We start from the raw sequence: 68,196 nt of genomic DNA, 5'->3' as shown, positions 1-68,196 counted from the left end.
TCCTGCCCACCCCCTCACTTGGTCTTATTCTCTGCCTCCTGACAAATGCTGTCAGAAGATGCTGAGGCTCTGCTCTTAGAAAGCTATGCCGTGGGGCAGAAATTGTGCCAACGACTGCCTTCTTTCTCAGCACCGCTTGTTTCGTCCCCTGGGGACTGGGGGTCTGGAGAAAACAGTAGTGGGACAGGGAGGGAAACTGAGGACCAGAGTCCAGGAACTTGAGATTGAGCCCTGCTCAGTAGCCCCATATGACCTCAGGCAAGTGTCTTGGTCTCAGTCTTTTCATCTGTGGAATACAGTCATAATCCTTGCCCTGTCCACCCTCCTGTGCTGTCAGATCAGAAGAATCAGGGGAAACTGAAGTTTGCTGGCACCAGGAAGGGATCACCAACCTGGGGGAGAAGTGATGGGTGCGTGTGGCCCCTCACTGAGTTGCTCTGGGTCCCAGCGTCACTGCTGATGGGGACATGGGACAGGCTCTCATGGCACACACCCCTCCCCCCCGCCCCAGCCACAGCAACTCCCAGCCTGAGACCCCATGTGAACCAGGCCCAGAGGCAGGGGGTGGACTGCGTGGAGGTCTTCCCTGGCCCAGCCATGAGGTCAAAGGGAGCCAGAGGACACGCAGACGAATGGAGAGACTGAGAGTTGGGGTGGGGAGAGACAGAGAAGTAGAGACGGGCAGAGACAGACAAGAGAAGAACAGAGAGCCTAACCAGCTGGAGAGAGAGAGATACTGGGCCAGTGATGGAGAGATGGCAACTGGAAACTCAGAAGCAGAGGCCTCTGGAGAGAGGCAGAGATGGACAGAAAGAAAAACAGAAATGAGGTAGAGTGATGAAGAAGCAAATACAGAGAGGCTGAGATGGACGGACAGACAGAAGGATGAAGGACAGTGCAAACGGCACCCTGCACTCACTGAACTTTTTGCTGGCCTTCTTGGTCCCCTCCGTCATCTTGGCAAGTCGTGCAAAGCCCCCGGCTGGAAGGCAAGTGGCCACTTGAAGCTCTGGACATCAACGTTGAGATGCCTCCCTCACCTCCCCTTCCCCTTTCTCGCGCCCTCTCACTCGCTTCCTCTGTGTATTTTTAAACCAGTGAAACTCCCACAGCCCCACCCTCCCCATCCTCTCTGCAGGGGGCGGAGGCAGGGGCCTCCCCCAGTCCCGGCCCCTGTGGGCCTCCTCCTTGGCCTCGGCCTCGGGGAGGCAGGGGACAGACCGCAAGCGCGTGAGATCTGGAAGGTCTGGGAAATAAACCACAGACTCTGGGAACAGAGCCCACTGGGCTGGGGGCCTCTGGGGACCTGCCAACAGCTATCAGGGGGTCTGGCCAGCAGGCTGGGAGGGTGCAGGGAGTCAGACCTGAGGGCAGGGGGGTTTATTCTAAGCCTCAGTGCTGGGGGATGCACTGGCAGCGGTGGATAGGAGAGTGTCATGGTTTGGCCTGTGGGCTCTGGGACCACCCAGACCCAAGTTCAAGTCTTGGCTGGCCGCTTTGTCACTGTGTGATCCTGGACTAGGGGACTCACCTCCCGGAGCCTCAGTTTCCTCTCTGTGAGTAGGGGGTATTTGCAATGCCCACCTCACAGAGTCCAGTGCTTGGTGCAAAGCCTGGCACAGAATCAGTGCCCACTACACTCCTTTTCAAGCTAGCAGGGACATGCGATAATTTAGTCCACCACCCCATTGTACAAAGATAGGAAAACCGAGGCACAGACAGGCAGAAGGATTGCCCCAGGTCATACAGCGGGTTGGTGGCACAGACTGGGTTACAACTTGCCCTTTCAGGCCCCTTAGCCCACAGCCTGGTGTTTTTCCACCCTGCAACCCCCATGTGTGTGTGTGTGTGTGTGTGTGTGTGTGTGTGTGTGCGCGCGCGCGCGCTTACATGGACAGGGCAGAGATGAGGAAACGAAACCTCTCCTACACAGGTTGTCCCTGACACCTGTGGAGGCTTTCAGCAGCTGCTGGGGGCAGTGCAGCTGAAAGACCAGGAGCTTCAAATCCTGGCTCTGAGTGCTGCTGACAAGTTACTTCTGCCTCTGAAGCCTCAGTCACCTAATCTCTAGAATAGGCACAAGTGCAAGGTATGCAGTCAACTCCCAGAGGCTCCAGCATGATTGAACATTATTATCCTGGCCCCAGGGCTGGCAACTGGGGCTGTGATAGGGGAAGTTCAAGGTCAGATGGGGCCCATCCTGCATCCTCCATAAAAATAATGACTACTAACGACTAACATTTTCTCTTGTCCTCATTCTACTGCCATGGAAACTGAGCCCCGACCCCCGCCCAAAGTCAAGTTACCTGGAATTGGGATCTGCCTGTCCAGCTGTGGAGCCTGAGGTCCTAACTTCCACACTCATAGCTCCCACCATCTTTTGGCAGCTGGATGATAGACCTTGGCAGGGGAAGGGTCTGCTGAACCTTCTCGATGGGATGAGGGGGAACCTGAGGCCCTGGAGGGAAAAGGGACACAGCCTGTGAGACAGAGGCAGCAAACAGGCCTGGATGGGACAGGTGTTCAAAGTTCAAATGAAAGGATGGGATTTCTGGACCATGGCCTTAGGAGGATAAGGAGGGTACAACTCCAGCTCCCTCTACTGAGCACTGAGCATGAGCCAGGCATGGAGCTGGAAGCCCCTACAGGTCGTCACAGCCCTGTGAGATGATCCTGGTACTGTCCCATTTCACAGATGAGGGAACTGAGGCTAAAGAGGAGCAGAGACTAGACAGACAGACACCCAGGTGTTCTAACTCCCAGGCCAGTGTCCCTTCCCATCTCTGGGTTGTTGTCAGAAAAGGGAGAGGGGCCTGTGGCCTGGTGGTAGCTGGGGGTCTTCCCTGTGGGAGGTGGAACGTGGGTTCCCCAGCTTCTCTTCCAAGAGGCAGTCACAGTGATTTGGGCTAACTGCTGAGGCTGTGGCATCAGCCAGTGCTGGCTTCCTGGCCAGGCCCACTCCCGACTTGCTCTGTGATCCTCCATAAGAGACTTTACCTCTCTGAGTCTCAGTTTCCTCATCTGTGAAATGGGGTCACAGTAGCCCCCACTTCCTGGAGTTGTTGGGAAGACGAAAGGAGCAAATGATGACCCGGGCCAGTACACTATGGCCTCAGCAAACCCTGGTGGTTGTTGCTGAGGGATGGGGGTGGTTCAGGCCAGGGGCAGACTGGCACAGGCCAGGAGAACCCCAGGGCAGGCACGTGGTGTGAAACCTGGGAGTCCCAGCCACGATGAGTCCCTGTTGCCGTGGTGGAGGGGCCTTGTCAGCGCCAGGCTAGCCCTGCCGTTGGCCCAGGTGCCAGGGCAGTTGCTGCATCCCTGAGAGGATGAATGGGGCTCAGTGTGGCAGCTCCGCTGAGCTCAGAGCCCTCTTTGTGCTGCCTCAAGTGGCCGTTGGGAGTGTGGCTGGGGACCTGCTGGCGGGTGGCTGTCCCCCAGGCCCTCCTCAGCCAGTGCTGGAGGCCAGCCCAGCCCCACTCTGCAGCACTGAACACACAAGTGCTTTCCCACCTCCAGGCCTTTGCTTGGGCCAGACCCGCACTCGGAATGCCACTTGTCCCTCCACTGGCTCTATCTTTTGCCTCCACTGAGTCCCTGAGGTCTGATTGAGCCATAGTGCCCCAGGAACGCTGCTCTGATTTCTGTCCCCTCCCTCCTTGCCCTCCGTCCTCCAAGTCTATGTCACAGTCGTCTGCAATCTGACCAGGTACTATCAGGGATTGGAGGCTTTCAATGTCATAGTCAAAGGTGTTGGACCCAGGCAAACCTGAGTTCAGACCCCACCTCGGGCAAAGTCACATCAACTCTCTGAGCTTCATTTTTCTCATCAGTAAAATTGGACAAATACAACATCCCTCACAGTATCCTGTGGCAATGAAATAACACGTTTATACTGAGAGTTATCATCTGTATTACATTCACTTTTGTCTTTATATGCATGTTCCAAACAGACCTCATGCTCCGTTGAGAGAACTGGCCTCATGAATCCATACTGGCCTCAGGCCTGCTATACTGTAGCACTCAGTAGATACCTTTCCCTAGCTTGACTCAGTTGTCTTATATTGGGGGACAAAGAGACCTGGCTTTGAATCCCAGCTCCATAGCTCCCTCGCTGCGTGGCCTTTGGCAGGCCACTTCACCACTCTGAACCTGTTTCTTCTTCTGTAACTTTGGCCCCATAATAACAACTTCCTAAGAGGGGTGCTATAAAGTTCTAGGGGTCTGACACATAACAACACGGGGCCGGGCACAGTCAGTACCCAGCCGATGTGGGCAGAATGTCCATGGGATTGCAGGGCTGTGGGCATCACACAGCCACTCTCTGTCCTGTATCCCCCTATCCAGTGACCCCTGTCTCCCCAGACAGACCGGCAGCCAAGAGCACCCCACCCCACAAGCCTTTCTTCTCTCAATATGCCCCGTACCCTGTTCCTACTCGGGGGAGGAAAACAGAGGGTCCAGGCCAGGGTCAAACAGCTGGCCAGTGGCTCCCTTTCCTACTCTGTGCCTCAGTTTCCCTAACTGCTAAATGGCAGCAGGACCAGAGGCTCTCTCAGAGCCTGGTCAGTCAATCGGCAAACATTCCTGAGTATTGGCCACATGCCCTGTTTTGCCAGCTTAGCTGATCATGGAAACAGGAAACATTTCCCTCAAACCAGCAAATCAGAAGTCAAAGTCAGTGAGAAATTGTCTCTGGCTAGGACCTAATTTCTTCTCACTTTCACCTGGGCAGCCTGCTGAAGGGCTTCTGACTGCTCCTGCCTGCATTCCTCCCCAAGGAAGGGCTGAGGGCCTGAGGCCCTGAGGGGAAGTGACTGGCGATGTCAGGGTTCAGGCCAGGGATGGTGGGGTGGAGGAGGTGACACCACCGGAACTTTTGCTGAGGCCTCTGCCCACAGGATGTGACTTAGCGAGGGCTCATGAGAAACAAGTAGGGGCCCCAGCCTGAGAGTCTGATGGTGGAAGCCACACAAGCCCACGGCAGACCTACCCCCTCCAATGCTACTATCCCCTCCCACACCTCCCACCGGCATCCAAGGCACCCAGCCAGTGGTGCTGTGACAAGACTGTGCCCTAACTCCACCCTCAGCCCAGATGGGTAGGGTCCTGACACGGGTAATTGCTTGGGGTTGGCACCAGACTGACCCGGTTCAAATATCAGTATGGCAACTGGCCGGCTATTTGACCCTGGCCAGTGACGGCACTTCTGAATTTCAGTCCTTCTGAGTACAATAGAGGTAATAATAGTGTAATATTGCTGAGTGAGAATTGAGATAATTCCCATAAAGTGGGAAGCATACAGCTTGGACCATTGATTTTCCCTTGATAAATTGTACTTACTACAATTGTTATTTTCTCCCTCCTTGCCCTCCCCACCCCCAATTTAGCCAATGGCCACTCTGCTTCTAATAGTGTGCCCGTGAAGCTGACCCCAGATCACTCCCCGACATGCCTCAAACCCCTGCTGGTCTACACTGCCTTCAGGAGAGTGCTCTCTGCTCCTCATCTGACCCTCAAGACCTTACCTGGAAGGGTCCCCCATGGCAGAACAGGGTCTCTTGGGACACGAGGATCACCAGACCCATTCCTGACTGCTCCTACAAGGAAGCTTCAAGGCCAAGCCATGTGAGCTAAGAGGTGGAGAGCAACCGGGGAAAGGTACTGGGGTGCAATCAGAGAGCACAGCCCCGAAGGCAGGGAGGCCCAGGGGGTAGGAAACAGTGTGGCCACAACCTACAAGGGAAGATGGAAAGAGCCCCAAATGTCACAATTTTGTTTTTCCTGAAGACAGTGGAGGGAAATACATACAGACTCCGCTTCAGAATGATCTGGCGGGTGCTCCGAGGGGGACAGATGGAGAGGGCAGACTGGGGAGGACAGGACTCAGGATCCATTGGCAGAGGACTGGAGAGGAGGGGCAGATTGAAGAGGTGCAGAGGAGTTGGAAAGACAGCCTTGTTGGGGGCTGGCTTTTGAGTAGGGCTGGAGGAAGAAAGAGGCGGCTCCTGGAGCCAGAAAGGTATCAGAAAGATGCTGGGGAAGGGCCAGGGTAGGGAAAGGGGGCACAGGACCAGAGAAGGAGATGGGTGAATGGTGGGCTTGGTGCCTGGCACATAAGGACAACAGGCCTCAAACAGCACGACTGCTGTCCTCCTGGACAGACTGTAAATAGCCTGAGTCAAGAGCATCCTCTTCAGACTCAGACAAGGTTCGAGTCCCAGCTTTGTCACTGTGTGACCTTGAGCAAATGACCTCACCTCTCTGAGCCTCAATGTGCTCTTCTGTAAAATTGGTTAGTGATCCTGACTATGGGGCTGTTGATTCAGGATTCAGCAGGAACTCCCAGCACTTCCTGAGCACACAAGGGTGCAGAGTAAATGCTAGCTACTTTTGTGACTACTGACCCGGGGCGCGACCAGCTCGAGCTCAGCTCAGGGGTGACGGGGGTCCTGTGGGTTTCATCCTTGCCTCCCGGAGAACAGGGGGTCCAGGGATGGAAGGCCTGGGCTTTGCTCGCTCGCCACCTCCAATGTCGCCGCGCCCCCTGGCGGCTGTCAGTTGCCATATCAACGGCGGGTAGCAGGGGCCCGGGGAGGCGGCGGTGGCGGCCGTTCTCTCCTCCCCAGGCCGGAGGCCGCTCCCTCGGCACCTCCGCCTTCGCCTGTGAGGGGCTGCACCCCGAGCTGGGGAGGAAGGGGCTCCCCACGGCAGCTAGCATGTGTAGGTAAACTGAGGCACGCGGCGAGTCGCCTCGCAGCCAGGTGTAGAGCGCGGGGCCCCACCTCCGAAGGCGGAGGAGGGGCCGCGGGCGGTGACGCGCCGAGGGCGGCGGGCGGACAGGGAGCGGGCGGCGGCAGCGGGCGGCGGCGGGCGGCGGCGGCGGCGGCGGCGGCGGCGGCGGCGGCAGGTGCGGCCGCGAAGGGTGGGAGGGAGGAGCGAGGGGGCGGGAGGAGGGGGAGGGGAGGGCGAGGCTGGGGCACCTCCCCCTTTATAACGCGCCCCCTCCCGGGCTCTCGGGCCGCCTCCTCATCGGCTCTTCCCGTCCGGCCCCCTCGCCCGGCCGCCCCGGGCCCGGGCCCGGCCAGGGAGCCCCCAGGCCGCGGCTCGGGGGCCGCCCCCCCGCCCCGCGCCCAGCGCAGCCTGGCGGAGGCGGTGCCGTCGGAGGAGGAGGAGCAGGGCACTGCGGCTGGCCCCGGATCGGGCGCCAGAGCGGCAGCGGCTTCGGCAGCGGCGGCGGCCCGAGCCGATGCAGCGGGACGGACCACCCCGAGCCCCAGCCCCGGCGCCCCGGCTCCCCGCGCCCCCGATCGGGGCCGCCGCCAGCAGTGGCGGCGGCGGAGGCGGGGGCAGCGGCGGTGGCGGAGGCGCCTCTGCAGCTCCGGCTCCTCCTGGCCTCTCGGGAACTACAAGTCCCAGGGGGCCTGGCGGCGGGCGGCGGGCGGAAGAGGTGGGGTCGGCGCCGCGAGGCCGGAAGTGGACGTGGAGGCGGAAGTGGCGCGGCCGCGGAGGGGCCTGGAGCACGGCGGCGGGACCCGGAGCGGGAGCAGCGACGGCGGCGGCGGCTGGAGGTGGCGGCGGCGCACTGGAGGCGGCCATGGCAAAGCAGTACGACTCGGTGGAATGCCCCTTTTGTGATGAGGTGTCCAAATATGAGAAGCTCGCTAAAATCGGCCAAGGCACCTTCGGGTAAGGCTTGGCCCCCAGAGACCGGGAGCCCTAAGCCTGCACCCCTCCGGGCAGACGTTGGGACGCCCAGGCCCGGGCCCAGTTGGTGGGGAAGCCATTTAGTCACAGACTTGTCCCGTGGTCTCGCTAGGCCGCGCCGCAGCCCGCCCGGGCCTGACAGAGCTGGCTGGCGGGGAGGAGCTTGAGGCCCTTGATGGGGGGCAGGGAGGGGTTGCAGAGAGGAGCATGTGAGTGGAACGGTATCTCTCCGTGAGACTCCCGGGTGAGGAGAAGGGGCAGAGGGAAGGAGGTAGAGGCTCGGAGAGGGACCGAAGACACCGCGTGGTGGGGTAGCCGAGTGCCCTGGGTACCCGGCCCAGCCCCGCCCGGATTCCCTTTCCTGTCCTCCTCTGGTGGGGGAGGGGCGGGCCCTGCGGAAGTGGCCTGAAGAGTCCTCTTGGGTCCCCCTCTCGGCCTGCAGGGAGGTGTTTAAGGCAAAGCATCGCAAGACCGGCCAAAAAGTGGCTCTGAAGAAGGTACTGATGGAGAATGAGAAGGAGGGGGTGAGTACGGGTGGGGTGGGCAGGTCGGCCAGCTCCCTTGGGCGTGAGGTTGGGTTTCCACCCTGCTGCTTCTGGGACTCTCACGTATAGGTTCAGTTTACGTGTTTGGAAATTTCCATATTCCAGGGAATTTGACTTCCAAGTTAAATCTTTTAATTCAAATGTTTTAAAGCCGCTTCGTAGTTCATTCATAGGTGAATATGGTTGGTGGCAGGAGGGGGAGCCCATGCTTGCACGGAGTGCACCTTGGTTCCTGAAGTTAGGAAGGCTTTGAGCACTTTTTCTTTAGGGTTTAATTTTGTTGAATGTAAAATAATAATAAGTTATATGCAATGACTTTAAAAGGGTGATTGGTATTCACTTGAAAAACAACAGTGCCTTCCACCCCCCACCCCATCTTAGCTCTGGTCCAGCTTTCAAGAGACTTGCTTCTTTATTTTTGTATTTGTTAACCATCTCACAGTTAAACACAGGCATAGAGCTAAAACTTATAAGGTTGAAGAAACTTACAAGGTTGGAGCATTTAGTAACTAGTAATAGAGCATTTGTGTGAAGTATCACTATTTCAATTCGTTGTCTGAAACCAGCTCCTTGAGGGATACATACTATTACACCCATTTTACAAATGTGGCATTTGAGACAGCTAATTTCAGAGCCTACGCTCTTACTCTGTCTCCCAACCTTTGACCCTTCCTGTGGACTCCCTGGCCAGTTCCTTGGTTTGTGGTGCGCTCACCCACTTCTGACCTTCTCCTGTCTTTTTCCCACCCAGTTCCCCATTACAGCCTTGCGGGAAATCAAGATTCTCCAGCTTCTAAAACACGAGAATGTGGTCAACTTGATTGAGATCTGTCGAACCAAAGGTAAGTTGTTCGGATCTCATCCCCATTTTCAGATGGAGGAAATGAGGCTTATTGCTTAAGGTTTTGTTTGCAAAAGTTGGAACTAGACATACTTACATTGCCTCTTCTTAACCCAGACGTACCAAGTGTGACTGCTTTCTGTGGCCCTTTCATCAGAGCAGGTGCCTCCTCGGGGCCTGCCGCAGTACCCAGCCCAGAGAAGGTGCTCAGAAAATATTTTACCTGTGAAGGAATTCGCACCTGGATATCCAGGGGTCCATAGGTTGGAGAGGGTAGGAGCTGCTTGTGGGAAAGTGAGTTGCATATGAGATTTTTGATTTTTTTCTTGTCCCTCTCTGTCCCCCTCATTCTTCCGGTCTCAGCTTCCCCCTATAACCGCTGCAAAGGCAGTATATACCTGGTGTTTGACTTCTGCGAGCATGACCTTGCCGGGCTGCTGAGCAACGTCTTAGTCAAGTTCACACTGTCTGAGATCAAGAGGGTCATGCAGATGTTGCTCAATGGTCTCTACTACATCCACAGGAACAAGGTGGGGGCCAGAGTAGGGGAGGAGAGACCAAGGCTTGGGCTGGCCTTTGCTCTCACTGTGGGGTGGTGTGGCTAAAGGACCCTCGGGAACCCTCGTCTTTGTGCTTCCTGCAGATCTTGCACAGGGATATGAAGGCGGCTAATGTGCTCATCACCCGCGATGGAGTTCTGAAGCTGGCAGACTTTGGGCTGGCCCGGGCCTTCAGCCTGGCCAAGAACAGCCAGCCCAACCGCTACACCAACCGTGTGGTGACGCTCTGGTACCGGCCCCCGGAGCTGTTGCTCGGTGAGGACTCTCCCGAGCTGGCAGAGGGAAGCAGGGGCTGGGCACTTACCCAGCCTCAGCCCCCCGCTGCCAGGGCTTCTTGAGCCCCCGGCCCGGGGGCATTGCCTCTCAGGAGGCTGTCGGGCTCAAGGGGCCCTCCTGGTGTGCTCTTCTTCTCAGGGGAGCGGGACTACGGCCCCCCCATTGACCTGTGGGGCGCTGGGTGCATCATGGCAGAGATGTGGACCCGCAGCCCTATCATGCAGGGCAACACAGAGCAGCACCAGCTTGCCCTCATCAGCCAGCTCTGTGGCTCCATCACTCCTGAGGTACGGAGTCGGGCTGCAGACAAGTCTCCCTGGCAGGGGAGGGGTGGGTGCTGGATAGAGGAAAAGCTCCATTCTGGAGAGGTTGCTGGTGGTTGGTTGGGGTCTGCTGTTTAGAGCCACACAGACTGTTCAAGTCTCGGCTGCATCCCTTTAGTTCTGTGGCTTTGGGGAGAGCGTCTGAGCCCCTCACTTGAGAACTGAGCTGCTCTGCTGTGAGACAACTGTGGTTCTATCAGGCTTGGTGCACATACGCCAGACAACTCGTGTCAAAGAGCCCGGTACTTGGCGTTTGCCAACTATGTTGTTCCTGCTGCTTTCACCTTGGAGGGGTCAAGTTTGCCCTCCAGGGGCGGTCTGGGAGCTTCTGAACGGAGAGCGTTTAGTCCCTTCAAGTGCTTGACCGGTGGACCAGCCTCGCACCCCCTGAACTGACTACATCCTCTTTTCCATGCCTCCCACCCCAGGTGTGGCCAAATGTGGACAAGTACGAGCTGTTTGAGAAACTGGACCTGGTCAAGGGCCAGAAGCGGAAGGTGAAGGACAGGCTGAAGGCCTATGTGCGTGACCCCTATGCACTGGACCTCATCGACAAGTTGCTGGTGCTGGATCCCGCCCAGCGCATCGACAGTGATGACGCCCTGAACCACGACTTCTTCTGGTCCGACCCCATGCCCTCGGACCTCAAGGGCATGCTCTCCACCCACCTGACGTCCATGTTTGAGTACCTAGCTCCACCGCGCCGGAAGGGCAGCCAGATCACCCAGCAGGCCACCAACCAGAGCCGCAATCCCGCCGCCACCAACCAGACGGAGTTTGAACGCGTCTTCTGAGGGCCGGCCGCTGCTGCTTCTCATTAGGGCCGTTGTTTTATTTTTCCTTCTGCTCTGTGACTTGTGTTGTGGAGATTTGGGGGCATTTGAGTTTTTTCTCTAGTGCATATTTTATTTAATCCCCACCCTGGGCATCAGGAACCAGCCGAGCAGACTGGAGCAGAGCTTTGGCTGAGAGTCCGGGAAGGCACCTGGGCTGCCTCACTTCGTTCCCTGGCTTTTGGGGTGATGCCCAGAGGGTCTCCATTTACCTTAGGACAGGAGTGAGATGGGAGGAAAGGCGCACCCCACCGGTGACTTTCTAAGAGATCCCAGCATGCTGGGAGGAGGGGACAGGTCCCTCACCCATCCCCAGCCCTTCTCACGGGATGAGAAGCTGGCGTGGGGGACAGAACCAGCCTTGGGAATGGGCTGCTCTTGGCCTAACCCTCAGAAGCTCTGGGGCTGGCAGAAACTCTTGGTTTCTTCAATAGGACAATTTTATCGTGTTTGTTCAGTTGTTCAGAGACATTCCTGGATGCAGATTGGTCAGTAACAATTAAAGTTGACTCTTTTTCAGTAAATGACTGTGTGCTCTGTGCTATGTTCAGACCCCCAGCTCTTAACCCTGTAGCTGACCTTTGAGATTTGATCTGTCAAGTCTTGGTTCTTTTCTTTGACCCAGTTCATGTCCCGTGACGTACCTTCAGAGGACTTTGTCTTCTCTGTTTTTCTCTTGAGTACCTTCCAGAACATTTGCCATCATGCTCCCCGCCGGGCAGGTACCATGATGCTCCCTTGCTCCTCCTCTCCACTCAGTGTCCGAGGAAGCGGGGAGACATGAGAAATGGGGCTTAGTCTGCTGATGAGGGAACTGGAGGTGGCCTGCTGTGAGCTACATCTGCAGCGGTGACCGGGGTGGGGGGGGCGTGGGGGTGGAGGCACAGTCCGCTGCGGCTGACACACGTTCAGACTTGACTCACGAGCACGGGAGGCTGCGGAGGCTCCTACTCAGTGGAATGACAATAGTCAAATCTGTAACTTGCAAAACTTCTCAGGCTGCTGAACAGAGGGTGCAAGAGAGGAAATGACCAGAGAAGCTGAAGGATCCCCAGGGGCTTGGGGAGGTGGCAGTAGCCTGGATTAGGGTGGCAGGTGGGCAGGAGGACAGAATAGTTAGTGGAAGATTGGATCGTGAGGGTTCAGAGCTGGGACCCTTGGAGGAGCAGCACATTCTGGGGGATACATTTCCTGCGAGTCTGAAGTTGGGGACAGCCACGCATGAGGCAAATTCTACATTCTGTCGGGTGGGAGTCCTCTTAGAGGGACCTGGGAAGGAACGTTGGCAAAACCTTTTACCACAACTCTCCTTTGCTTGTAGGTATTGACTTAGACCACAGCTTCACAAAAGGCCAGTGAAAGTAAGAAAAAAAATCTTTGACTAGTATTTGTTTCTTGGGGCTGCCAAACATGGTGGCTTAAAATAACAAACTTTTTTTCTCAGATCTGGAGGTGAATTTCTGAAATCTGTAGGTGTCATCGGCAGGGTTGTTTCCTTCTGGAGGCTCTGAAGGAGAATCTATTCTAGCCCCGAGCCTAGGAAGCCTTCAGAGTACTCCACAGAGGGGGACACAATCATGATTTTTAAAAACTCACGGTGGGAAACAGTATGGAGATTCCTCAAAACTAAAAATAGAACTACCATATGATCCAGCAATCCCACTCCTGGGCATATATCCAGACAAAACTATAATTCAAAAAGATATATGCACCCCTATGTTCATAGCAGCACTATTCACAATAGCCAAGACACGGAAACAATCTAAATGTCCATCAACAGATGAATGGATAAAGATGTACGTATCTACAGTGGAATACTACTCAGCCATAAAAAAACGAAATGCCATCTGCAGCAACATGGGTGCAACTAGAGGTTATCATACTACGTGAAGTAAGTCAGGAAGAGAAAGACAAGTGCATATGTTATCACTTACATGTAGAACCTAAAAGAAGACACAAATGAACCTATCTATGAAACAAAAAGAATCAGGGACGTAGAGAATAGACTGGTGGTTGCCAAGGGGGCAGGGGTGGGAGAGGGTTGCATTGGGAGTTTGGGATTAGCAGATGCAAACTAGTATATACAGAATGGGTAGACAACAAGGTCCTACTGTATAGCACAGGGAACTATATTCAATACCCTGTGATCAACCATAATGGAAAAGAATATGAAAAAGAATATATACATATATATATATACACACACACATATATATATATAACTGAGCCACTTTGCTGTACAACAGTAATTAATACAGCATTGTGATTCAACTATACTTCAATAAAAAATAAATTTAAAAAAATACCAATAAAAAATGAAAAAACTCACAGTGACTATGTTGAGAAAAACTAAGGAGGTAAAGATGGAAGCAGGGAGGTTGGTTAGGGCTATTGTAATAATCTGGGCAGAAGATGATGGTGGCCTGGACCAAGCTGGTCATGAAGCTGGTGGTGAGGAGTGCTTGGATGTATAGGTTACTGTGAGGGCAAATCATTCAGATTGGATGTGAGTTTGAATGAACGAGGAGTTGAGAGTCCTAGGCTTTGGCTGGAAGGAGGACGGAGCTACCATCCTTGAGACAGAGAAGGCTGCAGCTGGTCAGGCTGGATTGTGGTTTTTGGGCAGTTTTTGTTTTTCTTTTGGCCACGCCACATGCATGTGGGATCTTAGTTCCCCGACCAGGGACCAGGGATCGAACCTGTGCCCCCTGCAGTGGAAGGCAGAGTCAACCACTGGACCACCAGGGAAGTCCCTGGAGCACGGTTTTTCAATGGTAAATGGGAGGTTGACAGATGGACATCCAGGTTGAGTTGGCAGGTATATACCTGAACTATATATATAATTCAGAGCCCCCCAGAGTCTAAACACACCTTTGGGAGTTGCCAGCCTGGTGGTTTTTGAAGTCCCAACGCAGGATGAGATCACGTGGGAAGAGCGGAGTAGGGAGACGTGGTCCACTGGGACACTCCAGTGTTCAATGTCGTCAGGGAGTTGAGGACAACAACAGATGAAGTAAGAGACCACTGAGGGAATTCCCTGGCGGTCCAGTGTTTGGGACTCCTCACTTTCACTACCGGGGCCCCGGGTTCAATACCTGGTCAGGGAACTAAGATCCCACAAGCTGCACGGCATGGCCAAAAAAAAAAAAAAAGAGAGAGAGAGACCATAGGAAGAGTGAGTTCCAGAAGCTAAGGGACAGAGGGTGTTTTTGAGACATGGTAGTGATCACCTAGACAAGTGCTTTCGATGGGCCAGGAAGATGGGGGTGAAGACTGACCGTCAGGTTTAGCCACACTGACCTCAGTGATGACTTTGGCAAGAGCCATTGGGTGGATTGCTTTGGATGAAGCCCTGCCGAGAGGAGTAGGCTCACTGGAGAACAGGAGGAAGGGGACCAAAGACAAGAAGTAGCAGTAATCTACGGTAAAGGAGGATTAGGGAAGGAGCTGGTCTTGTATATTCTAAGACGGGAGCCAGCACGTCATGGAATGACCCACTAGAGAGGGCACGTGTTGATTCTTGTCCTGTACACAGAAGAGCCACGTGGCCCAGTGTACAGTGGCCACACCAGGACTAGAACCTGAAAGGCCATGCTCCAACCCTGTTCTCTGCTACCTCCACCCAGTATGTCCATGATGTTCAGGGCAGCCTTGCTTGTGGAAAAGGTGGAAAAGCATAAACCTCCACCAGCTTCAATAAGTTAGAGCGTGCAGAGTCACTGCACATCCGACCCCTGACTCACAGGTCTGGGTGGGGCACCTCTAACAAGCTGATGGGCGATGCTGCCTTGCTGGCCAGGATCTGGGCGGCACAGGTAGAGCACGGCCCTGTGATGGGATGCTGGCCGCCACGTGAAAGGACGAAGGATATACACTATGACAGAAAGACGTTCCAAAGACAACAGGTGGATTGGGACTTCCCTGGTGGTCCAGTGGCTAAGACTCCACGCTCCCGACTCAGGGGATCCGGGTTCCATCCCTAGTCGGGGAACTAGATCCCACGCGCAACAACTAAAGATCCTGCGTACCACAACTAAGACTTGGCACAGCCAAATAAATAGAATAAGTATTAAAACAATAACAACAACACAAAGACAACAGATGGAAAGAGCAGGTTACAAAATATCTCCTGCTTCTGCAGGAGTGTGATGGAAGCAATCACACTGAAACGTTACCCATGGTTATTTGGGGTGGTTCTGTCCTTTATGCTTCTCTGTGTTTTCTTATATTTCCTGAATTAATATTTTTACTCATGCAATTAAACTGTATTTTAAAACGACCAAAACAGGCCCTAAACCCTGGAGCTTCTGGCTCTGAGCTCTCCCCACCCCCCCATCTCCCCATAGAACACCCCAGAGAGGAGGCTGGGACTAGCCGGGTAGGTGTGGGTATGACCCCTTCAGCCTTGCACCCTGGGGTGATGTGGTGTCATCCCCATCTGTGGAGGGAGGTGCGGAGCCAGGAATAAATGCTCCCAGAGGGCAGGGCCTTGTGGAGGCATCACCCGGAGGCAGCCTGGCACCTGGGAGTCTCCCAAGTGCAGGAGTGAGTCAGCTAGCGGTCAAGCAGGTGGCTGGAAAGGCTGTGGAAATGGGAACGGCCTTTGCCAGCTCGTCTGGACAGGCCCTCGATGTCACCCTGCAGGCCGAGGACTGGGTCTGTGTCCTGGCATCTTTTTGATCAAATGATTTGGTGACACAGCCCTCACCCTGGCAGGCTTGGACGCCTTAGGTCAAGGGCACCCCGTGTCCTATCCCCCCTCCCCAGGGATCCCAGCTCGGCAGGGCCAGGGAAATGGCCGTAACGGTAAGGAGAGGTAAGGAGAGGGGTGGGCTGTGATAAGAGAGGCCAGATAAAGCCAGCCCCACTGGGCAGGAAGCCCAGCCCCAAGGTCCGGAAGTCTCCCAAGTGCCCCCTCCCTACACACCCCGTTCTGCCTGCTCACCTTTAACCTCCGCCGGTTGTTATTTAACTCACAGGGAGGTCCTGACTAGTCCTGCGCTCAGAAAACAGCCAGGGAGGCCGAGAGATCCCTGGGCTGATCCCGGGATGAGAGCAGAGACCTATCAGGGAAGACCTGCCTCCCAGCACACTCCCCACCCCCCCTCACCCAACATCAGGGTGGGAGAAGGCTACGAGGTCTTAGGAATCCCCCCGACTTCCCCATCCCCTCTCTGGCCCAGCCCAGGGCAGGCTTGGCAGGGGTACCCACACCTATGAGTCACTTCGTGCCCCAGCCGGTCATGGAGCGGGAAGCCCAGGGATGAGAGGTGCCAGGTCCCTGGCTACCTCCTGGCCAGTGGCTGAGAAGCTCTGGTGGGAAGCACCCATGGAGCGGCCGGGCCCATGCGGGGGTCCTCTCTCGGCTAGAGCTGCCTCCTTCCAGGTAGGAGAACACGGTGACCTTGGACAGGGGGCCTGCCTCTCTAAACTCTTCCTTTGTACAAAGGGTGTAAATAGCCCCCAGGGATCCAAGGCCATTAGTGATGATATTAACCCCACACTTTGCGGGGCCCCAAGGGAAAAATCTTGTCATCATAAGCCTTGTTCTGAAGGCCTGGGGTGGTCAAGGGCCGCCCCCCCGCCACAGGCCTCATAGCCCCCCTTCCGCCCAGCTGGAGGTGGGAAGCTCTGGAGGGAGGTCTCTAGGGGAGACCCGGCGGCCGGCGTGGGAGGTGGCAGAGGCCGTCTCAAGGGTCCTCCTGCGTGCCAGGCCCCGTACACCCACTGGTTTTCTTCTGATTTAACTCTCCGGACTGATCTGTGAGGAAGGGCTGTTAGCTCCATTTTGATGATAATAATTAATAATGATAATAATAATAATGGCAACATTGATCGAAGTGCTTACTACCTGCTGGGCCCTGTGCGCATTGTCGTCTGCGTTTCATGGATCTGAGACCATTATTATCTGCATTTCATAGATGTGGAAGGTGCAGTTAAGAGCATTTAAGGACTCGGCCTGTTAAAGATTCCTAACCTCGCTCATGTGTGGAGACCTTGCTCTGTGCTCTGGGCCCAGCCCTCCCTCATTCACCTCCTCCGGCCCTCTGAGGCAGGAAGGACTGTGTCCACCCGCTTTATAGATGAGGAAACAGGGTTTCAGGGGGCGAGGAGTGGCCGAGGCCGAGGCCCGCCAGCTGGGAAGCTGCAGAGCCAGTCCCTGGTGGAGACCAGCCAGAGCTGGAGATGGGAAACCTGGGCTGGGCTACAAGAGTCTAGGTTCTGTCAGACACTAGACAAGTTGCTTAGCCTCACCAAGCCTCGGTTTCCTCCTCTGTAGAATGGGCACCACGAGGCAGTGCCTCCCTCCCTCTTCGGGATGGCCGTCCGAGGCCCTGCAGCAGCTCAGCCAGTGTTCCCAGGGGCTGCACGCCTGGCAGGCCACTTCTCCCCAGACCTCGTGTCAGACAGAGCCTTCTGCCCAGCAGCAGAGGAAGGGCAGCCCCAGAAGCCAGGGTTTGGGAGCTATGGCCTCTGCAAGTTCACCCAGGCCCCCTTACTCTAGAGGCCAGAACCCTAGAGAGGTGAGGTGACCTGTCACACGGTGTGACCCCCTCACCAGGGGGGAGAAAACTGAGGGTGGCCCCAGGGGCTGGGGAGGGTTGGCATTTCACAGGACTCCTCATCACCAGCAGGGCCACCCTTTGAACTGAGAGCTGGCTTGAAGCCAGAGCCCAGTTGACCAGATGACCAGGCACGTCCAAGGGCACAGGGCAGGTGGGGGCGGGGTCCAGGGGTGCCCTGGGTGCAGCGTGGGGTGTTACAGACTCCTGTGAATGACTAAGCCACTTCCCCTGTTAGACCTTTGTTGCCTCCCCTGAGAAATGGGTCCTGCCCGGAACAGAACCTTCCTCACAGGGTGAGTGTGATGATCAAACGAAATATATGCGTGTAAATGTCTCCGCACAGCGCTGCTGTCTAGAAAGAACTCACATTAACTGTTATTTAAGAAAATCCATATTATATAAAAAAATAAAAAGCCAGGGATTCCCAGCTTGATCAGAGGGGCTAAGTGTGGAATCAAAAGGAGCTGGAGGGCTTCCCTGGTGGCTCAGTGGTTGCGAGTCCGCCTGCCGATGCAGGGGACACGGGTTCGTGCCCCGGTCCGGGAAGATCCCACATGCCGCTGAGCGGCTGGGCCCGTGAGCCGCGGCCGCTGAGCCTGCGCGTCCGGAGCCTGCGCTCCGCAACGGGAGAGGCCACGGCACTGAGAGGCCCGCGTACCGCAAAAAAAAAAAAAGGAGCTAGAACTGAGCTGAATCCTTGAACCAACTTGCTAGTTGGTGACCTTCACAGGTGATTCCTCTCCTCTTGTCCTCAGTTTCCTCACCTGTAAAATGGCAAGGAAGAGGCTCAGTAAATCTTATACCCCAGGGAGCAGGTGCTGAGGACAATTGTGGTTGCAGAGTGTGATAAAAAATTGAGAAAAAATATTCCACGCTTTTTTTTCCCTCTGAAAATTGGTAAGACACCTGCTCTCAGTTTGAGCAGAGAAGGGCTTGGCCAGCTTGGAGAGCATTCAGACCCCTCGGAGAGGTGGCAGAGCTGAAACCAACCTTTCTGTGATGTGGCCCACCTCAAGACCCCAGGCCACATGTCCGGTGCCCTCCAAAGGGCCTTCTTGGCCATGAATGGGGACCCCAGGAGCACCCCAGGAGCATCCAGGAGCCACATCTGCTTCCAGATCAATTCAGGCCCCTTGCTGGCCTCAGTGTCCCCAACTGCTGACCGAGACGGTTGGTCAAGGAGAGCTCTGAAGTGCCAGCCACCCAGTGTGGAAGAAATCATTCATTCTTCTTCCCACTTACGCATGTTCCCGGGGGAAGAATTATAAGACACATACAAGTAAAAGGAAGGTAAAAGTCACCTCTTGGGAATTCCCTGGCTTCCCAGTGGTTAGGACCCGGAGCTCTCAGCACTGTGGCCCAGGTTCAATCCCTAGTTGGGGGACTAAGATCCTGTAAGCCATGCAGTGCGACCAAAAAAAAAAAGTCACCTCTAAATAAATTTTTTTTTTTGCGGTACGCGGGCCTCTCACTGCTGTGGCCTCTCCCGCCGCGGACCACAGGCTCTGGACACGCAGGCCCAGCAGCCACGGCCCACGGGCCCAGCCGCTCTGCGGCACGTGGGATCCTCCCGGACCAGGGCACGAACCCGTGTCCCCCGCATCGGCAGGTGGACTCTCAACCACTGCGCCGCCAGGGAAGCCCTAAATAAAATTTTTAAAAAAGAAAAAAATATATATGTATATATTAAAAAAGCACCTCTAGACTCACCGCTCAGAGCTCATTACAGTTACCATCTGGGGAAGTAACACCCAGGCTGTTTTCTAAGTTATAATTATTTTAACAAAAATGGGATCCTACTGTCCATACTGTCTCATCAGCAGGTTTGTTCCCTTAAGAGTCTTCTTAGATCGAGATTTATAACACTCTTAGAAAATGTTTATTTTGAAATACTAATACAATCACGGGGTTCAAAATTCAAAAGGTACAAAAGGGTAAATGGTGAAAAGAATGTGGCAAGAAGGTGCCGTTTGAGCAGAGACCTGGAATGATCATGAATCGGTCACGTGAACTTTGAGGGGAAGAACATTCCAGGCAGAAGGAACCCCAGTGCGAAGGCCCTGAGGCTCTGTCACGCATTCACTCTGTGTGACCTTTGGCTGGCTGCGTAACCCATCTGTGCCTCAGTTTCCCATCTTCACAAGGAGGATAATCACAGTACTCCTAAAGCTGTTGGGAGGATTAAATGCATACTTTTAATGCTAGGTGCTCACAGGTGCGGACTTTCACAAAGGTGGGCATGAGCTTGGCATGGTTGCGAATCAGAGGAGGACAGCAGGGCTGGGGGCGGCAATGGTTAGAGATGGTAAGATCAAAAGTGTGGACCTCATCCTAAGTGCAGTGGGAATCCACTGGAAGATTTAAAGCAGGAGAGACGAGATCTGGGTTTCTTTAAAAATGATGGAGAATGGTTATGGTTGTAAGGGTCGAGAGGAACAGCAGGAAGGAGGCTAGAGGGTAGACCTGCAGTGGCAGCCTGAGATGCCACTGGAGGGATGGGAGTGGCTCCTGGAGAGGCTGGGGTGGGGGGGCCTCAGGGGTGATGGGGAGGGAAACCCAGGGTGAAGTCCAGCTTTAGACCTGAGCCCCTTGGTGGATGGTGGAGCTGTCCTCTGTGCTGGGAAGGTCTGGGGAGCAGCAGGTTTTAAGGCAGAAATGCCTGCAGACGTCAGGAGGTCACCAGATGCTCATGTCGGTATCTCAGCGAAGAGGGACATTTGAAAGTCAGACATCATCATAGAGCCAGGACAGCAGGGACCACCTTGGAGAAAGGCGTGAGCCCCTGGCCGCCAAGGTGAGGAGATTGGAAGGGAGAAGGCGGGGCCAGTAAGGCACAGCCAGCAAGGAAGAAGGAGAATGGGGAGGGAGGTGTCGGGGAAGCCCAGAGAACAAAGGGTTTCAGGAAGGAGGGCGTTGTCAGGTCATCAACCGTGTCACCTGCCACTGGAGAGCGATAAACAGAGCATGTGGGGCTCTGAGCACAGTTCCAATTGTTTGTTTCCTCAGGGTCACTTTTAGAAGTAGTAGAATTGCAGGGTCAAAGGGAGGCCCGTTTCTAAGGTTCTCTGCCCTCCTAATAAACTAAATCCATTAAACACCTTTGTAGCCAGAGTCGGGGCAAGGATAAGGAGAGGCTGTGCTGCTGAGGATATGGAATTCTGTTTAAGGCAAGTTTCTTTTCACCCAGTGACAGAAAAGTGTTTTCTTGTAAGTCACTGGATATGAATTGATATTCAGAGGTGGGGAAGTCCTTATGTATATCGGAGGGACAGAACCCTGGTGTGGCCATCAGAAATGTACCTCCCTTCTGAATGCTAGGCTTCTGCGTAAACCTGCTTATGATCTTGAACCTCCCTTGGTCTCCATAGAACCCTGGATGGGGGCGGCGAAGGGGCAGCAGGACTCCTCTAGTCCAGGCTCTCCGGAGTGCGGTGGCCTTTGGAGGCTCTTGTCCTCATCAAGACCCCCCTGGAAATTATGACCTGGGACAGAACTCATTTCAACCCTTGTTCTACTAAGGAGGAGACTGAGAGTCAGGATCAGAGAGAGGACGCGAATTGCCCAAGGTCACACAGCGCATTGACAGCAGAGATTGACCAGACAAGTGGTAGAGAGTAGGGGCACGTGTTAGAGGCAGAAAACCTGGGTTTGTATCTTGGCTCTGCTGCATACTGGCTGTGTCACCCTGAGTGAGTTGCTTACCCTCTGTGAGCCTCCATTTCGTTACCTGTAAAGTGGGGATAATCTCTAATTCATACAATTCTTGTGAGGATTTAAAAGAGATTGCAGGCCTTCCCTGGTGGCACAGTGGTTAAGAATCCGCCTGCCAATTCAGGGGACATGGGTTTGAGCCCTGGTCCGGGAAGATCCCACATGCCGCGGAGCAAATAGGCCCGTGTGCCACAACTACCGAAGCCCGCACGCCTAGAGCCCGTGCTCTGCGACAAGAGAAGCCACCGCAATGAGAAGCCCGCGCACCACAACGAAGAGTAGCCCCTGCTCGTGGCAATTAGAGAAAGCCCATGCACAGCAAGGAAGACCCAACTCAGCCAAAAATAAATAAATAAAATAAACAAATTTATTAAAAGAAGAGAGAGATTGCAATGCCAAGTACAGGGATAAGTGCTTAATAATAGCTAAGGGCTTCCCTGGTGGCACAGTGGTTGAGAGTCCGTCTGCCGATGCAGGGGACACGGCTTCGTGCCCCAGTCCGGGAAGATCCCACATGCCGCGGAGCGGCTGGGCCCGTGAGCCATGGCCGCTGAGCCTGTGCGTCCGGGGCCTGTTCTCCGCAACAGGAGAGGCCACAACAGTGAGAGGCCCGCGTACCGCAAAAAAGAACCCACCCAATAAAGCAAAGAGGAAGAGCTTAGGGGAAGGGTGTTTCAGACAGAGGCAAATGGAGGTGGAAGAGGCCAAGGCCAATTTCTGAAGTCCTTTCCAGCTGTCATGATGAGGCAGGAGAGGGGACAGTAACTCAGGCAGATCTGAATTTAGAAAGCCCAGCATGGTGCCTTTGCTGACCTCTTGTGTGGCTCCAAGCTGTCTCTATCCCTCTCTGGGCCTCAGCCTCCTGCCCCTACAGCCTCTAATCAGGGGTTGCAAATATTCGTTCTTCATAAGTTTCATTCTTTACTATTCTCTTGCCCCCTGGACAGGGCACGTCAAGAGCAGAGCCTTGTCATCTGTCCCCAGAACACAGTGTCCCCAGCACCCAGCCCAGGTCTGGCATAGAGACAATTTCTCATCAAATGAATGAGGGAATGGATGGATTCATGTCCTTTCCCCTTGGGAGGGTGTGGGTTGAAGCAGGAGCCCTGGCCCCTCACTTACCCTCCACACATGCCTGCAGACCTGCCTCACGTGGGTGGACACTGACCTGCTTGCCAGTTTCTCTGTGCCCTTGTTTTCTTTTCTTTGCTCTCCAGACAATGGCTTTGTTTCTATTGTTCTTTATGGAGAACGAGAACACCTCAGTGGCTAACAAAAGGCTAACAGTGGCTCTCCAGGTGCCCTATTAAGATGCCTTTGATTTTCTCCTTTATACATTTCTCTATTTTCTTCTACAAACATCTGTGGCTTTTCAGATAAAAAGCAATGATGCAAAAGAGAGGAGTGGACCGCTAAAGAAATACAAATGACTTTTAAACATAAGAAAATGCTCACCCTCCTTCACAATAAAATAAACGCAAATGATAACTACCCTGGGAATCCACTTTTCCACCCATGCAATTGGCAAGATCAAAGTTGGCTAACAGTGTGTGTTGGTGAGGAAGCAGCTGGCTCATGCCCTGCAGGGGCATGGGGGTGGAAACCAGTCCTGTCCCTCTGGAGGACAGCGTGGCAATCTGTATGAAAGTGTCAAATGCAAATCACCTTTGACCTAGCCATTGCACTTCCCGGAATTTATCCATCAGATGTGCTCACACATGGAAGAAATGATGTTACCCACCGTAACATTACTTGTGATGGCAAAATATTGAAAACCTAAATGTCCATCAGTAGGAGACTGGCCAAATACACGACAGTACTTCTTCAACAAGGAGTACTATGCAGCTTTGAAAAAACAAATTAGCCAATGGGGCAGCTCTTATGTGCCAACACAGTCCAGAATAAGGTCCAGGATATAAAGATATGTGGGAAAAGTACAAGGCAGACTCATGTATATAGTCTTCTGCTATCTTTGAGTATAAAAGGGAAATCAAAATATATTCGTATTTGCTTATAAGTGCATAAAATGTCTCTGGAAAGATCACAAGAAACATAACTTTGCTTTGGGGCGGGGAATAAGGATGCTGAGACCTGGAGTGGGAAGGAAGCTTTTCTCTGTGTCCTTTTTGTACCTTTGACTATTTGAATGATATAATGTATCATCCATCCAAAAAAAAAATATTTAGAATTTCAAAACAAAATAAAAAGTAAGGAAACGTTTGAATAAGGAAAAGAAAATATATCTATTCTGTCCCCTCCCCTTTTAAATTTCCTGGCGTCACTGGCTATGAAAATTGTCGTTGGAGGGAATTCCCTGGTGGTCCAGTGGTTAGGACTCAGCACTTTCACTGCCAAGATCCTGCAGGCCACGCGGCACGGCCAAAAAAAATTTTGTCCTTGGAGACCATGGAGGAAGCAGAGGTCTAGGGGACAGGTGCCATGCCCAAGGCCACTGGGTGACTTTGCCAAGGCTCCAGTCACCAGTTATAATTTCCTGCACAACTGGGATGATACCAGATAGGATCCCTGGAATTTTCTGTGCTGTTTCTTGCCTTCTGTGTCTCTACATCTATTTCTGTTTCCAACTTGAGCTGAGGTGTGTAGTTCAACGATTTTTTTTTTTTTTGCGGTACGCGGGCCTCTCACTGTTGTGGCCTCTTCCGTTGCGGAGCACAGGCTCCGGACGCGCAGGCTCAGCGGCCATGGCTCACAGGTCCAGCCACTCCGCGGCATGTGGGATCTTCCCGGACTGGGGCACGAAGCCGTGTCCCCTGCATCGGCAGGTGGACTCTCAACCACTGCGCCACCAGGGAAGCCCCTCCACGATTTTTTAGGACTGTTGAGTTCACCCCACCCTAGAGAAGGGCTGTATCAGGCCAGAGGGGAGAACTGACAGGACTGCTTTGCTCAGAACAAAGGGAAAGAAATCAGTTAAGATTCAGGAAAGTAGGCAATGGGATTTTCCAATAAGAAATTGAATTACATTTAGAAGACAATAAAATGGTTCTAAGGAGGGATGAAAAGGTCAGATTTGCACTCATCCAAATGAGGAGGGAGTCTCCCCCCTGGGATCTCATTTTCCCAGGGATCTTATTCTTGGAAGAATGGCCGAGAGCCCCAATACCCGCTGTTACAAATGAATCAACTGGGGCCACCACTAATAGATCAAGAAAAAAATACTTCCCATATAGAGGACAGAACTGAGGACTCACATCTGTGATACCCAAAGTGCTTTATAATTGACAATAAGGTGCTGAACAGATGTTGGAAATATATATAGGCCAAGGATGAGTGAGAGGCAGTTTACTAAAATAAATGCCTGGAAAGATGTTCAACTTCACTGCAGCCAGGGAAATGCAGAGTACAAATGACAGGGTACTCTACACCCAGTCGTCTGGGGGACATTCTGGAAGAGGGGGGCTCTCCTCACACTACACAGCTGGTGGGCTGCAACGTTTACAAGTGTTGGCGGGAAGGAATGCAAACACCCCTGGACCCAACTGTCCCCCTCCGCGCAATCTCACCTGCAGAAATATAAGCCCCTGGTGTGGATGTTATCCACTGTGGCAGAACACTGCAGGCAAGAGGGGGATGCATTAGGGTACAGCCACTGTTGCAGAGTTAGCAGTGCCCCCTCACCCCCAGTGGGGGAGGGCAGCAGGAAGGAGGTACAGAGGCTGGGAATAAGGACTCCAGGGCCAGAGTTCAAAGCTTGAGTTTGTGACTTGAGCATGTGTCTTTACTCCTTTGTGTCTCAGCTTCCTCACTTGTGAAACAGGATATAATACTAGCACATGTTTCATAGAGTTTTGTTGATTAAATGAGCAACTATGTAGAATGTGTTTAAAACAGTGCCTGGCCCAGAAAGGTGCTACTTAACTATTTGTTAAGTAAATGTCTTAGAGGGATCCCTATGAGCTTATTGTTGAGCAAGAAAGTTAAGATACAAAAAATCTTGTCTGCATCAACAAGGCCCTATAAGGAGTTCCCTGGTGATATTCTGGTTAGGATTCCTTGCTTTCACTGCCGTGGCCTAGGTTCAATCCCTGGTCTAGGAACTGAGATCCTGGAAGCCAGGTGGGGCGCGCCACCTCCCCCCGCCACCAAAAAACCCCCAAAACTAAACCAAAAACAAAAAAGATCAAGGCCTTATAGATGTCTAGGTGTGACCGGGATTTCATGAGCACAGACAACCGTGGGACACACACTTGGCTGTCAATAGAATTACCAAAGGAGAACCGGGGTTGGAGATCGGGGGCGAGGGTTAAGCAAAAGAGAAATCATTTAAAGCCTCTTTATGATTAGTTTTTATTCAGTTTTTAAATTATAATGTATAAAGAAAGTTTCAATGATTAAAAAAAAAGAACACCGAGAGAGAAAAGGACTTGTCTGTCTCCCGTGTGGCCGGGGTGGGGCACCCTGCAGTGATATGAAAAGTGGAAGTCCAGCCAATGACAGAGTCTTCTCAACATATTTGTTTATTTCAAAATCAAACAATCTCTGATAAATATTTATCCCCAATGCCTGCAGGAAAGAGGGAGGGGCTACTGGTACTGAAACCCCATCAGTTGTTAAGGGACTGCCTTTTATCTGAGGAAACTTCTCTGGAGGGTTTTTGCAGCAATTCCCCCACCTCCACCCAAATACACACACCTTTCCAGATCTCAGCTGTAGAAAGGGAATCTACATACTACTTTTTTCCATGCTAGTTGGGGCCAAGAAGGTCATAGACAGAAAAAGCTCTGAAAACTCCAGGACAAATGGGAGTCTTCCACCCCCAGGTATGACAGATTATTCCCCCCTCCGTGGGTGGCTCTCCCACACATTCCATTTGATCAGATGACGAATCTGATCTTGTCATCCCTCCTTAGAACCATTTTATTGTCATCTAAATGGAATCCAATTTCTTATAAGGCTACAAGGTCCTGCTGGATCTGGCATCCTGTCACCCCAGGGCTCTCTGACTGCGTTCCATCTCCAGGCCTCGTGAGGCCAGGATGTCGCCTCTTCCAGGAAGCCTTCCCAGGCTGCCCAGGAACGGTTAGGAGCCCCAGTAGCGTAGGTGCCTGGTTTTTGCCCTATTGCCCCACAATCGAGCTCTCAGATTCGACAGACCAGAGGCCGCATCCCCGCCGCCCTGGGTCTCTGCGTTGGGTCGGGACGTTTGGGGGCCAGGATTCAGCGACTTCCCTAAGGTGTCCGCCAGTTCTATCATTCTATCCCGGCTCGAAGCTGGTTCTGGCCTGGAGCAGGGCTGCTGACTGGGACTGGCTAATTTGCGGGGCGCGGCCGGGTGCTTGAGAGGATGATGACGAAAGGAGCGCGTATTTCTCTAAGGCAGTGGACTCGCTCGGTACCGTGCCCCTCATAAACATGAATGAAGCTCTCCGCCCCGCCCCGGGGCCTGCCCCTCACAAGGATGGCGTCCCGCAGATTCTTATTGGTGCCGGTGGGCTCGTTGGGCAACGCTGAGTGGCGGAGGGCGGAGGAGAGTCGGGGGCGGGCCCAGGAGGGGGGCGGGGCGTATTCGGTCCGGGCCTAGCGTGCCGCCGGTTGCATCTCTACTATGTCGCGGGCACGCTGCCACCTGCGCGCGGCTCTCTTCCTGGCAGCGGTTTCTTCGCGTGGTGCAACAACCGGGGTCGCAGCGAGGCGAGTATTGAGCGCGTGGCCTGCGCCGCAGGAGCCCGGCATGGAGTATCAGGTATTGGAGGGAGGTCCTGCAATGACACGTGAGCCGGGCCTGAGGCGCTTGGCATCTGGCCTCCGCCAGCTGAGAGAGGGGCCAAGAGCCTGGGACTGGGGGACTCGGGGGGGCGGGGACATCCTGGATTTCGGAGGTGGGGACAGGCACCAGGAAGTTGGACCCGGGGTACCGGATTTGGGAATTCTGAGGCTGAAGTGTACCGCGTTCGAGAGTGGGAAGGGACGCCGTGTGATAGGACCAAGAGATCCAGTGGCTCAGCTGAGGTTCTGGAGTTCCAGTGTCTCCGGACTCAGAACCAGCAGTTGGGTTGGGGGAGGGGAAAGGGATTCAGGAGTTCAGACTTGGGAGATCCAGAGTATAGGTCTGGGTTGGCGTCTCTAGGATTCAGGAGATGAAGATCCAGGTGCCTGGAAGTGGGGAGCAGGCAGGACTCGGAGCAGTGGGGGTGGTGCAAGAATCTGGAAAACAGAAAGCTTCCTCCTGGCTCTGTGCCAGGGGCCAGTTGCCAGAGACCAGAACCTGATGCTGGCCAGGCAGGTGGCACCGGTGTGATGAGAGTGGGCCCTCCAACCAGCCACTGAGGCCCTGAGGGGAAATAAACATCACCCCCACTTCCACCCCCCCCAAGTGGAAGTATAGTATAGTCCTGAGGTTATACCTACTTGCCTTCTTGTCTGAGTGACCCTGATACAACCTTCCTCCCCCTGAGACTCCTATTCCCGATCTGGTTGCTTCAAGCAACTCTTCTCTGGGTCAGAATGTGGAACCCCAATCCTCATGCCCAATCCTGGGCATGGAAGCCTCCAGGAATTCCTAGTTCTAATTCCTTCAGTTCTAAGACCCCACCCTTCTGTAGTTCTGGCCCTGCCCTAAGAAGGGCCCAACATAGTGGTGGACCATGGAGAGAATGAGGGCAAAAGCCTGAGAGTGAAGCCTGGGGAGGCCGAACAGGAAGCAAGGATAGTCCCGTTAGTCATTTTGCCTGCTTTGCCTGACACTCCCTGGGTGGGTCTGAACTGCCCCAGGCTCCCATTTCTGCTAGAACTGGAAAGATGCCACTTCTTTCTCACCGGTGCCTAACCTCTAGGCTGGGGAAACAGGGCTGGCACGGCAGGCCTGGCCCCTGGCCTGGCCCCTGGTATGCTGGCTTCCTCTGTCCCTGTGGATCCCTAATGAGCCTTAACCTGCCACCTGGGGACTCATTGCCAGGATGCCGTGCGCACACTCAACACCCTTCAGACCAATGCCAACTGCTTGGAGCAGGTGAAGCGCCAGCGGGGTGACCCCCAGACACAGCTGGAAGCCATGAGGCTGTACTTGGCACGGAGTGGGCTGCAGGTAAGGTGGGGAGGGCCTCTGACCACCCCCCGTTCCCATCTGTCTGTGAGTCCTGTGGCTGAGGCGGGGACCTTGTCCGTCTGTCCTAGGTGGAGGACTTGGACCAACTGAACATCATTCACATCACTGGGACCAAGGGGAAGGCGAGCCACAGGACCCAGGGGTAGGACGTGCACTTGGTGGGGTGGGGGTGGGGGACCTGCCCAGACAAGACCTTTCCTTTCTAGGGCTCCACCTGTGCCTTCACTGAACGTATCCTCCGAAGCTATGGCCTGAAGACGGGATTCTTTAGGTACTGAGGTACAGAGGGGTGTGGTGTCTCCTAGCTCTCTGGGGGGTCTGGAACCAGCCAGCACCTCAGGGCCAGGGTCACCCCCAGCAGCTCAGCTGCATGTCTCTCTGCCTAGTGTTCATTCATTCAACAAACATTCAATTAGCATTTACCAGTTAGCCCAAGTTTATGGCAATCTTTAATTTTCATAATGGAAAGAAATTGGGGAGGGGGGCAGCAACTTGAATGGATAAACGAAATACACAGCTGGAATTGTCAGATATCTTTTTATTTATTTGGCCACGCTTAGCGGCATGCAGGATTAATTAATTCCCCAGCCAGGGATCGAACCATGCCCCCTGCTTTGGAAGTGCAGAGTCTTAACCACTGGACCACCAAGGAAGTCCCTCAGATATCTTTTTATTAACTTAAATTCCTTATACAGTTTTTAAATCACATAGAAATATTTATCAACTAGGGCATCTTTGCCATAAGGAGCAGAAAACCAGGCTAGTAAGGGCTTAAACAATAAGCGTAGTTTATGCCAGCTCTGTTGAGACCTCCCTGGTGAGCAGCGGAAGGGAGCCCTTCTGCTGTGCCAGCCTCAGCTGCTGCTTTGCCCTCCAGGCAGCACCCCCTCTTGGTTGCATTCAGGCATCTAAACTCACACCAGAGGATGGAGGGCAGGGTGATTAGACATGGGTCTCCCTTCCCTGGAGCTGTACCTGCCTTCTTAAGCCTGTCAGCGGTAGAGCAGTGGGATTCACACGATGGTAGATTGCTCAGGATTTGGTCCTTAAGCTTGGGGCTTTCAAGAGTTTTGCCTCCTTTTATTTCACCCGTTCCGTCAAGTGACCTCTGTAAGCATCTGAAACCTGCTGACTGAGGTCATCTCAGACCAATGTGTTTTCCCTCAGCAGTTCTTCATTCAAATTAAAGAAATGGAGTGGATTCATAATACCAGAGGGCCTTTGAGGATTTAAATATAAGCCAACAATCTCTCTTCCAAAATAATGTTTGGGGTAAAAACCCAGCCTTTGACTTGGGCCCATGTGGCCTCATGGGCCAGTCTGGGAATGCAGCTTGAACACAGCAGATGGGGCCTTGCCCTCAAGGGCAGGAAGACAGACATTATGGGGGCAGATGTTGGCCGAGTTACTGATCGATGTGGGATGGGGGAAGCATGGGGGGCTGTGGGAGCCCAGAGAGCATGCCTGAGCAATCTGGTGGGGTGGGGTCCTTTCTCTTTTTTGGAGGAGCCGTCTTAGTTGAGACCTGTGGAGTAGACATGTGTATAGGCCTGGAGTTAGAAAATTTTGGTGGGGGGGAGCTGGAGGAACTAATAATAGTCCAGAGTGGCTGGGGCACAGGGAACTACCAAGGGATGTGTGAGAGGTGAGGCCAGTGGCATGAGACCCGCCGGGGCCTGGTGGGCTGAGATGTGGAGCTGGGACTCTCTAAAGGGCAGGGGGAAGTGACAGAAGGGTTTTCAGTAGGGCAGTGACATAGTTAGATTTGTTTCTCTGAAAGGCAGGTCTGACTGTGGGGAGGGGGACAGCCTGGGGGTCTTGGGAAGGGAGTCCTGATGACCCTAGGTCTCTCGGTAGCTCTCCCCACCTGGTGCAGGTGCGTGAGCGGATCCGAATCAATGGGCAGCCCATAAGCCCCGAGCTCTTCACCAAGCACTTCTGGCGCCTCTACCACCGGCTGGAGGAGACCAAGGTGCCCATGCCAGAGGGCTGGTGGGTGGGCAGGGTAAGGGGCCCGGAGTGGGTGGGTAGACCCAGAGGGCACTGCACATCCCGGGACACCATCTTCCCCAGGGCAGAGGCTGCAGGGGCCCCGAGCTCTGATGTGATCCTGTCCACAGGATGACAGCAGCTGTGTCTCCATGCCTGGCTACTTCCGCTTCCTCACACTCATGGCCTTCCATGTCTTCCTCCAAGAGAAGGTGTGTGTGCCCACCACTCCCCAGAACCCTGTGTTCGAGGCCTTGGGAAGGGGAATCTCAGCAGACTAGGGGCTCCTGTGTGGTATTCGGGAGCCCCTGTACCCCCTGCCATGCCCTCTGATCCTCTTCAGGTGGACCTGGCAGTGATGGAAGTGGGCATCGGCGGGGCTTACGACTGCACCAACATTGTCAAGTGAGGGGGAGCGGCTTGAGGAGAGGGATGGTGGCCGGGAGCCCGGTGGCCGGGGTCCAGGGCATCACGGCTCCTTCATTTCCCCCAGGAAGCCTGTGGTGTGTGGGGTCTCCTCTCTTGGCATCGACCACACTGGCCTTCTGGGGGACACGATGGAGAAGATCGCATGGCAGAAAGGGGGCATTTTTAAGGTGACCAGGCAGCCCTGGGGAGGGAGGTACATGGATGGCCTGGGCCCCAAGATTCAGGGAAGTGGGGGCGGGTGTGGCACGGTTATTTGTATCCTCCTGACTCAGGACGAGGTCTTGGGCGTCAGTGGGGTCTGGGTTCTCGTCCCAGCTCTGCATGGGACTGGAACAAGTTGAGCCCCATCTCTGGCCTTAGTTTCCCCATCGAGGGGTCCCCGAAGGTTTGATGGGGGGGAAGGCTGAGTGGGCCATCCAGAACCAGGGATGTGGGGGCCAGTGATGGGAGACGGAGGACCCTGGGCTCACTCTCCATGTCCTCCACAGTGTGGCGTCCCCGCCTTCACTGTGCTCCAGCCTGACGGGCCCCTGGCAGTGCTGAGGGACCGCGCTCAGCAGATCTCAGTGAGTCTGATTGGGACAGCTGGGTGGGGGGTTGGCTGACTGGGGAGGTACTTTACCCTTTGGGGCCTCAGTTTGCTCATCTGTGCTCGTCCAGCTGGAGGACATCTCGGTTCTAGTAACAGGACTTGGTGGGTTGTGGTTGATGGGGAAAGATGGAAGGGCTGATGGCATCAGGGAGGGCCTGCTGGCCGAGGAGGCAGCAGCAGCTCCCCTGACCAGCTGCTGCCCATCTCCTCTGTAGTGTCCCCTCTACCTGTGCCCACCACTAGAAGCCCTGGAGGAAGGGGGGCCGCTGCTGACCCTGGGCCTGGAGGGGGAGCACCAGCAGGCCAACGCCGCCTTGGCCTTGCAGCTGGCTCGCTGCTGGCTGCAGCAGAAGGGCTACCGGGGTAAGTGGGCAGGTGAGTGGGTGGGCAGGGGACACGTGGAACCTGCCTCTGAGGGCCCTTAGGTGAGGCCTGAGCACACTGAGTCCCACACAGCCCTCCCTCTCCCTTCCCAGATACTGGAGAGCTGAAGGCGTCCAGGCCAAGCCTCCTGGGGCAGCTGCCCCTGGCACCTGTGTTCCAGCCCACGTCCCACATGCAGCATGGTGAGTTGGACCTTCCTGCCCAGCCAGGCTGCTTCAGATGTTTCTTTTGGTCTCCTGTTTGAGGGGTGGGGACAATTCAAGATGGTGCCTTAAGAGAAAGGACTGAAGTCAGTGAGCTTCCCACACCTTGAGTTCATGAACTCTCTCTGAGCCCATTTCCCCACCTGCCAAATGAGACGATGATAGGGCGCACTGTGAGGTGACATCACTAAGGGGCTGAGTCCAGAGCCTGGCAGATACGGGATAAAGTGCCCAGCCACTGGTAGCTGCCGAACTACCATCCTTGTCACCATCGTCACAAGACCATGAGGTTCTTGAGGATGGCAATATTGCCAAGCTTCTTGCTTGCCCCCGAGGCCTTCAGCACACAGTAGGTCCTCGTGGCTGTTAAGCCCCTTCAGCAGTTGGTTCCAGAGTGCCCACTGTGTGCCAGGCCCCGTGTCAGGGCCATGACACAGTCCTGGAGCTAGGTGGATTACATCCCAGCCCCAAGTGTCACTTGCTCTGTGACCTAATCTCTTTGAGCTAAGGGTTCTCTGCCTGAAACTTGGGACTGATATACGAGAGCAGCCCCCTCTCAGGGCCGCCTGGATGATTCCACCAGATGAGGCAGCCAAAGAGCTGATCCCAGTGGCTAGTGCCCAGTAAGAGGCTCCTGGGCTGTCAGAGCGGCCAGCAGCGGGGGCGGGTAGTGTGTGCGAGTTGAGTACTGGAGTGGGAGGATGTAGAAGGGCAGCCTCGCGGCTGCCGCTGGAGGACTACCTTGCTCCCCTCCCCCAGGGCTTCGGGACACGGAGTGGCCGGGCCGGACGCAGTTGCTGCGGCGGGGCCCCCTCACTTGGTACCTGGACGGCGCGCACACCACCAGCAGCATGCAGGCCTGCGTGCGCTGGTTCCGCCAGGCTCTGCAAAGCCGCGAGAGGCCGGGCGGGTGAGCTGCGGACAGAGGCGGGGCTGGGGCGGGACCTCGGGTAAGGATGGGGAGGGACCGGGGACGGGGGCGGGACTTGGCCAGTGGAGAGGGGAGGAACTTTGAGGAAGGATGGAGCGGGGCCCCGGGCAGGACTGGGCCAGTGGGGAGGGGCGGGGCCTCGGGGAAGGATGGGGCGGGTCGCAGGGACGGGGTCGGACTGGGACAGTAGGGAGGCGGGAAGTTTTTGGAGGAAGGATGGGGCGGGGCCCGCGGAGAAGGGGTGGGAGGCGCCGCTCTGACCCTCCTCTCCCCCCGCTCCTCACCACTCACACAGCGGGTCTGAGGTGCGTGTCTTGCTCTTCAACTCCACTGGGGACCGGGATTCCGCGGCCCTGCTGAAGCTGCTGCAGGTGAGGGGCTGCCTGGGGGATGGACAGCAGGCAACCCAGCCCTGGTTCCGCCTTTGACCCCCAGCAGCGGTGCCTTCATCCCTGAGCCTCTGTTTCCTCAACTGTAGAATGGGAGTGATTTTTCCTCTCCCCCCTGAATTGTACTGAGGATTAAATGTGAAAGCACTGGGCACAGGGAAGTCAAGTCACAGGTCATTGTACTCATTCTCCTCCATGGTCACACTCCAGCCCAGGATTAGTGAGGACCAGGTGAGTCGTGTAAGGCGCAGGCTCTGGATTCACCTGTCAGGCCCTTTGAGCCGCTAGCATGTGACCCTGGATAAGAGATGGCATTTCTGAGCCTCAATTTGCCTCTCCATAGAACAGGGCTGCTACTAGGATACCTGCTTCTGAAGTTTCGTTTAAGGAGTCACTGGGCTATAGAGCATATAGGGAGGGGCCCTCCTCTGCCCAGGGAAACTGAGCCTGCCCTAGACTGTCAGGGCCGAAATGGTTCCTAGTGATCGTTTCCCATGTCACAGACCAGGATGCTGAGGCTGTTCTTCATATCCTTTGTGCTCAGTAGCTGGGTCACCCTAAGCAAATGCAGCCCCCGGCTCCAGCCTCTGTCTCCCCATCTGTGTGGGGCCATGCGGCCCAGGCCACAGGCCAGGCAGGGTATATTGAGGTAGATGGGGGACACGGAAGTGTTGTGGCTCGGTGTATGCAACATCACTCCAGTTCAGCTGGTGGGGGGGCATCTCCAGAGATGGGGACGTGTATGTGGACTCCAGGGGTGCTGTGTAGAAGTTGGGATAGGGGGCATCCTCTCAGGGCTCTGACACTGAGCTTCTCCCCTTGGCCTTCTAGCCCTGCCAGTTTGATTATACCGTTTTCTGCCCTAACCTGACAGAGGTGTCATCCACGGACAACGCAGGTGAGAGGTGACAGGCCTGGTCCCTCCGGTGGGCGGGGGGCGGAGGGCCCTGAGGTGGATTGCTCTGTTGGTGACGGTGAGCGCTTTTGAACTGAAGGTCTTGGGTAGGAACTAGGTTTGTTTTATCGTATAAATAAATAACCTTTGGTACATTGTGAATTTTGCATGTGACGGCAATACTGAAAAGAGAATTGTTGGTGAAACTCTTTTTCAAAATGCAGGTTACAACCCAGTGATGGTTCTTGAAGTCAGTTTAGTGGGTCTCAACCAGCTTTTTAAATTTTAAATAAAATAGAGAAGAGAGTGTCAGTGTGTCTCGCACAAAGTTAAGGGTAGGTATTATTTGATGAAGATTCTGTTCCAAACATATATGTACACATATGTGAGTACTGGGTTGCCACTGTAAAATGTATTTTTTTTTACTGTGGATCATGTTAAAAGTTTTTTTTGAAATAATCTAAAAAATACAGATCCCGAGGCCCCACATCAGACTGTGTGGGGACAGTGCGGGAGTCTGCATTTGTAGAAGTACTTATGCCAACCTGGTGATGGCCCCTGTCTGTTTTACAGATGAAGGCAGTAAGGCTAGGGCAGAAAGATGTGCTTGGTAGGCAGAAGCCCCAGCTTAGAAGCTAAACTGCCTGGCCCTGTTTCTCACCGGCTCTGTGACGATGGGCAATCACTGAACTTCCTGAGCCCCGGTTTCCTCATAGCACCCACCGTAAGGACAGATGATGCTTGTATAAAGCCTGGCATTGCGCAGGTGCTCACAGCGTGCTTCCCCCTCCCCGACCCTCGGCTGCCTCGCTGACGCGCCCGTCCCTGTGCCCCGCAGACCAACAGAACTTCACAGTGACCCTGGACCAGGTGCTGCTCCGCTGCCTTGCACACCAGCAACACTGGAGCCGCCTGCACGAGGACCAGGCCAGCCCGGAGCCTGGTGGGCCTGCACCCCTGCTGCTGGCACCCCGCCCAGCCCACACCCACAGCGCCAGCTCCCTCGTCTTCAGCTGCATTTCCCACGCCTTGCAGTGGATCAGTCAAGGCCGGGACCCTGTCTTTCAGCCACCCAGTCCCCCACGGGTCCTCTTTGCCCACCCTGTGGCAGGCAGCGGGGCCGTCGTCCTCCAGGAGGCTGCTGCCATCCACGTGCTGGTCACAGGCAGCCTGCACCTGGTGGGCGGCGTGCTGAAGCTGCTGGAGCCCTCCCTGTCCCAGTAGCCAAGGCAGTGGGGCTGGAGGTGGGCTTCCCCCACACCTGCCCTGCATTTCGCCATGAACTAAATTACGTGCTTTTTGTGCCTTCCTGGTTCTGTCTAGACTGGCCCCAGGGACTTGGGCTCTGGGCAGTGAAATAGAGGGCCGGGGGCAGGAAGCTGAGATCTGTCTCTGAGCCTCAGGTGCCCCTGGCCCTCCTTCCTAGTTCTCTGGCTGTTGTAGTAGACCTGACCCTCCGGCCCACCTCCCCTCCCACCCTGTCTGCTTCCTGCCTCAGGCGCAGCTGATCGGGTAAACTGCCTGACCTAGCCTGGGGTCCTGCCAGATACTGGCTGCTGGTTGATAGATTTCCTCCTCCCAGTGGCCTTCTGGGAGGGGAGAGGGTCCTTGCCTGGGGCCCCGTCGGGGCAGAGGGTGGCTGGAGTGATTTAAAGCCTTTAACTTTTTTTTTTTTTAAAAAAAAGCATTGCCTGAAAATTTGATTGACTCTTGACCTCTAGCTCCCCCAGCAGACAATAGGGGGCTGGGGGCTACAGCTGGTACAGGAACTGGGTTGTGTAGGAGCCTGGGCTTTGTGGCTTGGGACAAGTCCCCCCCTCCCTCTGAGCCTCAGGTGGCCTGTCTGTGAAATGAGAAGAATGGATTGATGTCCGTTGACCACGTGCCATGCACCACTTTGCAGACCTCCTCGCAGAGAGACCTTGTGATCGCAAATTCTCATACCCGTTTTACAGATAAGGGAACTGTGCCTGGCTTAAAGAAGCCATGGGACCTGCCTACAGTCACACAGCCAATAAGTGGCAGGTCCAGGATTTGAACCCAGAACTGTCTCCCCCCGCAACCCCAGTTTAGGTGCCACTATCCTTCTCTCAGCCCAGCCCAGCACTGGTTTCATGGTCTGATTTATTGGTGGTGAGTATATAGGGGTGGGCCCAGGACAGGCAGCCTGGCTGCCCGGTGAGGGGGGTCTCTGTGTGACAGTTGCAGGGAGGAGCTAGGCTCCCCCACTCACTCCCAGGCTGGGCGCCGCTAGGCTTCTGTTTCCCCCGCCAAAGTTGGGCCAGTCCAGATGTAGAGGCCGATGGGAGCAGGTCCGGGTGGCTCTGGGCTGGCTGTTTCCATGCAGGAGGCGCCGTCAGCCTGGGTGGGCTGGGCTGAGTCCGTTTTGGAGTTCTCAGCTCCTGCCCAGCCCACGTCACCGAGTACTGGGTCCAGGTTAAAATTACAGGGACTTGGGTTGCTACAGCAATGTGGACATATAGCGCAGCGGACTCTCTCTCCGTGGTGCTGGGCAGCCGTACCCCAGGCCCACTGGGTTTGAAGGTTCGTGGTGGGGTGGGGGGACGCCAAGGTGTTCCAAGCTGGTGCCCCCACTGGCAGCAGGCCTTGGAGAGGGAGGCAGGAGGGGTGGGTACAGAGGGCCTTGTCCATCCTTGCTCGAGTGGAGGGGTTGGGGTCCCAGGATAAGTTCGTGGCCACTGGTTCCCAGCTGGTGGCTGCTCAGTCTCTCCTGTTGGGCGAGGGCTGGCTGGGCGGCCCCCAGGACTCCGGGCTGGGCACTACGCCATGCTGCTGGTGGAGCAGGGGGTGCTCTGGGTGCTCCCGATGCTGTGGTTGGTGCTACTGCTCTCCGAGGAGGCCGGGGCAGCCACCGCCACCACGGGCTCCCGCTTGCCGGGGTGACCTGGGGGCAGGGGCGGAGGTCAGGGCCCCGGCCAGGGCTCCCCACTCCCGCAGAGGCTTCGCCGGGCTCCCCCAGGTGGTGGTGGAGGGGTCCTGAGCACTCATCGTGGGGGCCTGGGATACTCACGCGTGTGCAAGTAGATGTACCAGAGCGCGGCGGTGAGCAGGGCCCCGATGAGGAAGGCGCCAAAGGTGATGCCCAGCACGGCGGGCAGGACGAGGCCTTTGTCTGCGCAACCAAGGGCAGGACAGCTGTGGTCAGCACTGCCGCCCCCTCCCTGCCCCCCTACCCTGTTGTACTGGCCAGGAGCACAGGCTTCGCTGCCAGTCTCAGCTCAGCTACTGACCCTGACTTCTCTGAACCCCAGTTTCCTCACCTAGCAAATGGGTTCATCACACCCATGCCTGACACTAAGCCGTGGTTGCTATGACAATCCGCCCAGAGGGCCCAGCCAGGCCTTTGGGCCAAGCCTCTGCCTCCCAAGGCTGGTAGAGACGCATTTTTAGGGAGGAGGCATGGTATAATCTGAGCAAAGTGTGAGTGGGGCCGGAGAGTCCGAGTCCCGCTGTGTGCCCTTAAGTCAGTGCCTGCCCCTCTCTGAGCCCTATACCATGGTAGGGATAAGCCGGAGCACCTCTGAGGGCTCTTCAGCTCTGCTCTTGGGTTTTCCCAACCTTCACTCTTTCCACACTCCCGATTCCTGTGTGACTGTGGGCCAGGCAGCCTCCCCTTAGGCCTCTGAGTTCCCATCCCTGCAATGGGGTCATTAGCCTGCCCTGTTGGTTGCAGGCTGGGTGTAGGGGCTCCATCCAGGCCCAGGTGGGATGGCCAAGAGGCAGATGCCTCTCCCACCTCTGCCTTCAGTGTCAGGGACTCTTCTGCCCAGGCTGGAGGGAGCTGGGCTGAGGGCTGAGGCGTACCCTCCACAGTAGGGGCCTTAAGGAAGGTGAGGTCAGTGCTGCCCCAAGTCTCATCCTAGGAGGCCCCATCCCCCGCCCCCCGGCAAGGTCAGCCAGCAACCTTGGGGATCAAGAAGAACCAAAGGCCTGGAACCCGGGCCCACGGGGTGGTCACGAACAAAGGCTCTGCATCTGGAAGATGCAGCTGTGGACCCTACTCTCTGGGGTCCTCCCTGCTGTGTGCCTAGACCCATCCCTCTGGGCCGTCCATCGTGCCCCACTCTGACCTCAGCCCCTGGAACCCTGGAGAGACTTAGAACTCACCATGCAGGCCCGGGCTGACGATGTTCAGGCGTGTGGAGACAGTCCTCTGGACGTCCTTGGGGAGGAAGAGGACACAGTGTGTGACACAGCCTTCGACAGCAGCTTCCAGGCTTACTCCCTGCCTCTGTGGCCCTGGCCTGTCACAGCCCACCCTGGGGCCTTGACTCTGAGCCCTGTCTCCACCACCTTCTGGCTGCTGCTGGAATGGTTCTTGTGAGTTGCTGAGAGGGCCCCAGCTCCCGTGAGGATGATGGGGGCACTGTGTCCATCACCCTTGTGAATGCCTGGGTGAGAGGAGCCAGGTCAGCCCGGAGGCCCAGGCTCACTGTGGCTGGGGGAGAGGCCCACTCAGGAGCAGCCTCAGGGGCTTCTCCAGCTTCATACAACCAGAGAGGCTTTTAATCCTGGAGACGCTTCTGAGTGCAAGGGCCTGGGGATGACTGTGTGAGTGTGCCCGGGGCTGAGTGTCTGAGAACAGTATCCACCGGAGGGTGAAACGTGACCAGTAAGTGCAGAAGATCAGAACTTTGTGTCCTTTGTACTAACCCTCTTCCCCGAGGTCTCCTGTTTGTTGAGATTACACTGGTGATCATACTACATGGATAGATGGGTGGGCGGATGGATTCCTGAGTGGAGAGATTGATGTATGACTGGGTGGGAGCGTAGAGAGATTGATGTATGGCTGGCTGGCTGGGGGACTGGGCTGATGGAAGGACTGTGGATGAATGACTGGGTGGGATGGTGAGAAGTAGCAACTGATAAATGGATGACTGGATGGGATAGTGGGAAGATGGATAGGTGACCGGGTGGGATGGATGGATGGATGGATGGCTAGCTAATGGTTGCGGCTGCATACCCTACCAATGTCCAAGACACAGCCATCAGAAGGCTGTAGGGTGGCAGAAAGAGTGCCCTTGGTACCCAGAGGCCACGCGCCTGCCTGTGGCTGTATCTTTCGCCCACTGGTCCCACATCCTCATGGTCTATCACATCCCTTCCTGAAAACTCCAGACCCGGAAGCCACCCTTGAAGCTGGGCTTAGCCCCGCCCCTACTCACCAGGGACCAAGTGCTGAGACGCAGGGCTACAGTGCAGCTGAGGATGCCAGTCGTGGGCATGGGCACCATGTAGCCACGGAGGAGGAAGCTGAAGCGCATGTCGCCACCAGGGCTCGGGGACAGCAGGCTCACACAGCTGCTCTTGGCCGCCTGGCTCTGGATGAGTTCCACGATCTCCATGTCAGGCCCCAAGTTCAGTTGGCAGCTGTCCAGCTGGATCGTGAGCTCAGGGATCGATGGGGACACGCTCACCTGCATGGGTAGGAAGGGGGACGAGGCACGGTCAGTTACTCTTAACGCTCTGCCCTGCCTGTTCTCATGAACTAAGCTAGACTCATTCTAGAGTTCCCGCTCCAGAACCTTGACGGTGGAAGGACAGTTGTGGGCCTGCCTGGAGCAAATGAGGAAGACGAGGGGACATTCCAACCAGTGTCTGAGCTCTGCCTGTGCTCTCTCCCCTCCACCAAGCACCATGGGGGCTCCCTCCTCCCTCTGGGAAGTCAAGTTCCACTGGGTGGAAAGAAAGGCTCTGAGAAATCCCAGGCGTTGGCAACGCCTAAGAGGTCAAGTCCAGTACCTGCACAAAGCCCTGCTGCCCCAGCTCGATGGTGCTGGAGGCCTGGAGGAAGTGCGGGCTGAGGTAGAGGCCCAGCTGGAAGGAGAGGCTGTCCATGTTGACGCACTGCACCTTTTTCTGTGGGAGATGGGAGGGGGGCTCGGTCAGTCGGGGAGGCACCCAGCCAGGGAGGTAAGGGGTGGGAGCAGGAGTCATGGTCCAGAGTTGTTGCCTGACCTTCATCACCACCTTAAACCACCCCCCACCCCAAACTGAGATTTATCAAGAACTTGCTCTGCACGAGACCCGTGTGAAGTGCTTTTCATGCGTCCTCTCAGTGATGGCTCATCCCGTATGGGGATCCTTTCCTATGCCACTATTAACAGGACCTTTGGGCCCAGAAAGCTTATGTGATTTGCCCAAGGCCGCACAGCCGATATGTTCATGAACCCTCTGACTTGAGAGGCTGAGAACATAACCCTAAACAGTACTGCTCCCGTTGCACGGAAGGGGAGACTGAGGCACGCTGGAGACACATTGGCTTGCCAGGATCAGGGCCTGAGTTTCCTGAGGCCTGCTCCCTCCCAGGCCAGGAATGGACCCCGGGACCAGATGGGTTAGCACGGTGATCATCCCTCACCTGCTGTGGTGACGAGCTTGACAGGAGGTTGACGATCACCTGCAGGAACAGAGCCAAGGAGCTGGTCAGAGCCGGAAAGGAGCCCAGAGGGTATCCCGCCCAACGCGCCCATTTTTGTGGATGGGGAGACTGAGCCAACCAATGGCTAAACTTGTCTTCCTACTGAGCATCACACCCGCTCTCCCAAACGCCCCTCAGCCTGGAAGATCCAGGGGGCACCAATTAAGCCGGCCCTGATACCTTTCCCACCACAGCTCTTACCTCGTTACTGATCACATTTTCTGTCACTATCATGCCACAGCTGGAGTAGCCGCTGCGCAAGACAAGCTGGTCATCTCTGTCCTCAGCCTGGCAGCTGGAGTCCCAGAAGGTCAGGCTCGTGATGGTGCACCTCAGAGTCTGGGCCAGGGTTGGGGGGTGGGGGGAACGGTCAGGAGGCACGGGGCTCCCGGGGGCCTGTCAATCACACCCCAGCACCAAGGACTGACCACCCCCCAGGGGTCCCAAATCACAGCCATGCCTCTGCTCCCTTCCCCATTTTTGTTAGTTTTCATCATCCCACACCATTTAAGACTACTTTTCCTGAACTCGACAAACACTTTTGTACGTAGCAATAAGATCTGTGACATCATGAGTGTTTCCTTCTCTACAGACATATATACTCAGAGAAATTGTGTAGCTTTGTTGGTTTCTTTTTTCCTTTTTTTTTGGCTGTGATGCCCGGCATGTGGGATCTTAGTTCCCCCTGCAGTGGGAGCTCAGAATCTTAATCACTGGACCGCCAGGGAAGTCCCTTTTTTTCCCCTCATTTTTAACAAATGGCATCATACCGTCCTTCATGCTTTAGTTTGGTTTTCTCACTGAACAATAAATCACAGACATCTTTCCGCATTTATACTATAGATCTACAACATTCTTTTTAACTGGAGTGTAATGTTTCAAAGATCGATGGATTACAGTGTACGCATCCAGACCTCTTGGGACAGGACAGCAGTAATGCCAGCCATCGCTGGTCCCTCCACCTCCCAGACATCTGTCTGGCCACGCAGAGGCAAGGGAGGAGGGGGAGATGGGCCGCAGACAGGTGGAGCTTCACCTAGGCCCCAATACCCCACACCCCAAAAGACTTCCACATGGATGTAGAGTTAAACGTCATTCTAAAAATCCCTGAGAACATGCATGACTTGTCAAGGCTCTGGCAGAGAGAGTTCCTGCCTCGGAAAAACTAGAAAAAAAATCACAAAGGAAAAGATGACCAGCTAGGATGGCCCAACGTTTTCAAATGTCCAAAAAATTAAAAAACCCTCTGGCCAAAATTTAAAGAACTCTAACAAACCGGGAGAGATTGTTTCAATAAGAATGATGGCCAAAGGGCCACAAATGTCTTTCTTCATGTAAAAAGCTAATAAAAATCATCAAGAAAAATACCAAGTTACAACGCACACAGAGACTTTGGTTATTATCAGTCACACAAAGCCAAGCCCAAACTCACTACTAATCAAAGAAGTAGAATTCAAACAAGAACAGAGGGCTTCCCTGGTGGCGCAGTGGTTGAGAGTCCGCCTGCCGATGCAGGGGACACAGGTTCGTGCCCTGGTCCGGGAGGATACCACATGCCACGGAGTGGTTGCGCCCATGAGCCATGGCTGCTGAGCCTGCGCGTCCAGAGTCTGTGCTCCGCAACAGGGGAGGCCACAACAGTGAGAGGCCCGCGTACCGCAAAAAAAAAAAAAGAATAGAACACAGTGTTCCCACTCTCACATCAGCAAAAAGTTTTTTAGACAAAAAATAATAATTTTGGGAGAGAGAGAGTCAAAGTGTTCTCATTAATCAGCAATGAAAATTGGAATCATCTATTGGAAAGCCGGTTGGCAACATGTATCAAAACTTCCAGAATGTTCACTCATTTTGACCCAGAAATCTCACTAATGTGGAAACCTATCCTAAGAAAATAATCCTATTTAAAGAAAAATTTCATATGCACAATGACACTTTCTGCATATTTATAATATTACAGAATTGGAAACAACCCAAATGTCTAACGAGGAAGGAGGAGTTAATTATGGCGTGTCAATATCATGGGATTGGATGTGCTTTTAAAGTGATGTTATTGGGGCTTCCCTGGTGGCCCAGAGGTTAATAGACCATGCTCCCAAATCCAGGGGCCCGGGTTCAGTCCCCGGTCAGGGAACTAGATCCCGCATGCAAGCCTCAACTAAAGATCCCACATGCCACAACTAAGAGCCCGCCTGCCGCAACTGAGACCCGGCGCAGCCAAATAAATAAATCAATGTTAAAAAAATAATCAAAAAGTGATATGATTAAGTACATATGTCAAAGTTTTAAAAATACATTAAATGAATATAGCAGGAAACAGACAATTGCATCCAATATGATTACACTGTATAAGAAATACACAGAGAAAACATTCCAGAAAGAAATCCACCAAATTGTTGGTAGCCATTGTCTTTGGATGGGGTGATTGAGATTTTCTTCTAATTTTTTCCACATTTAAAAAAGCCTGTGTTATTTTTATAATAAACATCTTTGTTCTTCAGTTAGGCAGAGATCATACTGTATAGATATTCTTTTTTTTTTTTTTTTTTTGTGGTATGCGGGCCTCTCACTGTTCTGGCCTCTCCCGTTGTGGAGCACAGGCTCTGGACGCGCAGGCTCAGCGGCCATGGCTCACGGGCCGAGCCGCTCCGCGGCATGTGGGATCTTCCCGGACTGGGTTACGAACCCGTGTCCCCTGCATCGGTAGGCGGACTTTCAACCACTGCGCCACCAGGGAAGCCCCAATACTGTATAGATATTCTAAGTGGCCACTCAGCTCAGCCTCCATTTAGGATTAATAATGACGCCTACCTAGTATCTATTTATTGAGCACTTACTGTTCCACACCTGGCTGGGTCGTCAGACCTCATGTAATTCTCACCACACGGTAGGGACCATTATCAACCCCATTTTACAAGTGGAAAAACTGACGCTTGCCGAGGGATATGATCTGTCCCCCTGCCTGGATTAGGACCCCAAGATTCTTGGGCTAGAGGAAGGACCAGTTGCCCATGTCAGCTGGGCCGGAGGCCAGGAGTTCCCTTACCGAGATGAGGTCTTTGTTGAGTACCAGCGTCATGACGTCATCGGAGCACTTGGGCTGGATCAGGGACAGGAGCAGCTCCTGGTTGCAGCCCTCCTTGGGAGGGGTGGTCTGGACCGGTGTGGGTGAGGGCTGCAGCCCACTGCCTGCAGGGCAGCAGAGGCAGCCGGCAGACAGTCACTGCGGGCTCGCTGTGCTCTTAAGCACTAAGCACTTCTATAGCTAGGTACTCTCAGTGTCCCCGAGATGCAGGTGAGGAAAATGGGGCTCTGACCAGCGGACGCAACTTGCCCAGCACACACAGCAGCTGGGCGTGGCTACAGATCCAAGGGGAGGGCAAGGGAAGGGAGGGGGGCGAGGAAGGGATCCGGGTGCTCACCACAGCTGGGTGCCCTCAGAGAGACGACACTGGCCAGAGGGAGCTCCACAAAGGACGCTACTACACTGGCGTTGAGCCTCCGGGCCTCCCCCAGCAGGCCTTGGGTTGTGTTTGGGAGGTGGAAGCCAGGGATGTTCTTCTCCGGAAAGATCTTGAAGGAGTATTCACCAGTGGTCTAATGACAGGGAGAGAGGCAGAGCAGGGAGCTACAGACACAGTCAGGGGGCACACGGCCTGGCGGGGGCACCTGCAGGCCAGTGAGGGTCTGCCAGGCCTCGATCCTGCTCTCTCGTTCGCTCCTGCTGTTTCCCCTGCCTGGGCCACCTCCCCTCATCTACTGGTTCCTGTTCGTCTTTCAACTCAGCTTGGAGTTCACCTCTCCAGGAAACTTTCCTGACCCTGTGGGCTGGGTTAGGGGCCTCCCTAAGGGATCATGGAAGACTTCCTGGAGGAGGTAACATCTAGGTGAAGGTCTGAGGGAAGAATAGATAGTGCACAGAAGGAGAGGTTGGGGGCAGAAAGATCATCACGTATAAAGCCTCAGGGCTGGGGCGATGGTGCAGGGAGTTTGGTTTCTTTCTTTGGGGAGCCTTGGGGAGACCTGAACGGGGTCTCACCCAGATCTGCATGTTGTGGTTGGCGTCGATGAGCCAGGACACGTAGGGTGGACCCTGAAGGATGAGCACGGCGGCGTCGGGATCCCTCGAAGCACAGCTCAGCTCCACCTTCACGGTCACTGTCCGGGGCCTGTGGGGAGACAGACCCCCGCATCAGAGCGGGCGGTAGTGCAGGGTGCAGGGGGCGGGGTGTGGAGGGTTGGTGCTTGACCTGGACTTGCGGGGCAGGGGCAAGACCTGGGGTCGGGTGGGCAGCGACTGCGGTCTTAACCTGGTGGGTCGTGGGTCCGTGGGGTGGACGAGGAAATGCGCGGGGCCCCGAGATAGGTGGGGGTGACTCTGACCAGGCCAGGGGCGGGGCTGAGGCTTGGACAGAGGCGGGGCTTTATAAGGGGTGGGGCTGGGGGGGTGGGGCGGGCACCCTTACCAGGCCTCTGGGCCCGGCAGGACCCTCAGGATGTGCGCCTCCTTGTGGCCAGCCACACCTTCCAAGCGGCAGCCCCGGACGGAGGCCTGGGCGTTAGGGCTCCATTCGAGTGTGTGGCCCATGTCCTTGTGGGGTTCCAGACTGCAGGAAGACGGTGACCTCGGGGCTGCGGAGACAAGCGCAGTTATGTCTCCTCCTCGAGCAGCCTGGCATCTAATACAGACGCCCACCCTCAGCCACAGAAATGGTGGGGGAGGCAGGATGGAGGAGCAAAGAGTGAGGGGCATGGGGGGACTGGGGTTCAAATCACCCCTCCACCACTTACAGCAGAGGGACCCAGGGGAAGTCCCTGGCCTCTGTTTGCTCATCTGTCAACACAGGGTTAATTTAAGGTATGAACTCATGGCATAATGCTAGGGAGGCAGCCCTGCAACCACCAGCACATCATCCCCCTTTTATCTTTCTTATAGAATTTACCATGACCTGAAATTATAGGATTTGTTTGTGTACATGTTTATTATCATCTCCCCACCACAGGGCCGGCTCCAGGAGGGCAGGGTCTGGGTCTGTCCGCACAGAGTCCCCAGATGCCTAGCATAGGGCTTGCTGCCTAGTAGGTGCACCACAAATAATAAGAAAGAGCTGTTTTTATAGTTCAAGAAACTCACAAAGAGCAGCAATTTCACATGGTTCAACCTAACATTTGGTGAAGGGGTAACCGCTGTCCTGAGAGCGCGCTGACTTGCTACGTGTGACCTGGGGCAAATCACATCCCCTCTCAGTGCCTCGGTGTCCACATCCGAGGAGTGAGCCAGAGGAATCCACATTCCTCCAGAGCCGAGTCCTGAACCCAGAGAGGCTGTCGGGGAAGCTGACCTTGGTCCAGACGGAGGAGGATGCTCTGGGGATTGTTCAGCTCAGCAGCAGAGGTGATGGGGCCCTTCGTATCCGCCCAGTTGAGGAGCTCACCCTTGGTAGCGAAGGGTGGCAGCTGTGTGGTGTTGACCTTGGCGGGCTCTTGGAAGATGACCAGGTTGGGGTTCTGGGGAGATACGTGAAGGCTCAGGGTGCTGTTCCCGGGCCTGAGTCCCCTCTGTCCCATGCAGGAGGTCAGGAGCTAATCTGAGGAGGCAGCGGTTTGGCCGAGCAGAGGAGGCCAGGCCTGAGGGTGCTGAGGCTGGTGGACCTGAAGTTAGCTCACAGTCCCCTAACGAGGGCTCCCCCAGAGCCGGATCTGCCCATCTCCTTTCTACACCTGGGGAGCTGGATGGACACAACCACGTGCCTCCACCTGTCCAAACATCACCCTCGCACCCCGCCATAGGCATCCTCATTCAGCCCACACTTAATGACATCTGTGGTCACTGTCTGTTCCCCCCACACTCTAAGGTCTGTGAGGGACAATGCCTGCCTCGCCCACCCCTGCAGGGGACTTGACACATAGTAGGCACTGAGGAATATTTGTCTAACTTCGTGCTGGGCCTTGGGCCCAGCACTGGGATCCTGACATGGCAGCTTCTCCCTGATGCCTGGCACACGGCAGGTGCTCCCTGCACGTGGGAAGGGAGAAGGCAAGAGAGAAGAAATGGATGAATTCATGAATGAATGAAGGACAAACAGGGGTGGTCCCTGCTCTGGGGGATCTTACCATCCAGAAACTAGTCACGCCTTAAGTCATTTGAAACACAGAAGACAGAGCATATTATTTAATAAGAAACAAAGGAGCAGGACACGTCCCCTGGATGGGCAGGGATGAGAATCCGGGTGGCTCCAGCACCTCACTGCCTCCACTGCCCACGCCTCAGGAGAGACTCTGCTGGGCTGGGGAAGGAAATAGGAAAGACTTCCTGGTGTAGGTACTCTGGTGAAGTCAAAGGGTTCAGAGGAAGCTGTTGGGGCCACAGACTCAAGAGAGGTCCTTTTCCATCTGTCTCCAAAGCCAGAGGCACTGCGCTGAAGCAGCAGCAGCATAAGGGCTTCAGGCTAGATACTAAGGGGGACTGCCTGACAGTGGCAAGAGGCAAGACACCATAGAACGGTCCACCTGGAATGGAGCAGGACTGTAAGAGGGAGGCAAAGCGATGAGCACCTGGGTGAGGAACCCAGCGGCCGCCCGCATGGAAGGGCTGGGGCAGTGGATCAGAGCTGGAGAGTCTGGGGGTGGGGGGACTTGTACCCATCTGACCCTCAGGGTCAGCTCTGTAAAATGGGGATGTAATGGGATTAAAGGGCAAGGCGTTTCTCAGTCGTCTGGCACAGGGGCCTGCGCCCCCGTGAGGCTCTCTGTCCCTCCAGCAGCGTCCCGGCTCCGGCTGCGGGGGCCCGGCTCCGGAAATTGCGGGCCGAGGCCGCGCGCAGCTCCGGAGGTGCCCCCGGCCCGGCCCCCCGGCCGTGTATTCTTAGCGTGGGTGGGGGGAGGGAGGGGGAAGGAAGGCTTGGCGGAGGTCGGAGCCGGCGGCTGCTGCGACCTTCCGGCCCGGCGGGCGGGCGCTTTTCACGGGCCCTGCGTCACCCGGAACCCCGCCGCCGGGCCTAGATCCCGGGGTTGGGCCGCCAGGGCGTCCGGGAATGGGAAAGGGAAAGGGGAGAGTCGAGAGGAAGGAGGAGCCGTGGCAGGATCTCGCTTTCCCGCACTGGGAGCCGAGGGATGTGCCGCGTGGGGTCGGTCGGCTCTGCCCTCCTGGTTGGCTTTCGTTAGGCTTGCAACTTCCCTCCCAGGGCCGTCCGGGCTGGCCAGCCCCGTCTGCCTCTGTGCTGCCCCTGCCGCCAGTCCCGCACCCCCTCAACTTCTCTCCGTGTCTGGGCCCGTCTCCCAGGCAGCCCTGGATCTGGGCCTCTCTTCAGGTCCCCAGCTCCTCTCTCCCGCTGCTGGGACTCTGTGGTCTCTCTGAGAGTCTGTCTATTCCTCTCACAACAGGCCCGCCCTCTTTCCGTTGTCATTTTTCTTCCTGTGTCTCTCTCGCATTTGTTATCTTTGCTCTCCCCCGGGCTCTGGCTCCCTCCCCTCTGCTTTCTCTGGCTGTAAACAACAGCTGCTCGCATCTGGGGATCACCTCCCAGGGCCTTCCATGTGGAGCGGGCAGTGCCGTGGTCCGCCCCACCTCCTCCAGCCCTGAACTTCCTTTCTGTGGGTCCCGGACAGTGGACCTCCTCTCTCTGGTGGATGTGTCTGACACTTACTATCTGAATTTTTTTTTAAATAATTTTTCTCCAACTTAGGCCATGCTAATTATAGCAAATCTTGCAAATTCAACAAAGTTTAAAGAACAAAACATATCTCTCCGAATCCCAGTCCCCAGCTGTAAGTACTGTCTTGTTTTGTTTTTCACCAGGGAATTCCCCATAACTACCCATAACGCATTGTTAGGTTTCTTTTGTTTGGTTTTGGTTTTGGGGCCACTCCGTGCAGCATGCAGAATCTTAGTTCCCTGACCAGGGATCAAACCCGTGCCCCCTGCATTGGAAGCGTGGAGTCTTAACCACTGGACGGCCAGGGAAGTCCATCATTGTTAGATTTCTTCCTGGCCTTTTTCGTCTGCACTTAAATATTTTCAAATTTATGTCTTGTAACTTTCTCAAAGACAGTGACAAGTTTATTTTATGGGACTATCCTCAGTTCTCCCACTGCACATATGGGAAAACTGAGGCTATGAGAGGGGATTGGAGTTGGCCAGGGTTGCACATCAACCTGATTCCCACCTCCAGGTTTGGGCTCTTTATCCCAGGTTCTGTTGCCTTTTGCGTTCTCCCTGTCAGGGCCCCAAGGGATTCACCAGGCAGGGCCCTGGTGAATAATGTCAGAATGAAAACGAGAAGTAGGGGACCCTGGCCCACAGACGTGGACAGCAGGCCCGTGCCTGAGGCTGGGGCTGGAGGTAACACACTCACGTAGGCCAGGTGGAGTGGGATTCCCGGAGCCTGCAACTTCAGGAAGATGGTCTTGTTAGTGCTGAGGACCAGAAGCACCTCTCGGGGCAGGGTGCCGTTGTGCTTGGATGTCTGCAGAGTCAGCTCCAGCACTGACACCTCCTGGAACGGGGGCAGGGGAGAGACACATACAGAGACCAGTCAGATTGCACAGGCCGTGCCACCAGATCAGTAGTGACGACTCATTTACTGTAAGCTTCCACTCCATTCTCCCTGCCCAGCTTGTCCACTCCTGTCTCCCAGAGCCCAGCACAGTGCCTGGCCCTCAGGAGGTACCCAGAAAAAATATTTGCTGAACGAATGAAGGAGATGAGTCCCAGCAAATCCAAGGAGATGTTTCTTTAAGGGTAGCGGGGAGGGATAGATTGGGAGTTTGGGATTGACATGTACACACGGCTATATTTAAAATAAAATGCCTTGCAGTGGTTGAGAGTCCGCCTGCCGATGCAGGGGACACGGGTTCGTGCCCCAGTCCAGGAAGATCCCACATGCCACGGAGCGGCTAGGCCCGTGAGCCGTGGCCGCTGAGCCTGTGCGTCCAGAGCCTGTGCTCCGCAACAGGAGAGGCCACAACAGTGAGAGGCCCGCGTACCGCAAAAAATAAATAAATAAATAAAAAGTAAAATAAAATAAAATGCCTTTCCATGAAAATAAATAAGTAAATGCAACGAACCTGAACTTTATCCAGTAGTCAGTTGAGGTTTATTATTTCCACAAAGCACCTGCTGTGTACCAGGCCTGCAAACGCCTGTGTGACTTAGAGAGTACCCTGCGCCCTTTCTCTGTCCCTATGCAACAGCGTTGAGGCATCAAACCCGCCCCAGTTTGCAGTATTCCTGTTTGCTTTACTATTTTAAAGTACTAAATACTCATATTTTGTTGAGTAATACCATTATTTTGATATTTTATAAGAAATGTAAGTTGAAATCATTTATGTCTTGAGAGGTACCGACTGCATTAAAAATTTTAATTGATCATGGTGTATGCATTTAGAATGCTTTCATAACAACGACAACAACAATAATTAATACCTCACACTTATATAGTGCTTACTAAGTGCTTGGACTATTCTAAGTGCTTTACACATTGACTCACACTTAATCCCCACGACAACCCGAAGAGGTAGGTACCATAGTTATTCTCACTCACAGAGGAGGAAGTGGGGCACAAAGAGGTGAAGTCATTTGCCCATCATCACACAGCAAGTAAGTATGGAGCTAAGATCTGGACCTGGGCAGGCCTCTACTCTCAACCGCTATCCTGTCCCATCACGTTTTTCTATACCTCCTTATTCTCAAGAAGAAAAAGAACACAGCAATCCACAAGGCAAAGCTTCTATCAAAAGAAGAACCCCTGCTCTGCTCAAAGACTCTCTGAACCAACGGAGTATGAACAGGTGACTCCTGAAACTGAGACAGGTATAGGCCTCAGAAGCCCCGTCCTCACGAGGACAAAGACAGATGGAAACACTTGACTGAAACACAAACTCCAGAGGCTCTCAAAAGCTGGCAGTCTCTCCAAAAGACAAAAAGCTGACCCTCCCCAAATCTCCTCAAACTTATCAAAAAGGAGACAGATATTTCAAGATGAAGACATCAGTGGAAAGTTTTTAGATTTAACTTCTAATTATCTCTGGGCCATTTCCCCAACTGATGTCACAGAGCCAGAGAGTGTTTCAGCTGCTGGAAAAATCTGCCAGAAATATTTCCGTTACCTAAAAATGACACCATAATCACTCTTTGTAAGTTTGCTCTTTGAAACAACAACAGAAAAGCAAATAATGTTTCATTTTCAATGTTTCATAAATAATTTTTTTCATTTTAGTGAGCTATTTATGTTGCCTATTTTTTGAATAATCACTTTTATACTAATTTATAGTAGAATGATGTATCTCAAACTTATGTTTGTATAAGTTCACATTTTTGATTAATTTATGTTTTCTAATGGGTCTATAACTTTTGGATTTTGAAATATCTTGTTTCATCAATTTTTAAAAATATTATGCATTCTAAACACTTGAAGAATTAAATACTGGATTTAATATCATATTCTGGTAAAATATGAAACACCAATCTAAAGGTCAGAACTGACATTTTGTTCCAGGATTTTGATCAGTACTTGAAATTAACCGGAGTGAAGGAAGACCCACCTCCGCAGTGTCAGGAAAGGCCTGGGCACTGCTGACCTGCCTGAACCATCAAGAAGGCACCCACCCCAGCTTCCTTACCTTAGTTGCCTGTGTATCATTAGCTTGAACAATCGAATATGATTGCACAACTCTGTGTATTTGATAAAAACCACTCAACTGTACACTTTAAACAGGCAAATGTTTTCACGATAAAGCTTAAAGAAACAACAATCAAATATCAGTAATTTCACGTGGTTCCACCTAATCTGTGCCCGGTCCTGTGCTGTGAAAGTTGCGCATGCTCTCATGAAGCAGGGTCAGGTACTCTCCCATTTCACAGATGCAGCCATCGGGGACAGGGAGGTCACATGCCAAGGTGAGTGATGAAGTCAGGCGCCCCGTGCACCTCAGCCTGGTGCCAGAGTGGGTGCCTGGAGCCCTGGATAGCTCACCTGGACCGTGTCCTTCCTCTCAATCCTGCCGCTCCCCAGACTGCCCCACAGTTCATCACTGTCCAGCCCCATCTGTCTGTCCTCCCGCAGAGGAGTAGACCTTGAGGCCCATACATGGTGAAGAGATGGGCCCCATGGTTTGGAGGTGCCACGGCTGCTGCAGATGAGGAGATCCCTCCTCTGCCCTTGGGTGGGTACCCACAGGCCGAGAGTGTTGCAGGTGACAGAGCGACTGGGAGCGCAGCCCCTGAGCTGGGAGGAAAGAGCCCTGTGAACATCCGTTCCTGCTGCCTCTCTGAAACTGTCCCAGTTTCTCTGTGCCTCAGTTTCCCCATCTGTGAAATGGGAGTAAGACAGGGTTGGGAACCAAAACCAGGTGGGGCTCGGGACAAAGGAAGTTAAAAAAGAGAAGTAGAGGTCAGGGTCGGGTCATGCTGAGGGTGAGGGGGTTAGGAGGCTGGAGCTCGGTGACGTTTGTCATGACATCTGGCTGTGCTCCCGGGGCTCACATACCAATCCCCCAATTCAGTTTTCACCAAGTCCCTCCCTGTAGAGTTGGGGGCTGGGAAGGGGGTGGGGGCTGAGGCCCAAAGAGGGGCAGGCAGGGGCCAGGGCCACACAGCACGCGAGTCATGTGGAAACTCGGCTGGCTGCGCTCCCCAGGGTCTCTGAGCCCTTGGGCCGAGCCGAAGGCCAGCTGGTTACCAGAAAAACCCAGTCAGGGTTTCCACAGCAAACATTTCCATCTCATGGCCCTGACTCATCAGCGTGGTAACTCACACGCTGACTTCCCTCTTCCCTCTTCCCTCCCAGCCTGGAGCCCAAAGGCAAAGAAAGGGGCCTGCCTTGCCCCCCACCTCAAGCTCCCAGTCTTCCCAATGTCATCCTGGGAATTCTGGGAGCCCAGCCGAGGCGGGCAGGCCAGCCAAGCCCTCTCCCCCAGCTCTGCAACCTGGGCCGGCCTGGGCCCGCCCCGGCCCCCTCCCTGAGCCAGTGGGCGGGAGACCATGTTTCTATTTTTGTGCCCGTGTCCCACAGATGCCATTGTTGGCCCAGCAGTCAGTGGCGGGAAGGGGAGATTTCGGTGAGGAGGTCCTGAGTGCTAGTAGCCACTTATAGAAAGTCGCTTCCAGCAATTCTTCTAGGAGTGGAGCCTCGGGGCTGCCTGCAGCCTGCCCCCCCACTCCGAGGGCCAGACTGGAGCCGGCCAGATTGGAGCCAGCCATCCTCTGTCCACCCCAGCAGACTCAGACGGCACATGCAGGCAGGGTAACGGGTGAAGGGGGTCAAAGCCAGACTGACCTGAATTCAAACCCGGGCTCAGTCATTCGCTTGTGACCCTGGGCAGTTACTTCCTCTCTCTGGGCCTCGGCTTCCTGATCTGGAAAATGGGCTGAACAATATACCCACTTCATAGACTTGTGAGGATTCAGTGAGAGTCTGCCTGCAAAGCGGGCTGTCCAGTGCCCATGGTAGTATTGCTAGATCGGCTCTCACTACCGCCAGTTCTCTCCCTGCCCGCTCATCCAGAGGAGTGCCATGGTTTGGGGGCTGAGGAGGCTGGCGTTAGAGCTGGGCAGCAGTTAGCTGGAATTGGGACCTACTTCAGCCACGCCACCCTGCAGCTTCCCCTCTCTGGGCCTCAGTCTCCCCATCTGTGCAGGGAGGAGCTGGGCTCAGTGACGTTCCATCTGGCCTCCTGGGGCTCCTCCTGGCATCTGGGGCTCATGGTCTCCAGCCAGGTGGCTACAGGGTGGGCTTCCAGAACACCCAGGAGAGGCATGCTCCTCTCCCCAGCTGAGGGCCCCTGGTCAGCCCGTGTTCTCCCCACATCCCCAGTTCATTTGTCTGAGAGACCAGCACTGGGCCCAGCCTGGGGCTTCTATGCTGTCAAAGGGGGGACAGGAAAGAAGGCACAAGCCTGTCATCAAGGAGCTTGGCAGAGAACAAGAGTAACACCCGCAAACTGTCAGTGACACCACTAACCTCTTGGGGATGGACAATAGGCAAATGCTTATACACACGTATATTTCCCCTTCCTTCCGTTATTCACCCACCGACCCATCCGTCCATCCATCCATCCATCCATCCGTCCATCCAGTACCTGGACTGACCCTGAGCTGAACACTGGGGATACAGCACTGAGAGAGCAGATGCAATCCCTGTCCAGTCTGTCTGACCCCCAGCCCATGCCCCTCCACCAAGCTTGCCCCTAATATCTGCAAGGCCTGGCACAAGAACATATATGACAGCCCCTGGCCCCAGCCCACCTTGCTTCTCTTCACATGGACACGTGTGGAAAACCAGCCTGGATGCCCAAGCTCTGCCATGCTCACTCCTCCCAGCCCCCTGTGCCCCCCACTGCTGAGTCCATCACTCAGTACCAGGGCTGCTGACGCCCACCTCTGCCTCCCCCAGGAGTGGCTCCAGGGCAGGAGCCAGGTCTGCTTTCTCTCTGCACCATCAGTGTCCACCCTTAGTCACCTCACCCAGCCTTCAGGTCTAAGGGAGCTGACCCCAGCCGTGCAGTGCCCCTTCTAGAGGAAAGGACAAGAAAGAGCCCCATCCTACCCTGGGAGGAGGCCCAGCGCATTTGGGCAGGGAATTCTGGAGTCCTGGGTTCCCAGGGTAGGGACGCAGGTCCCTTCGGCAGATTCCCCACCCAGGGCAGGGGAGATGCAACTGGACAAGGGCCAGAGAGGGGCTGCAAATTGTGGGTGCCAGGCAAGGACCCCTTGCCCAGGTCTGCGGGCGGCACTGCCTTCCACAGCCCTTCACAGCCTCCCAGGATGGTCTGGGGGAACCCGTGGGCCCCCTGCCCTCCCTCTGCCCGAGCAGCCTTGTCTGCCCGTCTCCCCAGGAAAGAGTCGGTGCCAGAGCCCCGTGAGTCGTGTGCTCGGGGGTGGGCAAGGCAGTGTCAGTTCCCCGAGTTTGCCCAGAAGTGGGGTGAATCAGCGGCCGCTTCAGCTCTGGCTGTCTGGGGTTTGTTAGGAGGACAGCAGATCAGTGTAGCCGGCCTGACGGGAACTGCTGAGACACCAGGCCGGTTTCCTGTCTCCGCAGGTCAGGATATGACCCTGGGCCCCCTCCCGGAATCCAGGCTCCAGCTTGCCCTTCGGGGACCCAGCAAGATAGAGCCCCTGCCCAGCGGCCCCCTCGTCTGTCTGCAAACCCTCCCAACACACACACACACCCCCCTCCGAACCTCTCTTCCCCGAGGCTCTTGGCTGCCACAACTCATCTGCCGCCCACCCACAGGAAAGCTAAGGCTTCAGAGGCCGCGCGGGGATGCAGGGGAAAGCTGGTTCTCTGTGCCAGGGTTTGAAGGCAGCAGCCATAGGTTGGGAGGGATTGGGCCCATTGCTGAGACGGTCGCCACCCACGCCACTGCTGCCCGCTCGTGTTTCTTGCCTCTAGGCCTTTGCTCACACAGTGCCTTCTGCCTGGAATGCCCTTGACTCCCCTCTCGGTCTGGCTAGACACTGGGAGTCGTTCCCCGAATGCCTCCTTCCCTCCACGCTCAGTGATCATCCTCCCGGGGGCAGCAGGCCCCTGCATCCCCTTCCCCAGCTGCCGAGTCCATCACTTGGTGCCAGGGATGCCAGTGCCCACCTCTGCCTCCCCTGTGAGTGGCTCAAGGGCAAGGGGCAGATCTGCTTTCTCTCTGTACCATCAATGCCCAACATAGGCTGGGCACAGAGCAGGCACCTGGCGAGGACTGGTTGAGGGGGACTGTTGAGCTGTAGACCCCCTTCTTGGGGGCCGCCTGGGGAGGAAGATGTCTCCCAGGGAAGCCACGGGTCTTTCGTTGTCACGGTAGTAGATCTGGTGGGATCATGGGCTCGACCCTTGGGGCAAGAAGCCAGGAGCACCCAGCTCCGTCAGGCTAGACCTCAGCTTCCCCCTTTGCAGATGGACTCACAGTCCCTGTTTCAGCCACCTCATAGCAACAACCTATGAGGATCAAATTAGTTGACTGACGTGAAGATGTGCTGCACACTGTAGCGTGCTCAGCTGAATGAGGGCATTGACAGCGGAGACGCGGGGCCCACAGAGGAGACGTTATGATAACAACAGGCAGAGCTGCTGAACATCGAGAGTGGCTCTGGGCAGGCCCGAGCTCAGGATTTTGCCTGTGCTACCCCACTGGATTCGCACAGCCCCCTGTGAGCTAGGTACGATGATCACCTCCATGTTTCCCAGGGAAAACCAAGGCTTGGAGAGGTGGCCCAAGATCGAGCCCCTGTAAGTGGTGGGGGGTAAGGTTCAATTCAAAGACTGTCTGGCTCCAGAGCCCATGCTCTTAACGCTGGCCTCAAGGTCACATGGCAGTGCATTCATTCATTCATACATTCAACAAAGAGTCATTGGTATACTCCAGGCCCTGGGCCAGCTTCTGCTACTCCATGATTCTTCGGTGAGTCCCTTAGCCCAAGAAGTGTGTGTCTACTGGAGCGTGGGGAGGAGTCCCTCCTGCATGCCAGGCACGATACGAGGTGCTCCAGGACTGGAACCCCCATCTCCCGAACCCTGGCTCTCTCCATCACCCCCTCAAACAAACAGGTCCAGCCGTCCTGGAGCCTGCAGCCTGACTCCTTGAGTTAAAAGCCGGACACTCCATGGACTGAGTTCTCTGGAAGAGGCAGAGTGTGACAGGGAGATTCTGTTGTCATGAGCTCTAGGATGACATATTACAGCAGCACCCTGTCATGCCCCTAAAAACCCTCCAATGACTGTCACTGCCCACAGGATAAAGACCGAACCCCTTCCTATGGCAACAGGGCCTTGTCCATCTCCCCAGACCTGCCCCGAGGTGAACTGTAAGCTCCGACGCAGTGAATCACATGCCGGCCTCAGCTGAGTCCCACTTTCCTGCCTATACGTTCACTCTATCCTCTGCTCTTCCCCACGGCCTCCTTCATTCCGTGGACTCTGGCCGTTGTTACTGTTCCTGCTTCCTCCATGAAGCCCGGCCTAATCCCATAGCAGCTGGCCTACCCCTGCCCTGCGCCCCCCGAGAAAGCACCAGTCATCTGGGTGCTGGCTGTCTGTCTACATATCTGTCTCCAATAGACCTGGGTGCTTGGCCAGGAGCCTTCTCTGACACTGGCTCACTGTTGAGTAATTGGGGCTGGGGGGGGTCCCAGTGCCACCCAGGCGAGGCACAGAGACCTGAACATCTGAACACATGTAATGAACTTACAGAGGGCAATCTCATTTTCCATATCATGAGCAAACTTGAAAAAAATTACAATGGCTATGGAAACCACACAACGTGTGTTTGGCGCTATCTTCGACTTGGGGATTATCGAGACCCACAGTCCTGGTGGCAGGCAGGGTGGTGGGGAGCAGGCCCCCCCGATATTGGTGGTCTTGGCACTGTCTTATCACTGCACAAATGCAGGGCAACCTAACAGTTTTGGGGGCCACAAGTTCACCCCGAGCTGACACCACTAAATCGCTATCAGGACCTGAGGCCGCGTTGGCCAGGTGTGGCTGCCAACCCCGGGCAGGCCAGGCGCCGGCTGAACACTGAGATCCACTGGAGACCCAGGTGACGGCCTAGCTTGGAGTCTTGGGGATCTAGTGAACTCTGGCCTCGGGCATGTCGCTTCACCTCTCTCAGCCTGCCACAGGTCTCTCCTCCGAAAAGTGGGGAAGCAGACCCTGACAGATGGGCCCTCAGGAGGTTTAATTCACAAAAGGTGCTTAACTCTGTTCCGGGTACTTAGCAGGCCTAGCACAGTACCTAGCACATAGTAAGTGCTCAATAAACGTGTTATTATTATCAAGAGGGACTTAGACAAACTCATGGTGGACCTTCTTGGTGGGGGGAGAATGGTCTCTGAGGTGACATCACCGGCTTCCAGTCTCTGGGGGGCTGCCTGGCCGGGTCACAAGATCTTCAATGAGTGACATTCCAGGGAGGTAGATTTGCGCTCAACTGAGGGAAGCACTGTCTCAAGGTCAAAGCTGCCTAGAGCAGAGCCATGTCACTGAGAAACAGTGAGCTCCCCATCACTGGAGGTACATGAATGACAGCTCGCCTGGCTCTTCCCCACTCCACTGCCGGCCAAACACAGCCCTTTCCACCAGGGTCTTGTGCGGGCATCCAGAAGATTGCCCCAGAAATGCCACCCCTTACAGGCCCTGTGAGATGAGATGCCGATGTCACACTCCTGACAGGGGCCCTGGTGAGGACTCAGCCCACTGTCCCAGGGACAGCCACAAGGAAAAGTTCCCCTCATCTCATCGGCCCTGGGCCATCTGCTGGGTCCCCACCTGACCCTGGCATCAGGCACTCACCTTTAGGAACTCCAAGAAGAGGATGTGGACTTCCAGGGTAGCATTGGGGCTCTGAGCCACGCAGCCCTCAGAAACCTGGCTGGTGATGTATGTCACCTGTGGGTCCACAGGCTGTAGGTCGCAATAGACTGTTTCTGCAAGACCTGTTGGGAAAGCACAGCCAGAGAGTGGGCCAGTTAAGAGCAACGTGGTGACAAGTGCTCCCACTTTCCAAATGCCTACTGGGTGCTTGGCACTGGTGAAGGGCTTTATTGCATCTTCAGAGCTACCCTGCAAGGTGGATATCATTATACCCATTCCACAGATGAAGAAACTGAACCTCAGAAACGCAAAGTCTCTTGCCTGCGGTCACAGTGCTAGCAGGTGTAGGGTTGACAGATAAAATGCAAGACACCCAGTTAAATCTGAATAAATAAAAAAATGAATATTTTTTAAAGAATAAGTATACCCCACACATTGCGTGGGATATACTTATACTAAAAAATTTTTCATGGTTTATCCGAAATTAAAACTTAAACTGGGCATCCTAAATTTTCATTTGCTACATCTGGCAACCCTAACTGTGTGGCAGGACCCACCTGTGCACACATCCAAGCCTCTGGGCTGGTCCACTCCAAAGGATCAGGAGACAAAAATTCCCCTCTTATGCCTCAAGGAGACCGGGAGGAACGGGCCAAGGAGGGTTGAGAGTCTCCTGGCCCCGACGGACAGAGTGAGCCCAGGTTCAGAGGGCAGCTGCCGGAGTAGGCTGCAGAGCCCGCTGCCCGGAAGCGCAGGTCCTGAGGGAAGGGAATGGAATTTCACCCTGACCCAGCAGAGGAGGAAGAGGAAATGAGGCCCCTACACCTCGTCCTGAGGAATGTGCCAGGGAAGGGGGGGCTCTGGAGGAGGGAAGGAGGACAGAGAAGGGGAGACTGTTTGGAAGTTTGTGTCTCCATCTTGTCGCGCTCACTTCCTGTTTTCTTGGAGATCAAAGATGGGTGCGGAGGGCCTGGCCGCACGTCCAGCCGACGCCAGCTCAGAGGAGGGGGGAGGGAGGCTTCTTCTGAATCCCGGGCTATTGGGCTGTCTTTGGCCTAACCCGGCCTCCTTCCACCGCCTGGTTGGCTCAGGACCCCCAGGGGTCAGAGAAGGACGGCAGACGGCCACCCACTGGCAACACCTTGGGAAGGATAAGTCCGGGACAAGGACGTTTGGCTTATAAATCCTCACCCTGACCCTGTCCTATGTGCCAGGGACTCCAGAGTGTCTGCATTTTCATTAAAAGCAAGGTTCCTGGAGCCAGGCCGACCTAGGTTTGAATCTCAGGCCCAGCGCTGATGCTGCTTTGGCGAACGATTTCACTTTGGGCTTTGGTTTCCTCGTCAGTAAGTGGACAGTAAGAATAGAACCCACACAACGCACAGAGGTGAGATAGGGTGTGTGGCAGTTCTTTTTATCACAATTCTTTGATTGACTTCAGCCACGGGAGAAGAACTGACTGTCCTAGGTGGGTGGTGATGTGGTGGAACAGGGTGGCCTGCAGGTGGGGGCCTCTGTGAGGGAGGTCACTTATGTCTCAGGCTCAAGTAGACTCAAGGGCTGGCACAACCTGCTGCTGACCCCCCACGTGGGACCCACCAAGCCCCTCGCGCTCTCCCTGTCCCTGATAGTGAAGACAGACTTCCTGGCTGCTTCTTAGTCCTCCTGTACAGATGGGGAGACCGAGGCCCGGAGACAGGAGATGGCCGGCTCGGACCTACCTCTCCCCACAGAGACCCAGGGTCTGGCTTGCAGATTAGTGTAGCGCTTTCCTCCTTCCTTTCGCACTTACCCTGCCCCCTCCCCAGACTTCCAGGAACCCCAGTTCCTCCGGATTGCTGGGGCCGCCTGGGGCCACCTCCTCCATGCCGTCAGCGTGTCAGCCAGCGGGAGAGGCCACAGGCCTAGCCATTATGTAATGATCAGATAACAGGCCAGGCTGGGAGATCAGATAAGAGGTCCATTTATTTTGGGGCCTTTTCGAGTCCTGGCCGCCCCCACTCCGCAGACGAGAATGGGGAGACAGGAGGGAGTGTGACGCCCAGGGCCTGTCTCCCGGAGCCAGAGGCGGGCCCAGACAGAGCTGAAAACAATCCCCTGGCACCACGGGAAACTCTGGGGCTCCCGGGACCTGGGCTGGAGGAGGCGCCGCTGGGGCCCTGGGTGACCGGGTGAGTGAGAGACTTACCAACTGGGGGGCCACCTCTCCACCTCTGTTGCCTCCCTAGCCTCCCCCACCCACAAGCACAGAGCCACCTTGGGGGCTTTCCAAATGGCCACCCCCAGCGCCTTGGGCGGCCGAGAGGATGATGGTCAAGCAAAGCCAGCTCTGGAGCTGGATGGTCTGAGTGAAATCCCATCTCTGCCTCTTAAAAAAGCTGGTCACCTTGGGGCTTCCCTGGTGGCACAGTGGTGAAGAATCCGCCTGCCAATTCAGGGGACACGGGTTCGAGCCCTGGTCCCGGAAGATCCCACATGCCGCGGAGCAGCTAAGCCCGTGCGCCACAACTGCTGAGCCTGCGCTCTAGAGCCCGTGAGCCACAACTACTGAAGCCCACGTGCCTAGAGCCCATGCTCTGCAACAAAGAGAAGCCACGCAATGAGAAGCCCACACACCGAAACGAAGAGTAGCCCCCGCTCGCCGCAACTAGGAAAAAGCCCGCGCGCGGCAACGAAGACCCAACGCAGCCAAAAATAAATAAGTAATTTAAAAAAAAAAAAAAAGTTGGTCACCATGAGCAAAAGCCTAACTTCTCTGAGCCTCAGTTTCCCCATTTGCAAAACAGCTTCCATCACGCTTACTGGGCGCCAGGTACTGTTTTGTGGCTTTCTGTGGGTTCATTCATTTAATGCTCATAGCAGCCCTACGAGGTAGGTGCAGTTATTATAACCGTTTGACACAAGGGGAAACTGAAGATTAGGGAGGTGCAAGAATTTGCCTGAGGGCACGCAGCGGTTAAGTGGCAGGGCCCTATTGGAACCCAGACAATCCAGTTTTAGCGCCCAGCACCCACTTTGCAGGCTATATATCAGCTGCATGAGGCAACCCGTGTACAGAGCCTGGTACCCAGTAAGTGTTCTGGACACGGAAGCTGTGATTATTTCATGAAACCAGGGCCCATCCTCTTTGACAAGGATCTTTTCTGCATTCCCTCTTCTTCAGTTACCCAGCCACCCTTTGCTCCTTTCAGGGGCCAATCGTGGCCTCAGAGATTTCCCTGTGTCCAGTCCAACCGCTGCCCCTAGGCCTGGCCACCAGTGAGGCCTCAACACTCCTTTCCCTAGTCTGTCTCCGGCTGCCCCATGTCTGCGGGCTAAGGCCATACTCCACAACCTGGAGTGGAGTTAAAAAGTGCAGGGATCTGAGAGACGCTGAAGGTTCAGATCCTGATTCTGCTACTTGCCAGCTTCCTTTCCATGCCTCAGTGCTATTATCTGTAGAATGGGGATGGTGATCATCAAAATACCTTCCTCAACGAATTGGTGAGAATATTGGGAAATTGACACGTGCACAGGGCCAAGGAGGATCCTGATGTGTGAGGAACTGGCAACCGCCGTCACGGTTATTTACGTCCAGCAGTGGGGAGAAGTGAACTTTTCCTTCAAACACACCTTGTTCCTTGCCCTTGCCATGCCCTTTCCCAGACTAATAGTCTTCCTTTATTTGACGACTTCTCTTCAATTCCTATTCATCCTTTAAAACCCTGTTGTGAAAAGCTTCTCACCAGAACCCATCCAGGGACTTCCCTGGTGGTCCAGCGGTTAAGACTTCGCCTTCCAATGCAGGTGGTGTGGGTTTGATCCCTGGTCGGGGAGCTAAGATCCCACATGCCTCGTGGCCAAAAAACCAAAACGTAAAACGGAAGCAATATTGTAACAAATTCAATAAAGACTTTAAAAATGGTCCACATCAAAAAAATCTTAAATAAAAAAAGAACCCATCCAGTTGTGCTCTAGGTGGGAGGGCCACTGCAGGTGTAGGAAAGAAACCTAATGCGTGGGGTGAGAGGAGTCGGCAACAGAGAGAGCCTCATTGTCTTCCCTAAGGCACTATCGTGTGTGGTTAGGTCCAGGGTCCGAGCCCCAGCTGCTCATTTCTGAGCTGTGTTACTCAGGCAAATTCCTGCACCTGCCAGTGCCCCAGTCGCCTCAGCTTTAAAATGGGGGTAACAGGAGTGTCAGCTTCATCGGGCTGTTGGGAAGGTTAAGTCTGACGGTGCACAAAACAAGCCTAGAGGAGTGTCTGGCATTCACCCCCACCCCGTCACAGGTATTGAAGTCAGCTCAGCCTTGGACGAGGGTCCTCTTCAGCCTCCAGGGCTGAGGCCCCAAAGCTGGAGCTAGAAGCGGGAGGTTGCTCCACAGCCAGGGCAATCAATGCTCCAAGCCTTCCACACCCACCCAGGCCACCAAAGATGCAGAGAAAAGAAGCCTGGACCTGTCACTTGTCCCGAGACTTGATTTCTTCGTCTGTAACCTGGGTATAAAGACAAAGGGCTGCCTGATGCACTGGGGACACAGAAGAGGAGGTCCCTCCCTCTTGCCCAGATCCCTCGTCAGGTCCTCAAGCAAATAAATAGACCAGGCCTGTCCTCAGAGGGCCCATCACTGACCCATCTGTGCGCATGAGAGAGACATCAATTCTTTCTCTCCCTCTGGGTCTTAGTGTCACCATCTGTCTGGCTGAAGTGAGAACCTTAATGGTCGTGCCCCCACTGTCCCCAGGGACCCACTGTCTCCTGGTTCACACGGCTCCTGCTTCAACCTCCCTTTCCTCCGGGCAAATGGGAAGCTGCCCCAGTGCAGGCTCTAAGAGAAGGATATTTGTGGGCTGTGTCCTGCATCCCTAGCAGGACATGTCCTGCCCCCCTTTCCAGGGAGTCCCAGACCCTCACACATGTGGCCAGCAGTACGGGGGACTTCAAGTCTCACCTCTACCCCATCCTCCAGCGAACGCTCATCCACACTTAGGAGACACTCTTTGATCCCAACCACCCAACATGGGCCACGAACCCCTGCACCTCCACTTCTGGGACTCTATCCAAGTGAAATACTCCAAAATACAGGAAAAGATGCATGTACCAAAAACGTGCATGGAAGTGGTATTTATAACTGGCCCCGAAGGGGAAGCCACCTAAGTATTCAACAATAAAGAATTCATTAGGCAAACGATGAGATGGCACGTTTGAGGGAGAGACTATTCTAGAACCACAATGGGATGGTTATGGAGTCCACATGACAACACAGAAAACTTCTGGGACCTAAGAAGGGTACACAAGATTTCCAAATTTGATCCACCTGCATTAAAATTACCTTAAAAAGCTAGACAAAAACTAGTAAGCAATCCACCAGCATGCTAACTGTACCCATACTAATAAAGGAGCCGGGAGGTCATTTTTCCCCCTCTTATCTGTTTCCTTTGAGGAGTGGACTAAAGCGAATATATGGTTAAATTGCTTTTTAAAAATCTCTACATATTTGTTCTTTAAAAATCAACTATACTTCAATTAAAAAAAAATTCCAACAAGACAAAAATGTGTGTCTTAGAAAATGAAAATCCTCTAGAGGAACCCAGTGCTAAAGAGCAGTGACGTGGGGATTTTCTTTGTGCATATGGTATATTATTACTATTTTATTCTTACAGAAATGGAGTCATTGATGTGTGCACACCTGACCATGTGTCCTAGACATATGTCACAGCAATGTGGATCCGAGCTAGCTTTTTCTTGGTAACGGCTGTGTAGGGTTCCACTGCATGGTCATCCACTTCACAGGGCCCAGGCTGGCAGACACTGGGTGGTCTCCAGTTGTGCGGTTTTTGTTACAGGTACCTACGGACCACCCATTTTTACAGAGTTGGGCAAGTAACTCCACGGGGTTGACTTCTGAAGATGAGTCTGTTACACAAGTTATGGTTTTGAAAGAGTCTGCCAAGCTGTGTTCCCAGAAGGCTGGACTTGTCTGGGACATGTTTTCATGCCATTTTGACCCCCTCCAGCTTTAACGAGGATGCCTGGGTCACTAGCACTCCCACCTCCTCCCCTGGCGTGGAGGTCTGGCTCCTACACCCTGACCCTGGTCCCCATCTGCCCTCTATGGGCCTCAGTTTCCCAGACTGAAGATGAGCTGGGCTGGATGCTTTGGGATGCCCTTGAGCCCCATGATCACTGGGTACTAGTACCTGCTCTCAGAAGCAGGTTGATACATTTTCAGGCATTTTTCCAGTTGGCTCTTAAACACAGCCATTATAAAAAATTAAATTTTATAAGCTTACAATTACATCAATTATATATACTTAAAAGTTAATAAATATCAAAACTCATTACTCCCTAATTATTTTATTCCCTTTTGTATTATCTGTGCTCTTGAGGTTATCTACGTCTGTAATATCTGTGTGGTGGAAATAGTAGATAAAGGTTTATTACTGTGCATCCGCCCCAACGCTGAGTCTGCCGAGTTGATAGCTTGAAATCAGCCCTGTGGGAACATTTACACCGTGGATATTGACAAGTTACCCCACCCCACCCCCCACTCCGCTGTTCTTTATTCGCCAGCACACCAGTGCCTTTGATCCTATAAAACCAGGCCCTAAAGAGCTTCCAGGATCTTTCTCTGATGACCTAGAGGAAGAGAGTGTTATCAAGCTAGAATGTGGGGGGAGGTGGGAGAAAGGCAGGGTGGCCTGGGGGCCTATCGTGGAGCTCAGGTAGGGCTTCTGTCTGAGCTGTGTGAACTTAGCGGTCACAGCCTCCACTTCTCCTCCTGTAAAATGGGGCAATAAAGGCCGCAGTCTTGCAGGGTGACTAGGAGCTGTATCAAGAGGGGTCGCCGTATCACCCGAGGTCAGGAGCAAGTGCTCAGGGGAGGCCCAGGCCTGGGGCGAATCCCTGCTGGGTCATTTAATATCTGAGACTCATTCCTGTCTATCAGTGAGGCAGTGGTAAGAGCTTTAGAGATCAAGGGTTAGGGACTTTCAAATGCTGCGGGTTACGGTAGGGTGGGGAGGGGGTGGCCACCGCTGCTGCTGTTCCCATGCTCACCCCCCACCCCCGATCCTTTAAGGAGGTCCTGGATGTGCCAGAGGTGAAGGGGTGTCCACAGGGCTGTCCCGGGGCTTTAGGCGGGTGAGGGGCAGGGCACAGCGAGGCCCACAGTGAGTGGGATGAGGGGCTGGGAGTCACTGCCCCCCATCTGCTCATTTCAGAAGACAGCAGAGGCCAAGACCACCTGGAGAAGCCCCCAGGCTGAGGAGCCTCCGCAGAACACCTCGTCCGGGCCTGTGCCCGCATCTTGTACTCTTTTTGAGGAGTAGAGAACTGGGTAGAAGCAGAGAGAGCACCGCGTCCGAAGGGTTCTGGGAGCCAGTCACAGATCCCGGGGAAGGTGAGGGTAGAGGAGTTTAAAACTAATCCTTAAACAACAACAACACAGAAACAACCAGCCTGCCTCTCTCTACAAGCATTGCCTCACCACGACTTTCCCAACAGCCCCGAGGGGAGTTCTCCTACCATCCCCACTCAGCTCAGAGGCCGAGATCACACTGCGAGGAAATAATGACATGAGATTTGAACCCAGAGCCCACGATCTGACTGTGAGGCCGCACACCCCCTCCCATCCCACACGTTCCTCAGATGGGAAACTTAAGGCCCAGAGAGGGCAGGAGAGTCTCCAGGGGCTGCACAGCACTCTGGGACCTGGGCTTCTTGGGGAGAAACTGGATGTAGCTGGGAGGGCAGAAGCCAGGGTAGCCAGAGTTAAGGTAAATAACTCATCCCTGTTTGCCTGAGATTTTTAGAGCTGAAAGATCTTCGCCCTGCCAAACCGGGATGGTTGGTCACCCCGTGGCATCTGTCTTGGGCCGTCCAAACGTCCCAGGACAGCTCCACTGGACGTGAGCTCGGGACACACGGAGGAGGCCCGGAACACTTGGGGCCTGGTCTGTGCCCTGGCGGCCGAGTATCCCCACCCCGGGTCCCTGGACACCTACTTGTGGGTCCGAGGCTGCAGAGAGCCAGCAGCAGGGCGACGGCCTGGGGGAACATGCCGCGGTCCATGCTGTCCACCTGGGGATCTGTGTGCTGGGCCTTAGCCGGTGTCCAGGGGCAGGGCTGCAGGCGGGCGCCGGGGCCGGCGTGGGCTGTCGTGGGGACCCAAGGGGAGCAGGCAGCTGGAGCGACGGCGTCCCTGCTCCAGCCTTCTGAGGTGGCGGCCAAGGGGTCAGGAGAAGTGGGCACGGGGGCGCGGGGCCAGGCCGGGGGTCGCTGGCCAAGGGCTGAGCGGGGAGGGGCTGCGGGGCTCCTGTGGACGGCGGCAGCAGTCACGGCCTGTGGATGCAGATGGAGGCTGGGGTCTGAGCGTCAGCAGTGTGGAGCTCCGGCTCATCAGCCTGGCTCGGGGAGGCAGGAAATGCGCTTCCTTAGACAAGGGGCCGGGCCAGGCGGCCTGCCAGGCGGGGAGAGGAAGTACCACGGGCTTTGTCGCTGGGTGGGGGGCCCTGGGGCGTGGGGGAGGCAGTGGGGTGGGAGGACCCAGGCTCCAGGCTCCTCTCCCCACACACCCAACCTCCCATCCCACCCTGTCCAGGGCTGGCTGGTGGGGTGCATCTGGCAGCCCCCAGGGGGCAGATGAAAAGAATCACCCCAACAGCCCACCAAGGGGAAATTTCAGGGGCCAGGCCTGGCCAAGGCGCTTCATGTGGAGCTCTGCTCCATGTACTCACTGTTCCCATTTTGCAGATGAGAAGACAGAGGCCTGCAGAGATGAGATTATTGGCCCAAGAAGATGGTGGAGCTGGAATTTGAACAGGTCTCATCGAGCACCAAAGGTGGCTTACATAAGTGTGGCACCCAGCTGGCGTTCCTTTGTTTTGTAAACAGGGAACCTGAGGCCCAGGATAAGGGAGGAACACTCCAAAACTGGCACAGCCTGGCAGCTGGGGCTGAGGTCTCAGGGCCCAGAGAGGACAGGGGATGGGCAGAGGGCCACTTTCTGTCTGTCCCCTCCGTGGCTGGAAAATACTTCAGGGACAAATGACAGCCCTAAATGAAAGCGTGTGTGTGTGGGGGGGGGGGACACACTTCAATGGCTTTTTTTTGGCTGTGTTGGGTCTTTATTGCGGTGAGGGGGCTTCTCATTGCGGTGGCTTCTCTTGTTGTGGAGCACGGGCTCTAGGCACGTGGGCTTCCGTAGTTGTGGCACACGGGCTCAGTAGTTGGGGCTTGCGGGCTCTAGAGCTCAGGCTCAGTAGTTGTGGCGCACGGGCTTAGTTGCTCCGCGGCATGTGGGATCTTCCCAGACCAGGGCTTGAACCCATGTCCCCTGCATTGGCAGGAGGATTCTTAAACACCGCGCCACCAAGGAAGTCCCTTTAATGGCGCTTCTGACGTTCAAGACCCTGCCGTGCTTGCTCTGAGCTGTGAGATCTCAGTCATCCTGTTTGTAAAGTGGGCACGATGATGCCTTCCTCACCAGGCTGTTGTGAGGTTTCCATGGGTCGGGGCACTGCTGCGCAGAGCCCTGGGCCTGGCACTCAGGAAGCGCTCACCCATCAATGCTCCCTGAGCCTGGGAGACAATCCCAGAACTGTCCCTTGTTTGTTTTGCAAACAGTAAGAGCCAACTACATGCCTACCATGGTGCTGGTCACATGTGGCACTTTAGGGTCAGGCCCAAGGAAGCTCAGAGGAGGAAGCTGGAGCTGCCTGGAGGAGGTGGCATTTAGGCCTGGCCTGTGGAGGTCTGGGCAAGTTGGGAGTGGGGAGAGAAGGAAGGATGAGGAGGGCATGTCGGGCTGGGGACCAGCCTGAGCAAAGGCATAGAGGCAAGAAGTAGCCTGACCACCATGGGACAAGCAGGGGTGTGGTGGTGATGGGAAGCCTGGAGGGGCAGACTCTGGCCCTGCTCTGGGAGGGGGACCTTGAATGCCAGGGCTTTCTCCTGAAGGCCATGGGGAGTCATGAAGGGTTCTGGAGCAGAAGGTGCTGGCAGAGCAGGCTTTGAGAAGACAAATCTTGGTGTGTGCTGGCGGGACCCGCAGCGGGGATGGAGCCAGGGCTTTTTCTCTTTATACTGTCTTGGTCACAGATGGAGAAATTGAAGCCCAGGGAAGGAGGAGAAGGTGGGAGCCCTGGCTGCCTCTGAAGGGAGCAGAGGGCAGAGCGGGAGTGTGTTTGTGTCTGCAGGAGCTGACCCCTGGGTGGGAAGGGCGGGTGTGGCTCC

The 68,196-nt window shown here is 54.9% G+C and overlaps 4 protein-coding genes across 7 annotated transcripts in view; 2 read left to right on the top strand and 2 right to left on the bottom strand.

The window, feature by feature from the left end:
* SH2D3C (SH2 domain containing 3C) overlaps positions 1-1,050 on the bottom strand; it is a 31,653-nt gene extending 30,603 nt beyond the window's left edge. The window contains exon 1 of the mRNA XM_060014110.1: positions 920-1,050. Within this exon, the coding sequence (XP_059870093.1) occupies positions 920-956 (37 nt within the window). The 5' untranslated portion in view covers positions 957-1,050. The remainder of the gene's footprint in view (positions 1-919) is intronic.
* Positions 1,051-6,962: 5,912 nt separating this feature from the next.
* Positions 6,963-11,609, top strand: CDK9 (cyclin dependent kinase 9). Its single transcript, XM_060014108.2, has 7 exons — positions 6,963-7,689; positions 8,150-8,231; positions 9,004-9,094; positions 9,457-9,623; positions 9,737-9,908; positions 10,068-10,216; positions 10,681-11,609. The coding sequence occupies exons 1-7, from the start codon at positions 7,250-7,252 to the stop codon at positions 11,044-11,046; spliced, it is 1,467 nt and encodes a 488-aa protein (XP_059870091.1). The 5' UTR covers positions 6,963-7,249; the 3' UTR covers positions 11,047-11,609.
* Positions 11,610-16,112: 4,503 nt separating this feature from the next.
* On the top strand, positions 16,113-35,935 carry FPGS (folylpolyglutamate synthase). 4 transcript variants are annotated; one of them, XM_060014107.1, is made up of 16 exons: positions 16,358-16,471; positions 26,975-27,066; positions 28,279-28,407; positions 28,497-28,550; positions 28,635-28,699; positions 30,286-30,400; positions 30,549-30,629; positions 30,761-30,822; positions 30,911-31,013; positions 31,335-31,412; positions 31,654-31,801; positions 31,915-32,004; positions 32,785-32,935; positions 33,252-33,327; positions 34,177-34,243; positions 35,079-35,935. In XM_060014107.1, exons 2-16 carry the CDS (start codon positions 27,055-27,057, stop codon positions 35,462-35,464), a joined length of 1,617 nt encoding a protein of 538 aa, XP_059870090.1. In that variant the 5' UTR covers positions 16,358-16,471; positions 26,975-27,054; the 3' UTR covers positions 35,465-35,935. The 4 variants fall into 4 exon arrangements, with proteins under 4 accessions (XP_059870088.1, XP_059870090.1, XP_059870087.1 ...); XM_060014105.1 differs by lacking the exon at positions 26,975-27,066 and having other exon boundaries at positions 16,113-16,471; XM_060014104.1 differs by lacking the exon at positions 16,358-16,471 and having other exon boundaries at positions 24,145-27,066.
* Positions 35,936-36,346: 411 nt separating this feature from the next.
* On the bottom strand, positions 36,347-66,374 carry ENG (endoglin). The gene is made up of 15 exons (XM_060014103.1): positions 65,967-66,374; positions 57,959-58,101; positions 49,034-49,174; positions 46,022-46,187; positions 45,146-45,311; positions 44,719-44,848; positions 44,102-44,276; positions 43,726-43,868; positions 40,884-41,021; positions 40,623-40,661; positions 40,004-40,120; positions 39,427-39,678; positions 38,369-38,423; positions 37,272-37,373; positions 36,347-37,145 (listed from the first exon to the last, which is right to left on the bottom strand). Exons 1-15 carry the CDS (start codon positions 66,031-66,033, stop codon positions 37,021-37,023), a joined length of 1,959 nt encoding a protein of 652 aa, XP_059870086.1. The 5' UTR covers positions 66,034-66,374; the 3' UTR covers positions 36,347-37,020.
* Between the last annotated feature and the right edge of the window lie 1,822 nt (positions 66,375-68,196).

Source organism: Delphinus delphis, chromosome 6 (assembly GCF_949987515.2).
Source record: "Delphinus delphis chromosome 6, mDelDel1.2, whole genome shotgun sequence".
NCBI lineage: Eukaryota > Metazoa > Chordata > Mammalia > Artiodactyla > Delphinidae > Delphinus > Delphinus delphis.
The sequence above is the reverse complement of the archived record's forward strand: the minus strand, read 5'-3'. Positions and strand labels throughout refer to the sequence as shown.

Coding starts and splice junctions, on each gene's coding strand:
- ENG (XM_060014103.1), bottom strand. CDS start 66,033: ATGGACCGCGGCATGTTCCCCCAGGCCGTCGCCCTGCTGCTGGCTCTC. Junction 58,102..65,966: donor CTGCAGCCTCGGACCCACAA/GTAGGTGTCCAG, acceptor CTTTCCCAACAG/GTCTTGCAGAAACAGTCTAT. Junction 44,849..45,145: donor CTGCCGGGCCCAGAGGCCTG/GTAAGGGTGCCC, acceptor GTCTCCCCACAG/GCCCCGGACAGTGACCGTGA.
- FPGS (XM_060014104.1), top strand. CDS start 26,929: ATGTCGCGGGCACGCTGCCACCTGCGCGCGGCTCTCTTCCTGGCAGCG. Junction 30,401..30,548: donor ACCGGCTGGAGGAGACCAAG/GTGCCCATGCCA, acceptor TCCTGTCCACAG/GATGACAGCAGCTGTGTCTC. Junction 30,823..30,910: donor GACTGCACCAACATTGTCAA/GTGAGGGGGAGC, acceptor CATTTCCCCCAG/GAAGCCTGTGGTGTGTGGGG.
- CDK9 (XM_060014108.2), top strand. CDS start 7,250: ATGCAGCGGGACGGACCACCCCGAGCCCCAGCCCCGGCGCCCCGGCTC. Junction 8,232..9,003: donor TGGAGAATGAGAAGGAGGGG/GTGAGTACGGGT, acceptor TTTCCCACCCAG/TTCCCCATTACAGCCTTGCG. Junction 10,217..10,680: donor GTGGCTCCATCACTCCTGAG/GTACGGAGTCGG, acceptor CTCCCACCCCAG/GTGTGGCCAAATGTGGACAA.